Genomic DNA, 72089 nt, shown 5'->3' with positions numbered 1-72089 from the left:
GTAGAGGCAGATTATTAAAAGTAAACCAAGGTCCAGAAGTAGGTTTGAAACTGTGGTCATTTGTCTTGGTTGAATTTTCTCCCATGACTCCTAATTCATCATCAAGAGGATCTTCTACAACAACTGTCTTAGTTTGAGGTTAAACCATTGCAATTCTAGATAAGTCTACCAAATGCTGTTCTTCTTCTTCAAAGTCTATTACCTCTATAGAAATTTTAGAAGAATCAACTAAATCTATATCTTCTTAGTCTAAATGAGCATGATCAAAAATAGTTTTTTCTCATAGAAGCAATAGTTCCTAAAGGATTTGTGGTTTCTTCAATTGGTTTGGCCCTATCAGTTGTTGATAGTGGCTTTGCCTTTAAAGGTGAAGGAGGAGATGTCTTGATAGTCAAAGGTTTATCAGGAGGTTCTATAAAGGATGGTGAGGCTTGGCATTTTAAGGCTTTCATATGAAAAGGCCTTTAATGAATAAATGGATTTTCTAAAGGTGATTTTGGTTTCTCATATGGCTTTTTATGGGCTTTTTAAGAATAGGGTAAGACAATCTCAGTTGGATAGGTTAGATGTATGGAACTACTATGGGTTATTGTCTAGATATAATTAGGTAAGTCAAATTAGACTCATAGATAGTTTCAGATTGGTCTTGAGCCAAATCTACTTCTATTTGTTATAGATGCTTTCTTAATTCAAAAATTTCTTTTTCTTTCCTGAAGAATTCAAGTCCAATGTACCTTTCTTTAATAAATTGTTAAAGTTCTTCACCCAACTTCTGTTCTTGTCTATAAAGTCTTTGATATAGATTGTTTACTTGATCATCAATCTAATTAACTTGTAAACACAGATATTCTTTTATTATTGTCAAATGATCAATCTTTGAATCTATATATCATGTGTAGGACTTTGTTTTGACTAACAACATTCTAGGATTGCCAGTTAAGACTTCTTCTACTGGGGAGACAGGTTTGAGAGTGCCTTGAAGAACAACCTTTGTTTGTGGAACAAAAGGTCTATTGGTAACCTTTGTCCCAGCATCAATTTTACACTAAGGGAAGGAAATTATTCCTCATATGGTCTCATCACTGTAATACAAGGCAAAGCTTATACTTGTGCAGATTAGCAAGTCAGAAGAATAGGTTCTGAAGATTATGGAATTGTTGATTGTAGTTTCTTTAAAGAGAGAAGATCTTTATGACCAAGCTCTTTAAGGAGTTCAAAGAGAGTACTTCTTTTTATAAGAGGATTTGAAAGTCCTAACTATCATTTCTTTGTGATTTGTTTAAGGCCATGGTCATCATCATCATCCTTTGGAGGACGCTTGTGTTTTCATAAAGATCTAGAACCATATTCTTCATTATCATCAGAATCATTCTAAAGATAGCAATCATAATTAGGGTCACACATTTCTAGGGCACAATCCCGAATGAAGTGACCATTAATATGAGAAACATAGACTAGCTTGGCATCCGCTATAAACCACTCAATTCATGAATCCTTCTTGTGTCTGATGAAGGCTAGAGCTATTAATAGTATCCTTCTAGAGATTTGATTTAGGTTTTGAGTTCCAAGCCTTTTGAAGACAAATCTAGCAGTACCATCTTGAAATCTATAAAATTTAAGAGATTGTATTCTGTGGACATCCTTCTAAATACCATGAAATTTTCTTTCATAATTTTGATCCATTCCAATGGCATCATCTGGGCAAGTTCTTCTGTTAGAAGGTGTCTTGGGATCTAGATGATCGATAATGAAGAGTGACCATAATGGCATCTAACAATTGTTCAACTCCATGGATCTGAATTTAAACCTTCAGTCTTGAAGAAAGCACTGGATCTGTAAGTTTTATATTAAAATTAGGGGCTATAGTGAGAACCACACTCCCATTTCTAAGAGCAGTCAACATGGCACCTATCAAGGGTTGTGCAATATTAAGGGTGATGTATTGTTTAGCAGCTGTGGCTAGGATACCATACTAGCTAAGATTGAAGGTTTAGATAACCCCTTTTGGTTGAGGACAATGAGTGTGGATCACAGATCTAATTCCACAAGTAAAAGAGCTCCCTCTTTGGTAAAATTTATAAGGATTAAGGAAAGAAAGTTTTGTAGCAGAAAATATTTTATGGTACAATGGAATACTCGACAAGATTTTCTATTTTGTTGGAAAGGGTTCTTTTTATAGAGGATGGGAGAATTATCAAAAGAAAAGGCTAAGGAAAAACAAATAGGTTCAAGGGAAGTAGAACTTTTTGGGATATCACTCATATTTGAAGGGTTCTCCTTACTCACTTATCATTAATAATATCGTACTTCTGTCAAAAGACAAATAGCTTTGATATCAAAATTAACTTTGACCGTTAGTCAACTAGAAAATGACCTCAAAATTTTCATAAAAAGACCAAAAAAATTACAAACAATGACCCAAAAAATTGAAGGACAAAATTTTTTTTGGTTATTTTATGTAATTTTGTTAGTCATTTTTTAGTTAACTAACAATCAAAGTTAACTTTTGATAACAGCATATGTTAGATTGTATTGTTTTCAAAAGTTGAGGGAATAATTTACACAATAAACAAATTCAAAGTCTATGGTGTTACTGGACCTAAAGTTAAAGGGATAATTTCATCATTTACCATTTTAATCAAAAATAAAAATAAAAATCATAAAATTTAAATATTTCAAATTCATATAAACAATGCTAGATGATATAAGCACCTGGTGCATGTTCTTAAAAAAAACTTAAAGAATTTAAATTCTTGATAATATTTATCTGAGAATTTTCTACAAAATCTCTTAGTGCATATATATATATATATATATATTGTCGACGTTTCTTTGAAAACTCCGCGATTTATAACCTCCTGAATCCCTCTTGTTGAATATAGTGCATCCAAGAAGTCATTTTAATTAGTTATGCACACAACTTGTGAAGAGAAAACAAAGCAAGCCCCACCAGCGTCTATATGTTAACGACTTCCGCAACGTTTGCTTCACGTCTCCTATTTGCAGAAAAGCAATCAAATCAAACTTTTGAAGGGATTTAGGTGTAAATGGTAAAGATTTCCTTTGAGCTAGGGAATTGACAGAGCTCAAAGTCTCGGCCAAGGTATAAGAAACTAGACTCGCCACTGAACTGATCCAGGCATTAATTCAAGCATTAGTGGTTGTGCTGTAATCAGACCATAATTGAACAAGTTTTAATTAAATTAGTGTTAAAGCATTAATTTGCTACTGCATGCCCTTCGTGTATTAAAAAACAGAGCAATGTCACTTTATCGTTAAATATCCATAATTAACCATTAGTTGACTCAAAAAATTATAATAAATGATATAAAAAAATTACATAAAAAGACCTAAAAAATTACACAAATGACTTTATAAGAAAATTATTGTTAAGTCCCTTAAATTATGAATAAATTCTAATAGATTAATATTATTTCTTACCCTTATAAAAGACAAAAATATCATTTTAAGTACAAAGAGATTATAAAATCACCATTGCTAGCAACAACACATATAAATAAATAAATAATTTATTTTTTAAAATAAAATTTATTAATATATTAATATTTGATAATTTAGATATTACTATTATTTACAAATATTCACACACAATGTACTAGTAAACTTTTAAGATATATAAATTTCTGAAACAAGACCTATTAATTTTGGAGAAAGTCTTATTTTAGTTTACAAATCAATTAGTGTAAAAAATATATTCACCTATACATTTCAAAAAAAAAACTGGTTGAACTGTTAAAATTTAAAAGAGGATTTATAAATTTTTAATAATTATTTATAAATAGTTATATTTAAATTGTTTAATATTAGATCATTTTTCTAGGGGTTTGCTGAATGATATATGAGGTTGTGAAGGTGGAACAAGTTACCCAATAATAATAAAATAATTAATTTATCATAATGTGATATTTATTTAATTGGACTAAGGTATAATATTTAATTAAACTTAGACAAGAGAATTCATTACTAGAAAAATTGATATTACTGATACAAATCGTCACTAATTTCTTACTTAGTAATGAAAATTCATGTCGCTAAATCAGTCACAAGATGGAGCGTCATTAATTTATGTGATGAAAATGTATCTGTTATTAATTTTGTGAGAGATATTATCCATCACTAAAAATAAATATACCCAGCACTGTTATTTAATTAATTAATTCTATAAATTCCATGATTTAAATTTTTTTATTATTTTTTTACTATAATCCTAGCCCCACTTATTCTCGTAATACACCTGTATTCCCTTCCCTCCAATCATCTCAATCATCCCCACGTGGCCTCCATGTTGCTCTCCAATCATCTCAGTCATCCCCACGTGGCCTCCGTGTTGCTTTTGGAGTTGAAGAAATGTGCGCTCCCACCGTTAGAGAACCTGGGAGGCTGGGGCCTTACTTTTGCCAAGACCTGAGCCTCCTCGCTTTACCTATTGAGCTAAAAGCACTTTACGCTTTGTTTTTTTTAAATTTTAATATATGTACGCAAACACACTCTTATCCATAAATTTTTGAAAAGTTATATATTTTAAATAAAAAAAAGTATAAAATATATGCTGATGGAAATTTTAATCTTTGATAAAGGGCTACTTAAAAAACTGTCAAAAAAAGCCAAAACCTGAACAAGATAAATGAACAATTCCTTTTTAAACCACATGATTTTTTTTATTTTTAAATTCATATAATTATTAACCTAATTAATTATAAATTAAATATATTCAATATTTTCTTGAACTATTGGTACTTAATACACTTATTTCAATGTAAAAATACACATGTTAGTAAAATTCAGAAAAAATTTTACCAATTCAAATGCATCGAAAAAATAATTATAATTGTTTTTAAATATTTAAAACATTTAAAAGAAAAATTATCTTAGTCATTAATAAATTATTTTAAAATAAATTTTTATTATCTATTTTATTTTAACATTGAAATTACATTAATTATATATTTTATTTTAACATAAATAATTTATTTTTATTATAATTCCACATTTAGTGACAGATATCCATTGATTATTATCCATCTATAATTCACTTTGTGGAATATTTGTAAAATTATGATAATTTTGGGCATTTGTCACAATTTAGTGACAGACTCATATCCGTCACAAAAATATAAACTTTTAAAAAGAATAATGACAAATATCATCATCCATCACTAATTTGTAACAAATCACCATTGTAATAACCTAAGTATTTTAAGTAAAAGTGTATGCATATATATATATATATATAAGTTTATGTTTTAATAATAATTATATGAATTGTTGGGATAAGTACGCATGACAAAAAGAGAAATTGGTGTAGTGGAAATCAAGCTGATAATCTATCAAAAGGTTCCCAATTCGAATCTACACAAGGCCATGATGAGTTTTTTACTTTTTCCTTATGAAATTACAAAATTGCCCTCCTTTAAATCAGATAAAAATATTCACTCTCCTCCTCGATTTTTCCAGATTCAGCGAGAGCCAAAGAGATCTTCCATGCATTCTCTTCTTTTCTTCTCCTCCTCGCCGTTGTTCTTCATTTCTCTCCTCACCACCAACAACTTGTCTGCTTCCCTTTTCTACTATCGTTCATCCACCATTATGGAAGTCAGTTGCCGAAGGTAGCACGCTTATGTATGACACATCAGAGAGAGAGGTGCTCTGATATTTCATTTCTTCTTCCTACTTTGAACCCCCAATGTCAGTCTTCCCTTCCATTTCAACCTTAGTCATCGCTGGTGTGAGTGATGATCACTGCTTCATTCATCTACCATTGACAAGTGTTGGAGTTCATTTGTTGCTACTATTCATTTGCAAGATCCCTTCGTTCTTCTATATTCTAGCTCATATCTACTATGATACATTGAGCTGCTACTTCTATTACTGTAACATCCTGAATTTCTAATCCTATGTTAATAACTAATTATGGAATGAATTAGCAATTTAACGTGAGATTAGTATTCTAGGTAGTGGAATGTTATATTAACTTCTTAGGATGTTATGAGTGAATATGAGTGAAAGAATAAGGTCTTGGTGTAGAATATGTGAGTATAGTGACGACTTTCCTTATTATGCCACGTGTCGCAATGGAGGATGGATGCATCGCAATACATGGTGCAGAACTTTGATAAGTAACTTCCTATCTGCTCTTGAAAAATAGAAGGAGAGATAGAGTTAAAGGGGTCAGGCATGGAGAAGAGAAGGGACCTCTGCTAGGGCAAGTAATTTTAGGAAAAAAGTATGATGTTTCTAACCAATTACTTATCAGGTAAGTCTCATACTACCTTAACCTCTAGTTCTACCCTATTTTCTCTTAGTTTTAACCAGTGGGAATTGAATTCAAAAGTTTTAAGGAGATAATTTCTTACCTTATAATAATAGAAGGGTTCTCTAAAACTAAACTAGTACTTTATAACTACTTTAAATCGGAACGATAAAGCTTTAAAGATATAGGCACAGTTTGGCCTAATTTAGAGAGAGAGTAGCGGGGGAAATTTGATAGTGGATGTGTTAGTACCTAAATTGAATGGTAATTAGGAGTAGAGCGTGGAAATGGGCACGAATAAGGGAAATAGTAGTGATTAGATATTTAATTGTGATAATTGATGCTTTTTGCCATTGGTGAAATTGACTTTGGTTGCCAATTATGTGTAGATTCTAGTGTGTGATGCGTAGATAGTGAAAGAAAACTTGAATAGGGTTGTGAAACACGGGTAACCCTTTCTATTGAACAAAAAGGTTGAGATAACTATATAGTCTGTTATGTTGATTAGCTATTATAACTGTGCATAAGTAAATATGAAATTGTGAATTTGTGGTTTTATGAATTTTATGCATGATTTAACATTTTAAATGGCTTTAACATGAAATTGAATTAGTAAAATAAAAGTTGATGATTTCTATGCTTTTGTGATATATATATATATATATATAGTGTGAGATTTGTGGAAAAGCAGCTAACCATATGTGAACATAGAGGGTGGGAGTTCACCCAATATATGTATGGATGTGTGTGTGTGGAGATGTGAGTGAATAAATCTATATAGTCAAGCTGGCACCTAGGACATTCGATGCAGCATATTATGGGCTAGTACCATAGGTAATCTAGTACACTATTATATTGAGACTGTTATCATAAGATATTCGAGCAATCTGGTAACTCCCTAGTGCCCATTAGGGTGTGATTAGGAGTCAACAATAATTCTATCACAAGTGTGTGACATGAGAAAAATCATAGCCCGTAGGTGGGATAAATTACCTTTGGTTGAGTGTTTGTACCACCAAAAGTGTGCTTGGGTTAATGAGTGGTTGATCCAGTAGAGCCTATAGTTTCGTGTTGGGGAGCTTTGGATGATAGGTGGATAGATGATCATGCTAGTGTGCGAAAATATGTGAAAATGATTATATGAGATAGTTATAAGTTAAGCTATATTATGATAAATAAATATGTTATGCTTTGGTTTTATTACTTTAGCGTGGTCTTTTGTTCTAATAGACATTAAATGAGCTATATTAGTGACTGAGATTTTGATCTCACCTGTGATTGTTTATATTTTTCAGTTTTGGTGATAATGGTGTGAAAGAGAAAGAACTGGGCTGAGAATAGAGATTTCTCTAAAAAATATTTGTAAGAATCAGTGTAATGAAATTAGGTAAATAATAGTAGTTATGTATATAAGTTGCTATAGGAATCCATACTTGTGCATAAGTTTGTGAATGTGTGTGTGATTTTTGAGTTCTAGCCCACTGATCTTGTATATATGTGTATGTATGGTGAAAATGGTAATGTAGGCTGGATAATGAATATTTCAAGAATATAGTGGTGAAATGTATGTGGAATGTGGCCTTGTATGAGATTGAGGATGAAAAAATTTAAATTTTGCCCAAATGAGTGATATGGGCAGTTTACAAGCCAATTGTGGGTATGTGTGTTATATTGTCTATGTGATTAGTCATTTAGGTGTATATTGTCCATTTAGACATAGTCAAAGCCTTAAAAGTGGCTAATGGCATATGATTTTAATTGGTGATGCTTGAATGGCAAATTTTGACAAAAAATAATCAAAATGTACTCATGTGTCTAACTTTTAAATAGAATATTGGATTGAAATGAAACTAGTGTTATTAATTAGATTTTGAAACAAGCTTCATGTGAGCGCTTGAACCACCCCAATCTGACATCAGATGTAAAAACTGAACACATTTGAATTTTGCACCAAAAACTACTATGTGACAACAAAATCAGGTGTGTGCGCTGCGGTGTATGTATTCACATGTTGCAATGCACGGCATGGAGAGTGGCACTAGGTCTCTGTGCACGAGCTACGGTGCATGGCCCTTATTTTGACTTAATTAAGTTGAATTCCACATGTTTTCTTATTGACCTAGGAGTGCTATCACATAATGCTTCCATTGTGTATTATTTTAAAATTTAAATATATTATTAAATGATTTTGAAAAGGTTTTATTTAGGATCCCAAACTTTTTAAATAATTGATTTTTGCAAGAATTAATGAATTGAGTGTTAGTAAAGTGAGTGGAGGATTATATGGTAATATTAATTAGTGCATGACAATTACCATCAGTGGAGGCTTGGGTGATTGAAAATTTCAGTCTTGCTCATCCATTCGCTCATGTGTCACTATAGATTTTGTTGTTATGTGTGAGTTTCTCCTTAGTTCTCCGTCATTTTTTTCTGCTTGTCTTCCTCGGTTCACTCTGAAATGCTTCTTGTTTTTCTTGCTTTTGATGCTGCAATTTAAGTCTGTCCATGGGAAGGGAAACACACAAGACTTGAGGTTTCTTGTTAAAGGCCTGTTATTGAAATCCATCTCCTCTATTCAGCATTTAAGGTTCTTCGTTTCTTCCCTCTATTCATCCGCCATTGCACAGTTTAACTGAGTTAAGGCGAGAAGTCTTAAACCTTTCCATTGTTAGTCTGCTATGCATGTGATAGCAAGAGATAATAATATTGAAGCTATAATTTTTCTCTTCTTGAGCTCTGCTACTGTCTGTGTAGTGAAAGAAAGAAGAAATTTACATTAAGCAGGAATATCTATATTAAAGTTAAATAATAATGATATATATATATATATATATACATATTTATAATTGAGTTAAATTAAATTGTTTGGAATGGTGGATTTTGAAGCAAATGTTAGAATGAAATCGAAAGAGAAGAGCTTAGATGAGATACTTAAAGTTTAGTGTCAATAAGAGGATTGTTAAAAGGTCTGTACAAGAAATTGAACTTGATTTTGGATATTTTGAAGTTTTATTAGTTTTTGGGATTTATATGATTAATGGTAAACTGTTGATTATTTTAAATGGTAATGGTTGATTGGAATTGCATTAGAAGTAGAAGGAAGTTTTTATAAATTAGAGAAGATTTATTAAATTTTATTTACTCATATCTTTATAGGATGTGCGGAAAAAAAAGGATCTTGGTAGAGATTGAAGGAAGAATATTTAGGGAAATTGAAACTTCGACATGTAAATGAATAGCATCCCATTAATTATTCATTAATAGTCTTTTTCTAAAATATTTTATTTTTATGAATTATTTTAGTTTTAAAAATTATGGAATAATGATGAAGAATAATTAAATTATGATGTGTGCATTTATTTTTCTCAAGAAATATATTTCTAATATTGATAAAAGCATCTTTGTTTATTAAACTTCAGCCACAATTAATGCAAGCTTATACATTAGCTCTGACTTATTAACTTGGCAAGTTTTGAGATTTGAAACAATACATGCGAGTTTGGTATTGAAAATAAAAATTTTATTTAAGAAATAATCATTTCTCTCGCATGTTTGAAATGTGATTTCGAAGAGGATTTTATACAGAATACTGGTTGCTAATGGCAGTTCCGTTAGCCTTCTGCGCTTGGGTCAATGACTAGCTAGTTTAAATTTTGTGAGCCTTGTTCTCACATTTTTTGTTCGTGAATATTGTACCTACATTTGATTTCATAGTTTTGGTCCACGTTTGGTTAGCATTACCCTTGTAAACTGTGTATCTATATTTTTTTTGTAGCTTAGGTTGTGTTTATTTATTTATCTTCATGGATTGTGTGTCCATGTTTATTTTTTGGTATAAGCCGCGTTCAATTATTTTTTCTTGTGGACTATATGTCCACATTTATTATTTGTTTTGTTAAGTTCCCATCATTCTAAATTTGGATCAATTTATATATTTGCAATTTAATGATTTCAGTTATTAGTGTGTTATTTTGATTCACAAATGTATAAATCATTATTTTCCTACTATGATGGAATAAAGTGTTTTCAGTTTACTCTCATTTATTTGATTATAATTAAGATTTATATATTTATTGACTACATCATATTGAATTCTCATCTTTTCAACTAATTTACACAATTGACTAAATTTATTATTTATTTTTTAATTCTATTTTTTAGGGATGTAATTCACTGAAAAATTTATTTTGGTTTCAAATTCATTAGCTAATGCTGATCCTATTGCCAACCTCTAAAGGGCAATACAATTATATAGGGTGAAAATTTTGCTCAAAATTGTTACCTTTTGATGTAAATATTTAATACTCATCATGTATATTAAATTTAGAAGGAAGATTAGTTGTTCCACATAAATTATTGTTAGAACTTTATTTGATTTATATATTGTTTGCTAGTTAAAAAGAGCTAAACTAATGATTGATACTATATTTTGTGATAATTTTTGTGTTGTAGAATTTTCAAGAGATCCTATTTGCAGCAGAGGCTTTGCTGAAATTTCTATAAAGCATTAAAGCTTTGCGATGACAATTAGTATCAAAAGTGTCAAAATTTTCATATAATTTGATTATTTAAAAAAATGGAATGAATTTTCATTTTATAGCTTACGGAAATGTGTTATGTGATTCGCACCCATGCTGGTCACCCTCTATTTTCAAGGCGTGACAACATAATTAGTGATGGATATCAATTCGTCACTAATTATCCATCACTAATATTAATTTTTCTAGTAGTGATTAGTAAGGGAATGTAAATATAAAAGTCTCACAAGACACAAGTGTAATACACACTTGAATCCAAACATAAGGCCAAATGTAAACCCTTAAAGAAACAACCTTAAAGTATGCCTTTTGCTAATAACTTTCAATTTAAGATAAGTCAATAAAAACTAATTTAACCAATCATCTTAGTCTATTAAAAAACATAATTCCAATACTTAATACTTAACTTTTGAAAAAGTGCATTTTATGACTAAAATACTTCTAATGCATGTAAGCACCAGACTTAGACAATTATGCACGATGAATGCATTTAGGCATGTAAAATGATCCCAATAAGCTAAGAAATGTATATAAATGATCAAAATTATCAGTAGAAAATCAGATGTTATGGGTCTAAATCCATTAACTTAAACAGAATTAATGGGAGTTGTTTAGGTTATTTAAACCTATCATTTATAGCTTTGCTTATTTTTAGTGTGTGGGTGCCATTAATATAACATCCTAAGTTTCTCAATTAGTAATTATTAGTGTTTTCAAGGGTAAATTGATCAATTTAAATAAATTATTAATTAATGAGGTTTATGGGAGACTAATATAGCTTTTGGATCCTTAGACAGTCTTAGAAGAGGACTAAATCGATGTCTAAGCAGGTCATGGCACGAAAGAGAGTTTAAATTTTGGTGGGACTTTCTGTACCATGTATCGCGGTAGGCGTGTCAATGCACCGTGACGCACATGCAAAATCTGTACTTATCATGTCGTGAATAAAACTCAAAAAATAGAAGAGAGAAAGAAGGAACTCGAGAGCAGCGACAAAGAGAGACTTGTAGTTGCTAAGGCTTGCTTCCAACATGATTTTGGAGGTATTTCAAGCTATATATACATTGGGTAAGTCTTCCTTTCTTCTTCTTCCCCCTCATCATGTGAAAAATCTGGACATTTAGGACAATGGGGGCTTTGATTTCATTTCTCTTAGGTTTAGACCGAACTTATTGGTTTATTTAAGGTCTTGGGGAGTTAAATCAAGCGTCTAATTCTAAGTTTATGAGCTTTATAGTGATTGAGAATTTTTGTTGAGGGTTTGGACGAACCCTAAGCATAATCTAAAGGTTTTGAGACAATGTGGGATATTGGTTAGTGATTTGGTGTATTGAGATGTTTAATAAGATGGTTAGAATGTTTGAGAATGGTTGATATTGTTAGAAAAGGAATTTGGGTATTTCAGACACTTAAAACCTAGTGAATTCAGAGTTATCTGGAGTGATAAATTGATGATTGTCACTTGATTGTGTAGATTGAGCATTGCTCGAGCTATATTGTGTGTATAGAACGTGTGGAGCTAATATTGAGCCGCAGTAACCCTTTTATGTGACAAAAGGTTGATGTAACGGAATAATTTACATTGATCAATTATATTACTTAACTGTTTATGAGTAAATATGTTAATTTGAACCTAAGATTTGATAAACTTGCATATTGCGAAATGTGGTTTTGTGCATGAAAAACTATTTGTTAATGATAAGAATGATAAAAGTTTTATATGACCTAATTGAGAAAATTTAAAGTGTATATGTGTTATATATGATGAGTGTAAGCATAATCATGTTAGGGGGTAAGAGTTCACTCATAAGGAGTAGTAAAAGTCCATATGATACATATCTCCTTAGTGTCTAGTAAGGCATAATGTTAGAGATTTTCTCCTTAATATCCATGCAAGATATGGCGTTGGAGAGCGACGCTCCTTAATATCAATGATGCAGTATTTGAGTAACGACACCCCGATTCGTGTGTGATGGGGGGAGATCATAGTTTGAAATTGGGATAGAACACCTTTGATTGGGTGATCCTACCACTAAAGGTGAGCTTAGACCATTATAAATGTGCACTTAGTCCAAAAGCTTATAGTTTCAGTCGAGGTGATATAGAGGCTTGGATGGTATAATGATCATGCTAGTGGTAAATGACTTATATTCATGGAAAGGAATACATTGTAATATGCTAAAAGTAAATTTTGGAGTATTATAGTTTTACTCTCTTATGGTTGTGCATGTTAATTAATAATAGTAAATTATTCTATTACTAAGATGTTTATCTCATCTTATGGTTATATTTTACAAGTGAGGGCTCCGATAGGGGCAAGGGGAAGGAAGGGGTAATTTGAAGAGTGAAGAGTATAGTTGTATAGCTCTTCCCTTTCCTCTTTTTTAGTATTGTAATGAATATTGTCAATATATAATGCTAACTTAAAAATATGACATTGTTGTGATCATCCATCGATATGAATTTGTGATAAAAGTGTGCGTACCTTGGTCCAAGGTTGATGTTGTGGATTAAGTGTGTGTGCTCGACCAATTTACACTTACATGTGATATATTTAAAGTGATTGATATGCCAAAATGACTAAGTTGATATGCGTGTTAGATTTTATCCACCCCTTTATGTTGTTATGAATTAAGGTTTTGGTGGTCATTTTGAGTGTAAATGCTTAATTGTGTGTTATGATTGAACTATCATGTTGTGTGTGGTCCATTTGAGGTGGTCAATGTGTCTTTGGGGCTAATGGCATTAGGTATTGTGAGTCGAATACCCTTGTGCATGTTTTAAGGTGTAAACAAACTATTTTGGGTTCAGGTGTCCATCTTTTAAACAGATGATAGTTTGAGTGTAAAACTAGTGCCATTAGCTAGAGGGCTCAAAGAGCTTCGTGTAAATACTTGAATCGCCCAAATCGAATGTCGGATGGCGAAACGGTGCACTTTAGAAGTTTAGAAGGTTGTCATGATAGCAATCTACTATCATGACAATAGGTGCGCACCACGGTGCGTGGTAACTGCACCACAGCGCAATGTCACGAATGATATCTCCGTGACCGTATAAAGACCAATGTAATGAACGATTCGCTGGTTAGCCTCGCACAATATGGGTAAAGGGGGCGACATTAGCATTGGGGGTGTTCTGCCTCAGTCTTCGGATTGAGTGCACAACTGGTGGGGGGCTAGTGCCGCCTCCCTGATGAGCCCATGGCAGGGCAAAACCAGTGTGATCCGTATGTGGTAAGGCTTGTCCTGAGGATTATGGGATCCTCCAGGACGCCGCACGGGCGCCGTGTGCTGCGCTAGACTCTCAGCCCGTGACAGCAAGCAGCCTTCAAGGGACTCATTCCTCTATGACATCCACCACGGTGGACAGGCCAAATAATTGCAAAATGGCTTTTTTTAGCCTGTTTTGGAAGTGATTTGATTTCCATGCTTCTGTATTTATTTTTAATTAATTTTTAACCATAGTTTGAGCTCAAACATTATTTTAAAAAGGGTTTTTTTGGGATTGCATTATTTCAACTTATTATCTTTTAAACCCTTCGATTGTGTTAACTTCTTCTTGAAATTTAACTATTTGAAACTCCAATCCTCTAAACAGTTTTAAAAGATGAGCCTTTAATCTCTCAAAGATTTGAAACTCCAATCCTCTAAACAGTTTTACCTTACTCACCCAAAAACTCACCTCCTTTTGTTGATGAGTTAAAGTTATCTTGTAACACTCTCATTTTTTTAAGAAATAAAATATTAATTTATCAATGACTTGTTATTTAATTAAATATGGAATCCCAAAATTTCCAAACCAACATTGAGCAAAAGGCATTAAAACCAATTGTTTTCACAATAAACCCAACAAATCAAATCCTTCTAAATAACTTTTGATGTCCAAGGGGGCTTAGCCCAATTTCACAAACATATCAAGATAAAATCCTGTATTTGACTCTAAATTATTAATATACAAAAAACATAGTTTCAAATTCATCTTAGGTCATGGCAAAATAATAAAACAAATATCATGTGTCAAACCAAAGAATAATCAAAACCAATAAGCTCAATTTTTAGGCACCTTCCCTTGTACTCTATAGACCTCTCACCTAAAAAAATATAAGAGGTAACTAATGAGACCTAACATCTCATTAACAAATGAGAATTCTAAATATATCAGCAAACCAATTCAAAAGATCATTTACAATATATATTTATATACATAATATCTTTTGCAATACCAATTTATAAATGAGTTCAAAAGCTCGGGAATATTGTTTTCACAAACTAAAAGTACATTCAAAAAAATCATATAAACAAGTGATGTCATCCCTAATCCTCCTTTGTGCATCTGCACTACTACGAAAAAACACATTTTACACCTACTTTCTACACCAGTTAAAAAAAGAACAAGTATAATTTTAAAGGACTATGATTAAGTTCATTACACTCACTACAATTTGTGGTATGTATTATGTTTCAAACTTTCTATTGTATTCATTGTAATTTGAATAGGGTGAATATAATGCAAAAGCCATCTCCCTATTTGAAGATATTGTTCATCTTAATGATGCTATTGCAAAGTATTATCCCATCAAAGAGTTTCGAGATGAATTTAAGGAGGCAGAGTATTATTTTCAATTTGCCCCATTTTTTTTTTATCAATGTCTCACTCTTGAATAAGCACGTACTTGATTTGTAAATTTAGTAAAAGCCCACATTCCCAAAATGTTGCATTTTAAATCGGATTGGGAATTTTCGAGGATCTCTATTTACAGTTGAATAGGAGTACTAAGTAGTCTTAATTCCCATGCATGATGATGCACCATTTGTACTGGATTTTGAATTTTAAATAAAAAAATTGAATTTAAAGAAAAAATTAATTAATTGAAGATAACACAGTGTTCTTATCACGTCACTATTAAGTATTTTTACATCACTATTAAAGGGACATAATATTGAGGGATATGAAAGTCAAATAATTCATGTCCCTTTTGTGGATAATAATATCAACGTCACTATTTAAAGCTAAAGTGACATGGAAAGCCTGCTCTTTAAAAATTGATCTGATAGAGGACCTTTTATGTCACTTAAAAAAAAAAGTGAGGTAAAAGGTTTAACATTTTTTTTAAAAAAAAAAAGACATTTTTTCAGATTGGGGGTTTTATCACCCCCCATCCAAAAAAAAAAGCCCTTTATTATTAAAAACATATGGAGAAAAATAACAATTGATTAAGAGTTATTTTGCCAAAATGATATATTTTATTAATAAAAAAATTAGTATATGACCACCAATAATTAAAGTCAACAAAAGAAAATAAAATGCACCTATGAATACAGTTTAGAATCAAACCCAAAAATAATAATAAAGGATGGACAAACATAACATAATTATACTTTTCTTGGATTTTTCTTCCTTCTCAAAAGCCCCTTTGCACGTATTATTATCAGAATCCTGGGAAAAAAATTGTGTGTGTCAAAAGATACCATCATAACTCAATAATCTAAAATGAATTTCTAGAAATCAGTAGAGCAAGATTTTGTTTTCTTTTTTGCAAAGCCCATGAAACACCTATATACTTCACTCTGTTCAGTCCACAAACATTGTGCCTTTAATTAATGCATATATCATCATTTTCCTCATAGCCCAAGAACAATTCACAAAGTTAGAAGTATGTCATAGCGAAATGCCATCAATGACACTTGATTGTTCAAATGTATAACAATTTTCATATAAGTAAGCAAGAACCTTTCCTGCACGTCACACTGTACTAGTACCAACTTTAACTTAATATCTACCATGAGGCTGTGCTTGGGATTCCAATGAATTATTAATGGCAGAGATTACTAGTTCTCAAGAAACAAACAAGCAAAACTCATGAACTTACAAAAAAGAAAGAAAGGCTCACAACCCAAGAAAGAAAGAAATCTGGGAATTCTATAATACGAAGAAGTTTAGCGGAGAAAGAAGATACCTGAGCTCCAAAAGGGGAAATGCAAAGCAAATCCATCCAAGAATGTAGGGTCTAGAAATTAGCCACAGTGTCATGATTTGCATGAAATTTAGTCCAAATCCCAAAGACCTAAAGTCAAAGCCACCCCTTGAAGCCAGAGATGCAAACATTTCTGGAACGCTCTAAACCCAAGAAACCATCTGTCAACCAAGATTATTGCTGTAGACAAATATCTCAATTACTTAAAATTAAAAAATTTGAAACCTGAGTTGGTGTGATATTTGCAAGCCTTGAGACTGAGTAATTCATACAAGTTTCCTTTAGGGTAACTAAACTAAGTAGGCCTTTAGCTCTACCTTCCAACAAGTTTAGAAGCTATATTTCTAACTTTTATATGCTAAAATAAAGACTGATTAATTCATAGATAAAAATCTAGTCAAGGTTATTTTATTTCATTTATTATGATTTTTTTAATCATTATCAATAACCATCATCTATAATGCATAGAACAAACATCAAAAGATTTAATGCCCTTTGCCAATACTATGATGAATTGAGCTCCAATTAAAATGCCAAATTCAAACTCTCAACCCCTCATCAGTGACATTATATATACACACACACAAATTCAGCACATCTTATTAACCCCTAAAATTTCATATTATTTCATCACATTTTTTTTAGATTCTAATCCATTTTGGCTCAATTATATATATTTTTATTGCCTAAATTTTTAACCCCTAAAATTTCATATTATTTCATCACATTTTTTTTAGATTCTAATTCATTTTGGCTCAATTATATATATTTTTATTGCCTAAATTAGAAAAATGGGCACTTTTTTTTGGGTTTGTATTCTTGACTTTGATTTGATATTTTTAACCTAATTTCATGTTATTTTAGTTGAAATTTTGATTAGAAGCATTTCTGAATCTTTATAGATGTTTTAGAAGGCTTTTGGATGAAGAAATCAAGAACAAAATGAATAATTTTCGCTAGCTGTAAAAACAGTACAAAACTGCCAAAGTCGTTCCAAAATTTTGACTTTCGTTCGTGACTTTTGCCGTTATTAGAAAAACACTGCGTTTTATTTATCAAAAATTGGTTAGCTAGGACATATATATGTTGAGAGCTCGACCCAGAATGCATTCTTCAAACTTTTAGACACATTCGAAACTTGGGTGTGCTAGGGTTTGGACATTGGAAGTGCTTGAAGCAAGGGAATAAAGTTTTGAAGACATTTAGAGCTCCTTTTCTTTGGTTTTTCTATTCCTCTTCCCTTTCCTTCTTGTAATCATGTAATAGTTGTAATCTATCTTATATATTTGTAGCTTTTTTATGTTTATGAGTGGCTAAACTCTTTATTCTAAAATTATTTTGAACCCTTGTATGGATTAACATTACGTTCCTCCTCTCTTTTTGTGAGTAATGATATAAATATATTTATTTTACTCTTTCCTTAATGCTTCTAAGTGATTGGCCACCATTTAAATATTAGGTTTACTTAATTGATGTTTGAGAGGGCTAGATTAAGTATAAAACTTGGGTAAAATTGTGCAATGACTTAATATTTGCATGTTGAATGGATGGTTTTGCTGGTAAGATAGAAATATACTTGCTAGCCTTGCATAGCCACATTATGGTTGCTATTTAAACTTAAGTTTTATTAATTATAATAAGAAATTGGGCAATTAACTTAACTAAACACTTGTTCATGACTTTAGAGAGCTTGTCCAAGTATTTTTAGAACCCTAGGTTAACACTTATTTTTATTAAAATGCTAGGTCTCAATTTGTATTTGAAGTTTATGAATCCATTATTTTTCCTTATTTTTTAGTATTAATTTCATTTGCAAAATTATTTTTACCTAACTGTGTGTGACTTAAGTTGATTGACTTTACTTATTCTTTTATTTAATCATTATTTTTAAATAAATCTTTAAGAGAATGATATTTTATTTTTATTATATTACTTGCTACAATTCATACACTTACAGTGAGCAACACACCTCTCGAGTCCAAATTAGCCACATGTTCAAGTTTTCAATCTTGCTCTATTGGCAAAAATCCGATTTGACATCACTCTGCACACAAAAGTATTATATTCAAACAATGCTACAGAGTCACCATTTGTCAAGAAGATAAAAAATGTGGCAATCCAGAGATAATACAAATCGATAGATTCAGAGAATGCTTTAACAAAATACGAATATATAGATTATGAAAAGTAACCTCATAGAAATAACCAGTTAAACACATCAAAGTGGTTGCAGCAGTAGAAATCCCTCATTTATAAGATTTGCTCCCGAAGATCAACTAAATTTAATATAATGATAGAATGAACTAACAATTGCTGCTAAACTTTATAAAGTAAAACTTTTGCAAGAATTGATGCACAAAGGATGATTTTGAAACAATTGGTTTTAAACATGGAAATAATATATAATTCACAATTATAAATGACTAGGCATATCATTAAATTGAATTACTCCATCAAGTAATGTAACAAGCATTTGGTGTGCACATTAGACAGTACCACAGAACACACATTTGGAGAAATGAGAAATCATCAGCAATCATTGGGTGTGTTGATGACTTAAAAACGAGGGAAGCCAGCTTGGCGTAACAGAGTCTTCCAAGGGGTATTTCCAAGCGGTATATTTCTATGGAATCAATTCCTACCCTTGATTTCTCTCTTCGTGGATGCCAATGAAATTTCAAAATTAGTAAACAGAAAAAAAATCCCTGTCCCTATCGCCATATATCATCCCCCCCCCCCCCTTAGATGCCATCATTGACTGCTACTTCAAATACCCACCAAAACCAAAAAAGAAAAAACATAAAGAAAGATACACGAAGAGTAGGTTGACAATGATGCATCACGCTTTTAGTTAAAAAATGGGTTTCGTTCAAATATTGATCGAGACTTAATCATCAATATCAATAACATCGACTCATCTAATCTTCAATAATGAGAAATTCAAGTGCATGCATAATAAAAAAAATGAAAGAAAGAACCTACCTGGAGAGACGCCGATGACAGGAGGGCAAGAGAGGAGGAGATTAATCGTGGGTGACGCACGCCGAGGAAGCTGCCGCGAGCCGTGGGTGATGCTGACAAGAGGAGAGCTAGAGCTAGAGAGCAGTGGGTTTGATGGGTCAAGAAGAGGAGCTCGAGCTAATATGAGTAGAGGAGATCAGAAGGAGGTCTCGGGGGGAGGAGAAAAAAGGGTGCGGCCGTGTGGGTCTCGGGGTGTCACAGTGCGCTAATCTGAGCAGAGGAGAGAAGGAGGCCTCAGGTCGTTCGTTGCTGTAGGTCTCAGGATGGGTTGTTGCCATGGTTCTCAAGATAGGAGCTGGGGAAGAGAGGAGTGCGGGGTTGATGCTGCAGAGGAGAGTGGAGGAGATGAGTAGTCGACGCTGCTCAAACTGGAGATGCTATTTTAAATTATTAATTTTTAAAAGAACAATATGAATTTCAAAAAACAAATTATTTTAAATTATTAATTTTTAAATATTTTGTACGTCACTTTTTAAAGAAAACAATGATAATATTCTTACATATTTAACATTTATTTATAAAACTATCGCAGCTTTTATTTTTCATGTTGCTTTTATAAAAAGTGATATAAATTAAAAGACATAAAATGTATATTTTTCAGTGATATTTCTATTATATTCACCCTAATTTTAATAGGTTGAAAATAATGCAAAAACCATCTCCCAATTTAAAGATATTGTTCATTTTAATGATATTATTGTAGATTATTATCTACCATCAAAGAGTTTCGAGATGAATTTAAGGAGGCAAAGTATTATCTTCAATTTGCTCCATTTCTTTATCAGTGTCCCACTCTTGAATTTACTAAGTCTGTTCTTGGTTTTGTAAATTCAATAAAACTCCACATTTCCAAAATCTTGCATTTTCAATTGGATTGGGGCTTTTCAAGGATCTCTATTTACAGTTGAATAGGAGTACTAAGTAGCCTTAACTCCCATGCATGATGATGCACCATCTGCACTGGATTTTGAATTTTTAAAAAAAAATTTGAATTCAAAGAAAAAAATTAATTAATTGGAGATAACATAGTGTTCTTGCCAAATTTGTCACCAACTTCCATTAAAGTTTGTGGCCATTGGAATAGAATGTCTTTCTCTTCGATCATAATTCGTTCATTATGATCTTCTTAGACTCTCTATGCAAAGCTATAGTTGATGTGCACTAGTTGCTTAAGCACCTAAATTAAATTAAAAAACACCCTAATGTGTATAGGAAGAAACTTAGGTCGAAGCTCTTGTGAAGTTGATTAAAAATTAACACTTTGGTTATTTAATCTACTAAGAACAGTAACAATTTGATTGGACTTGATTGATTAGGAATTAAAGAAGCAAAGATTAAATGAAAACTGTTTCTTATAATTTTTAAGATTTTGGGCAGATTTGAAAAGTGGTTGAAATGTGTGGTTAAAATGCAAATTGATGATCTTCTTAGTCATATGAACTCCCTCTCTATCCTTGCTCTACCTAATTAATTTCCTCTTAACCACAATTGGTTTTAAAGTTATCCTAATAACTATTAGGAATTTAACACTTTTAGATTCTTTAGATTAACTAAGACCGTAAATTAACCTTTAGAACTAATTATGATTAAACATGAACGATTGATTATAAAGTTAATCACCAATTTCAACCCTTGCCTTAACCAAATGAGACTTTAAATTGATTAAGAAAATAATTAGCTAACCCTAAGTGTGCTTAATACACAACTGTGACTCACAAGCTCACAAAAGGCAACTAAAAATTAAATACAACAAGGGATTGGATAAAATAAGATTCGAATAGCACCAAAATCACCATGACAATATCTCAATTGGCAAATAAACAACATAATAACCTCATATAATGCTCAACCAAGTATCACAAAGTTTAATTTCAACAACCATTGTCATTATAATATCATAAGCATCCAAATTCAAGGAATTAGACAAGAGGTAAGAGATACGAAAAACTACCAAAATTCAAAAGCTCAAAGAGAGATCATCCATGTATCCCAAGAAGAGAAAACAAGCCTAGCAATGCCGCATTAGCATCCCCATAGCTTTTTTTTGTTGACCAACTTTGGAAACCACCATAGATGAAGACCTTGAGATTTAGCCAATATGGAAATGGAGTGGATGATGGATTTTTTTAGTGGGTTTTTGTGTGGAGAGTTAGGGGAGTATTTTGGTGTATTGGGATGGTAAAATGGAGGGGTCTAAGGTGGAGAAGTGGTGGAAGAGGTTCTAAGGTTTATGGATGTTCTTGAGAGAAAAGATAAAGATGATTGGAGGTAAAAGATGAGTGAAAAATGTGATTAAGGGGGCTGTTGATGTAGAGCACGAAATTATGATGTGTTGGGGGTGTTTGAGGCTAATTTAGATGAATTTAATGACTAGGAATTATGCCTACCAAGTGCCCTAAAGTGATGTGAGCTTTGTGTGCATCTAGGGGTTCTTTCATACAGCATTTCGTGTATGGCCATAAATTTTGGGAATAAATTATTTAAATGATAATAATTGAAAATAAAAAGCATCTAATAATTTGAAAATGGATGGAGAAATTCGAAAATAACATTGTGAAGATGATGGAAAAATACATAGCAAAAATAAGGAAAAAGGAAATTAATTTTGCAAAATGGAATTGCCATGACTATCATTGTGCTTTCTTGAGATTTTATCAATCATTTATGACCTTTTAATCATCAAAATAACTCATCCAAGGGCTCCAATTTTGTGCAAGGGGCTGCCATCATCAACCACCTAAAACACATAATGAACTCATTAAATAACAAGTTGTGCACAAATAATTCTATATGTCTTATGAGTTTATCCAACTTAAGTGTAAATTATGAAAATGTGGTGAAGTGAATTAAAGTGATTAAATAGAATATTAGGAGATAAATTATGAGAAGTTTCCTAAGAGTTCTTGATTACAAAAACCAAACCTAATATATTTTTAAAGTTCATGAAAAATACAATTAAAGTATAAAAGTATGTATTTTAATGGATATTTTAATAAATAACTCACAATATAAGTTGAATTAACTCAAATTAAACTCATGAAATTAATGAAGAATTAAAAATTAGCAAATGATGAATTTTTTATTTTTTTAGAAATTATTTTTGAAAATTATAGTTTGCCCCTATTCGTAAATTTGCATTTTGCCCCAAAAGTTTAGAAAATTATAAAAGTAGCCCAAATGATTTTAAAAATGCTTATAATATGCACAAAATACCCCTAAAAAGTATTAAAAGTTAGGAAAAATAATATAAAAATGATATAAACAAATGATAGTTATTAATAATACTATTGACTGCACAAACTTGAAGGAAAGGGAACTCTACTTCGTTCCTTTGTCCATGCTGATTAACTATTTTAGCTGACTCATGCTTTTGTGTGTGTGTGTCTTCTCTTCCTTTTAAATTCTCAACAATTCTGCAAAGGCATTGAAGTGTTCAAATTGCAACTTTGAATTTAAAGTGGGAGAGAGAGTAAGGACTAGGGATTGCACTGGTGGATGCTTCTAATTAATTAAGCTATTTGATCTGCTATAACAATTTTTAGTCCCCAACTTGTTTAAATTTTAAATAACTAATGAAAATTATCTTTTGTGTAGAATGTTTATTAATGCATTAGATGTAGAAATGTATTGTAAACACCATTCAAGTTGACACTATTGTTTCAGTTTGTTAAAAGTAAATTACTCATTTTAAAAATTGGTATTTTTTGCATGGTGAGTTCTCAATAATGCATTAAGAGTTGGGCTAGCAATTGAAATGTTACTTCCATAATTTGGTTGAAATAAATGTGAAATATATTAGAATTTATATAACAATAAAAATATAGGAGCATTCTTTTTGGATTGAAATCACTTCCAACCAAAAAAAGCCCTTATTTTTTTAAAAAAAAACCATTTTCTACACCAGTTATAATTAAAACCGATGTAAAAAGTGGACTTTCTACACCTGTTGCAGAGACAATGGGTGTAGAAAGTGGCCTTTTTTAAAAAAGAAAAAAAAGGAAGGCTACTTACTATACTAGTTCTACAACCAGATTTTCTACACTAGTTCAATAACCGGTGTAAAAAGTCTAAAATTTCTACACCCTTTCATTTTACATCGGTTCTAGAGCGACTTTTAACTAGTGTAAAAGGTGTTTTTTATAGTGGCCAGACATGCATTACTTGCAAGACTAAACTTTCCTTCTTAAAAAAAATGACAATAAAATCTCTCTGAAATATATAAATAACAATTTGATCCCTTGAAATGCCATAATTTCCCTAAAGTTCTTAGAGACTTTTTTATTATTAATAGATTTATATAAATTATCAAATTGCCCTTGTTGAATATAAATGATTCATAATTTTTCTTCTTATATTCGCAACAATGCAACAGCAAATAATAAATTTACTATGCGAAGTTGTGATTTGCTATTACATTATTGTGAATTTTAAGAAGAAAAGTTGTGAATATAAGAAGAAAAGTTGTGAATCATTTATTTTCAACAAGGACAATTTGATAATTTATATAAATTTATTAATGATAGAAAATTTTTCAAGACTTCAGGGGAATTATGACATTTTGAAGAACCAAATTGCATTTATATATTTTAGAGAGATTTTATTACCATTTTTCCTAAAAAAAAAGGTGATTAATGTCCCACAATTCCAAACTAGGGCTTGCCAATAAATGCTAACCACAAGATTTTTAATGATATCTTGCCATGTGCTCAAAATAACAACACAATTTCTAATCACATCCACCATAGTCATATCCTCCTTTATGCTCCCTACAAGTGCATCACATTCAAAATAATTTTAAACACACAAGCATGATTAAAAAATTTAAATCATATTATTTCAGTTTCTAAATCAACTAAACATGTTTGAAAGAATTAAACCTCCATAAGAAATTATTTTTACAAATTCAGTCCTTGCTCAACAAAAACTAGCATGCTAGATAGTTTAAAATATAGATTTCCAATCCAGAATCAATCAAACGAGCACTCAAAAGGTACAACATTTTTAGGACAATTTACATATATAATAATATAAAATAACAGTGTTCCAATGTAAAAAGAATAATAATTTATCATTTCTTTTCCAAGCTAAAACTATAAGTTCCAAAAAGTTCACAACACCACCAATTCAAATACTGGTCTAAATTTTTTGAAGCCTTAGAGTTGAAGAATTAAGGCTTATTTGTTTTCTATTTTAAAAAAATATTTTTTGTTTTTGAAAATAAAATATTTAAAAACTTGTTTGGCTAAGTATTTTCAATTAATTATTTTCAAAACTATTTTCATTTTAAAAAAATAAAAAATAGAAACAACTTTAAATTATTTTTATTTTTTTCTTTCTTGTTTTTTAAAATACATTACATTTGATTATTAAAAATTACAGTTACCTTAATCAATTTTTGTTATAAATCACCACTATTAGCCGCCTATAACATCACTATTAGTCTATTTTTAATTAACATAACCAAACAAATTTTCATTTCATTTTATTTTGAAAATAATCTTAAAAATTGTATTAAAAAAATTTAAAAAATAAAAAATGAGAACAAAAATCAAACAGCTTTTAGATTTTTGGAACTCAATATCACCCAAACAAAACTCTTAGTCACATGTGTTTGTTAAAATAGAATGGAAGAATAGATTAAGAAAATAAAAGTGAAAATAAAATGATCAAAGAGAATATGTGAGCATATTCATAAGAGAAAGGGATAATTTAATTTATAGAGTTGAAAATTATAATTCACAAAATTTTTAGGTGTAATGATTCTCACATTTGTAGTATATATTAATGAGTTTTATCATACTTATCATAGGAGGATGATTTAATTTATTTTTATCTTAATTTTTTAATTCATTTTTATCTAAATTTTTTCAATCCATTTAAAACCGGACAAGTCATTGAACTGGGTTGAGGTGGTGGTTTAAGGGTCAGATCGATCACAGTTAAAATAATATAATTTAATTAAATATATAAAAATATTCATGTAAAAAACCTCAATATTTAAATAAAAGTCATTAATTATTGAGTAAATGAAAAATTTATCTATAAAATCTGATGTATGTCTTATATAAATAACAATTATAAGTTTATGATAATAATAAAACATAATAGCATTAAAATTATTAACTAAAAAATGTATATTTGATTTAGGGTTCAATATTAAAAAAAAAGAAAAAATATAAATAATAAAAATAATAAAATCTGACTTAAATCAACTCATTAACCCACTAAATTGACTGAGTTGAAGCTGATTTAATTGAGTTAAAGTCGAATCATAAGTGATCAATTTTTTCAATCAAACGGACTAACTAGGTGACTGATTTATTGATTTACAGGTCAACCTCGTGGGATCGTTCGTGTTCACAAACAATGCCTGAAACAATTACTTTCACTCACACTCGATCTCCTCGCGTTCAAGTTCGAATTGCGCGGCCATGAAATTACCACCTCCCCCTGGCCGCACTGGAAATCCGAAAGGGTATTAATAATACCTTAATGGATAACCAAATAATGGGTTATGTGCCGCCACTATTTGGTTATTCATCTTTTTTTACTTTTTCCATTAAAAAATATAAGATATTTTTAATCGAATTTCATCCTCCAATAAAATAGTTACCTACTTTTAAATTAATCTTATTTTTTTATATTTATCCTTATTAAACACCCTATAATAAATATAAAATCACTATCAATAAGGATACTTTAAAAAAAAACAGTGATTATACTTCAAAAGATTAAAAATGTCTTACATTTTTTAACATCTACCTCCTCAAAAAATATCTTACATTTTTTAATGAAGGAAGTATTATTTTATCTTTATACACACACGTGTGTGTGGTGTTTATATTTTATAATATAGTGTAGTAAATTTATGTATTTTTCCATCTTATGATATTGTATTTTGGTCTTATGAAATTATCTTTTATATAACTTCTTCGATACTCTCTCAAAATCTAAAAGACTCAATTAAATTTATATATTTTTCTCAAATATAATTTTAAATATGTAAATAATTATTATAATATGCTACGTAGTAACACTACTTTAAATTGTAAATTAATTTCACATAATATTTTCTAAAATTATGTCTTTAACTCTCTCTTTAGTAAATTATTTTTACCCAACAATTATATAATAAATTTCAATTACCATAAAATCTCATCCCAATATCATTTAAAATTGGGATGTTATATATCCCTCGTAATTTGAACATGTTATTGGGATTTTTTTTTCTTGTTTAGGGATGGTTTTGATTGATTGCTTTGATTTTGATGTTTGGGGATTTTGTTTGATCAATAATTTTGCTTTAGTTTTTTTTTCGTTTGGAAAATTGTAGCTTATGTTGGTTCTCTCTTCATCTTTTTCTTATGCGTTCTGTTAATCAGTTATTGAAAATAGTAAGGCCCTGTTTGATATGTAGGCTTCAATTTAGAGGGATTAAAATTGAGATTAGTGTTGGTATTGGTAATAGGAGTGGGAGTGATAATGGGAATGAAACTTTAAAATTATGTTTGATATAGAGTAATATGTGAAGGGACTACTTACTTTTATTTTATTTTATAATTAAACATAAATTATGAATAGACTGTAATACCTCTTATACTTAAAAAAAATTAACCTAGCTCATGAGGTCTAGAAGTAGTTGAATGCAGCAGATCACTATGGCATCACAACTTCAGTTTCAAGTTTGAATGTGATAGATTTGGAAGAAGTCCATGACATCTTTGACTCCGATCTTTCCTCTTCCTCCATCTCCTTCTTCATTGATGTTCTACGTCTCTTTGACTTTAATTTTTGCTCCTTCACCTGCGTCTCTTCCTCCCCTACAATTTCCTACTTTCCCTCCTCAGAATAGACCGGAGCGTTGAGGCAGCGTATAGATCGGAGCTTGAGAAGAGGATTTCGTGGTAGCTGGATGAAGTGTACAGATCGGAGCTTGCGATTGTGTTGCACGAAGGGAAGAGATGAGAGAAAGAGATGGGTGAAGGCAATTTGGTCTAAATATTTCCAGTCTTAGGAATGATTTTGCAAACCCAAGGGAGTGGGTGATACTGAACAATCCCATGTAAGGTGGGATTGAATTGGGTTTAGATTGCTCAATAATTCATACCAAACATAAAAAGTTGGGTTTTTTTAGTCCTAATCCTGATCTCTAACATTTAGTTCCATGTATCATATAAGGCCTAACAGTAGAAACTTTGCTTTCACTAAAACAATGAAAAGTAGAGCAAGCTTTAACAATTGTTTCACCAACATGAAAAAACTTATAGAAGCAAGGATAAAATTGAATTGAAGGTATCGAAAGATTGCATTTATTATAATCGCCAACTTGTTTTTTGGACCCAGCTTTTCTTCATTTTTTTCTCTCTCCACTTTCTCTCTACTTTCCATCTCAACCGTCAGATTTATTTTTGAACGGTTGAGATTTGATGTTTCATAAAATTATTATCATATTCATTTTTTTATAAAATTTTATATTTTAATACTAATTTTATGAAACATCAAATATCAACCGTTCAAAAATGAATCTAATTGTTGAGATGAGAAGTGGAGAGGAAGTGGGGAGAAAAAAAAATGTAGAAAAGCCAAGTTCTTGTCTTCTTTGGCCCCAAATGCTAGGCATTTTGTTAAATGCCAAGTTATTGTGGAGGAAAAATTGCCAACTCATTAATCCATTTGTCACATAATCATTTTTAATACCATTAACCCATGTCAGCACCGTTAATTAACAAAAGGATTAAAATATGGACGGTTTTAAACTACAAGGAACTATATCTTAAAATATAAGCTTTGGAGACCTTGACCAAATTTGACTAAAACTACAAGGTTTAGGATTTATTTTTGAGAAAATTATACGGAAGTCTCACAAAAGCTATTTTATTATTAAAAAATCTTTTAAAGTTTACAAAATACTTTTAAATTTTAAATCCTACACATTTATAACTTGATAAAAGGCATTTACAACTGATAAATGCTATTTCACAAATTATAAATGTGCAAGATTTGAGATTTAAAAATATTTTATCAATTTTATAAAAATTTTAGTAATAAAAATCTTTTTTATGAGACTTATGTGTAATTTTTTTTATTTTTTTCAAAAATTTATAAATATGTTCAACATTTAATATGAACATTGCAATTTAATGTTGTAATTTTTATAAATTAATTATTCAGATATACCCTAATTAGTAGATATATAATTTAAATGATTTAATTTACTAATAATAAATTGACTATTTAGGTACACTTAGTGTAGATTTAATATTAATATTTTTTTAAATTTTTATTTCAGTAAATACAAACTTGAAAATATCTAAAAATAATTTAAAATGAACCGAATAGATTAATTCGAATCAAAATGAAAGGCCCAGATTAATTTTCCCCGTGATGAGCGCTCGGTGCCAAATGCGGAGTCCTAGTAGATTGTAGGTGTAGATATTTAAGTGCAAACTAGGGTTTTGCACTGCTTCTCTCTGGGTCACCTCTTCGCCGCAGAAGCGCAACCTTAGGTACTCCCTCCTTCGTTTGTCCTGCAACAATGTTATCAAGTGTTTCGTTGTGCTTAGAATCCACTATTTTTATCAGTGACTTCCTGATCATGCATTGGATCTGCGTACATTATTCTGGTTAATGAGGATTTCATTTCTTAAATTTCTTCAATGCCGTTTTTAGATATCCTTTTCTTTCATATTTTCGGCTATCATTGTGCTTTTTATGTACCTTTGATTTTAATTTGACATCAGTTGTTGTATTATCGCGTTTTAAATCTGATTGCGAGACCCAGATTAGTGAAGCTCTGCATTCACAATGGTCTAAGTTTTCATGATTGTATTTTCTCATTTGGATGAATGGGTAATCTTCAAAATATGATAGGAGAAGGATGTCGCACAGGAAGTTTGAACACCCCAGGCATGGTTCTCTGGGATTTCTCCCCAGGAAACGGGCTGCTCGTCACAGAGGAAAAGGTATCATTTTATTGTATCATCATTTCTATACTGTGATAGCCTTATAATGCTGTTTGCCTTTGGTTGATATTATTCTCACGGTAATGAAGACTAGCAGTGCTATCATAGAATTGGGTTGACTGTTCTGAGTTTCCGATCAGTCAAGTAGCTGTTCTCTCAATTGATCTCTTGATTTTGATGGGTTGATTTTACTGTTGCAGTGAAGGCGTTCCCCAAGGATGACCCGAGCAAGCCACCCAAGCTTACTGCCTTCTTGGGTTACAAGGCAGGCATGACTCACATTGTAAGAGAGGTGGAGAAACCAGGGTCAAGTGAGTCACTTTTTTGTTATTTTACTTATTTTTTTTTCAATCGATACACTTCTTCATTAGTAGTTTTCGATTGACACTTGAGTTGTTGGCAAGGATCTAGTTATGCACTTTGGTGTTTCCATGATGATAATCTGAATCACGGAATTTTCTAGTGATCAAATTGTTCTATGGCTCTTTATTGTTCTTGTCCCAGAATTATATACACAGGAAGGTTTTATCCATCATTGTAATTTGTAAGTTGACAAAGTTTTAATTATGCTTTTATTGTTCAAAAATAGTGAAGATTTGTTTTTCATCTTATTCAAGCGGAGGTTGATTCTTGAGGATACTAGTGTTTGGAAATATGCTTAAAAATGTGGTACCTATTTCCTTTGTTCTCTGCCCTTAACTGAAATTGATGCCCACGGGTTTGCGAAGTGTTTAGATGGACTTAAAAGTGCACTATCTGTTTTCAGCCAACTTTAGTTTTGATTTTCATGAGGAGTTTCTGCTTTTGCTTATTTGATGTAAATATGCTTCTTTTTTTATTATTTAAATTCTGTTGCCTTCTCTTTATTACCAGCAATAGTTATTATCATTTAGCAGCCTGGTTTTCTAATATGATATTTTTTTTCTTTGTATCAGAACTTCACAAGAAGGAAACCTGTGAACCAGTTACAATTATTGAGACACCTCCAATGGTAATTGTTGGAGTTGTGGGTTATGTGAAAACTCCTCGTGGTCTTCGAACATTGGGTACTGTATGGGCTCAGCATTTGAGTGAGGATGTGAAGAGAAGGTTCTATAAGAACTGGTGCAAGTCCAAGAAGAAGGCTTTCACAAAGTACTCCAAGCAATACGAATCTGAAGAAGGGAAGAAAAGCATTCAGAGTCAGCTTGAGAAAATTAAGAAGTATGCATCAGTTGTTCGCGTTTTAGCTCACACCCAGGTAAAACTTGCTTGCCTTACTTTGCAAATTGAACATATTATGTAGTTGCAAATTCTTGATTCCACTTTAGACTACTGCTTATCTTCTCATGTTGCCATTTAAGGGTTCAAATCTAATATGCTACTTTACTGGTGGCTTGCTTTCTTTTACAGATAAGGAAAATGAAAGGGTTGAAGCAGAAGAAAGCTCACCTCATGGAGATTCAGGTCAATGGTGGTACTATTGCACAGAAGGTGGACTATGCATACAATTTCTTTGAGAAGCAGGTTCCTGTTGATGCTGTATTCCAGAAGGATGAGATGATCGATCTCATTGGTGTAACAAAGGGTAAAGGGTATGAAGGTGTTGTCACTCGGTGGGGTGTGACACGCCTTCCCCGCAAGACTCACAGGGGTCTGAGGAAAGTTGCATGTATTGGTGCCTGGCATCCTGCCAGAGTTTCCTTCACGGTTGCCAGAGCTGGTCAGAATGGATACCACCACCGTACTGAGATGAACAAGAAGGTTTACAAGCTCGGCAAAGCCGGAGATGAGTCACACACAGCTGTTACTGATTTTGACAGGTGATTTGCTTGATTAACCTTGATATGACTAAGATGTAATGGACATACTTGTGCTTTTAGGGTGAATTGAGAAGTGAATGCCAACATTAACGAAAAGCTTGTGTTTAATCACAATAAATGGGATGTGGAGCAAACTAATCTGACTTAATTTGACTTTTAGGACTGAGAAGGACATAACTCCAATGGGTGGCTTCCCTCACTACGGTATTGTGAAGGATGATTATGTGATGATCAAGGGATGCTGTGTTGGTCCCAAGAAGAGGGTTATCACGTTGCGTCAATCCCTCCTGAAGCAGACTTCTCGCCTTGCTCTGGAGGAGATCAAGCTCAAGTTTATCGACACATCTTCCAAGTTTGGCCACGGCCGCTTCCAGACAACGCAAGAGAAGCAAAAGTTCTTTGGACGTCTCAAGGCGTAATTATGCAAATTGCAAGAAATTTTGCTGCAGCGTTACATGAAAATTACATGAAGTTGGAATCTAGTGTTGTTGAGAATCTTTGTGGTTCAATTTAGTTTTACATACAGATTGTTCATGAATTTTGCTCATGTACTTCAAATTTTTCTTGTGGTTTCAAATGGAAGTTACCCAGGTTTTCTTATTTATGTGACTTCAATTTTGAACTTGCAGACAATTCTGATAACTGAGAGCCAAAACCCTCGAGTTTGACTAGGAACGTGGTTCCCTGGAGTAAAGCAGCATCTTTTTAGCAGTTGGTTTGATGTCCAGTTTTAAACTTAGTTTCATGATGATTAGTTTTCCAATTTATTTTGTTTCGTTTTAAAAGATCTTTGGTCATATTTAAAGAATTATCATCATAGATGGATTATTCCCTAGCGGATTTGAAAATATTAAAAAAAAAATATTCCTATCAGACATGCTTATGATTCCAAGCAGGACAGTTTTAATGTATTTAGTTTTATGTATTTAATATATTTTTATTCAATCAAATCAAAATGTGTTTTAATGTGATAATATTAGTAAAGGAGAATTTTATATATAATGAATAACTTACAAAAAATTTTAATTAAAAACAAGCATATATAGAATTAAATGAACAAAATGAAACAATTGGATTATGTTAAAGGTTTCAAGAGAAGCCTAAACTTTCAACATGCTTGAGAATCAAAATAACTAAGCTTATTGAGGATGAGCTTGGATCCATAGCACCCTCGTGCTTGAAATATGGTTCATTCAAAATCATGTTTGTTGGTTAAATAAAATTATAAATGGGATTGGGAAGAGACTTGTAGGAGTGAAATAGTTGAAATTGTCGAGACTGAAGACTGTTAACACGAGAAACAAAGGAAAAAGGTACAAACGATACGCATCAGAGTTGGGAAGTTGGCTGATCTAATTCTAATTGGCTGAGCTCCTTCTCATTCTATTTGTAAAATACTTTTAATATACTTTATCATAATTAAAAAAATTTTAAAATTCATTAATTTTGTCTAGAAATTCAATTATATCTCAACTTTATTTCTATTAAGCATACATATTTTAATAACATCCTCCATTTTTATTTATAGAAAAAACTATTACTTTTGATCTTTTTTTTTATATAAATAAAATTATATTTTTTAATAAGCATTTATTATAAATTTTTTAAATTATCCCTCATAATTTAATGAAGAAATAATTAATAAAGATTTAATTAATATAATTAATAAAGAATATTGTAATCCAATTTTTTTATTTTAAAAAAGAATTAATATAATTAACTGATTTTTTTTAAATTGTGTGATATATATTTTTTTTTCAAGGGGGTATTTTATTTAACATCTCACACACACAAACCCGTGATCGAAAAGAAAGTTCATGGTCATAAAAAGGAAAAACGAAAATTTATATCAGTGGTAAAGAACGTGGGCATCAGTTCTCCAAAGTGATAAAACATCAATGAAAATTTCAAACGCAAATTACCCATTTAAAAGGATAGATTCATCATACGCCCACAGAGAAATTGAAAACAACAACGTTCAGACCTAATGCTCAATTAGACCGAAGGTCTAAAACTAAAATACAGTAAAATAGGGGGATTGAGATGAGATGATTGTGCGTGTTTTTCTCAGGTGACCAACTTTGAACGTGGAGAAAATACGAGATGAGATATGGCTGTCGCTGCTACCTCCTCTCTCAATGCTTTAGAAAAGAAGCACTAGTGGCTCACCACCCCTAAGGTAAGACCTTGCAGTCCAGCCCAAATTACCAATCTGGGCAAGTCGCATGCAAGCTCATTCGAACTGTCTCCGAGCAGTGGCTGATCGCGCCGGCTTCCACTCTAACCGTCCTATTTCAGAGTTGCGATCATTTTCACCAATCTGTCGTTGCCATTGCAGGTACAAGTGCTGCTGGAGTTGTCGCCGACTAAGGAAGAAGAGAGGCTCAAGGACGTCGGTGTAGCCATGCAAGTCCAACTTACCTTTGCGGCTTTCATCGAGGAACCCAGAGAGCTTCCAATAGGAGCAGGAGAAAATCAAGACGAAAAGACAGAGAATGCTATGACGAGTACGACAAAACCGACTCCGGTAACCCTCCGCCCGGAGCCACATGTAATTGAGGGAGCGTATGCCTCCCTCACTTGAAAAAAATAACATATTTGTGAGCATAAAGTTTTATATTTTATAATTTATATTTTTTATTTATTATATTTTACACTCTTTTATTTTTATATTTTAAATTTTAAACTCATTTTCATCTTATTTTTTTAACTTATATTTATTCAAATTTTTAACTTAACCTCATAAATATTGGTTCACAATTTCATTATATCTAAATACTAATATTATTTATTAATTATTTAAAAAAATTTAATATAATTAAATAGACTTACTTCTTGCTTTGAATATTACTTACGGACTAGTTAAAAAAAACCTAATAAAAATTCAAAACTCAACAGTAAATTGAGTAAATATTTTTCGTTAACTCACTGTAATTTACAATTGAAAGCTAGATGAGAAATAAAAAAAATAATTAATTTAAAAGAGATAAAGATATTTTTTTATTAAAAATTTTAATTTTATCATTGTCTACCCTTAATTTAAAATCCTGACTCCACCACTGTCTTTGCGGTCCATCCCAGCAACTCCATCGCCCAACAGATAAAAGCGTCAAATACTCAAGCTTTGACCATCACGCAGGAGAGGGAGAAGGAAAGAAAGATTTTTTTTTTGGGGAAAATCCAGGTATCTGCCACGTGTCAAATAATGGTTAACTCATGATTAATATTGACGGTAGGGTAGTATTATACTTTTTTTTTTAATTCTGAGATAAAATTACTCCAACAATAAATTTAAAATATGAAGTGCCTCTCCAGAAAAAAGTTTCAGGATATTTTTATTTTTTAATCCTTTATTATATATATTTTTATAAATTTGTTAAAATTTTTTTTTCAAGTTTAGTTATTTGTAAATTGTTAGTAAAAACAGTTTACAATTAGCTAAATATTATTTATAATCATTTAAGATAATTTTTTATTTTATAATCAAGTATTTTAAATATAATATATTGATTTTTTATAGCTAAATATGTTAATTAATTTTTTAAAAAATATTCTTTTGTACTCAAGAGATTTTTTCATTACAAATAATAGTTAATAGTTAAAAATTATTGGTGAACATAAATATATATTGGTGACTATAAAGAATATCTCATTAAAAAATTTTAAACTTAATCTGAACATAAACCAAACTGCTCAAAAACTACACCAAACCAGTTAGAAAAAAAACAGAATAGATTCTAAACTATAGTGAACTGATTGGTTTGGTTTGGTCTAATTTTTTTTCAAAACCAAACTAAACCAAACCTTTGAACACCCTTAGATCTCAGTCAATGTCAACAATCCTATCCTGATCAACTCTGATGGTCAATCCTTGGTTTACATTATTTTTATTCTTTTTATTCTTTGTTTTTGACACTTGTTTTAAGTATTTTGAGCATCATTAGAATTTATTGAATTTAATTTGTAATAATGAAAAATTTTGGGATAAGGATAACTAATGATAATTTTTGAAAAATTAATTCGGCACATGAAATTAATTTGGGCAGTACAAAATGAGGCATTTGGATCAGATATCTTATTGCAAGACACAGATAGAAAATAAAGAGAAGCCCAGGGACAAGCTTGTTAATTTTTAATTTCTCATCTTATTTTTTTCTTATTTTTATTTCTTACTTACATTACCATACATCATACGTACATACAATTTAGTTTTATTTTGATGTCTTAATTTTCTCCTTTATAAGTTTTATTTTTTTCAAGATTTAAATAAATTTTATAAATATTTTATCATACTAACATATATCTTTAGACGCACATAGGGCATTTGCATACTATAACACAGATTTTGTCACTTTTTAACTTCACCAAGCGTGTCCTTAGTTTTTTTTAGTCTCACTGTGCAATTTTCGAAAATGAGGATTCACTTTTGCTTTTATTTTTTTTATTTTCCCTTTTCTTTTTCAAGGATTTGCATGATGAGCACCACTTGCTCACATGGCCCTTCGTTTTAGTTCAAATGATCCCTATTTTTTATTTAAATTAATTTTTAAAATTTTAAATTTTATTTATTAATATAAAAAATTTTAAAATTTTAATAAATCAGTTCATTATCAATCTAGTCAGTACAGATTTAATCTGACAATCCAATTTAATATTAATTTTTTTTATAATTTTATAGTTTGACTATTCAAATACACTTTGGATAGTGCAAATATAATCAAGATGACTTAATTTAATATTAAAAAATTTATAAAATTTACAAATTAACTATTTACATGTACCCTAAATAGTCCATATTTAATATTAAATTTTTTAAAAAATTAATCTTTTAGTCCTTCAACTTGTAACTTACTTGTAACTCAGTCCCTCAATTATGACTCGCTGTGACTCAGTCTCTCAACTATAACTCGCTGCAACTCAATCCCTCAACTTTTGATTTACCTATAACTCAGTCCTTATTTTTAATTTTTTTTAAATTTTTTTATCAAATAAGAGGGATAAAAAATGCTCATATATTATTTTAAAATATCCTCTTCTTATTCATTAATGTGATATATAAGTTAACATGAAAAAAAAATTAACAAAGGTTAAGGGACTAATTTGTAAGTAATTTAAAAGTTGAGGGACTAAGTTATAGGCGAGTTATAGTTGAGGGATTGAGTCATAGTGAGTTATATTTGAGGGACTGAGTTACAAGTAACTTAAAAGTTGGAGGACTAAAAGATTAATTTTTTCTAAATTTTTTTACATTTTTTATTTTAATAAATGTACTATTAAAAATTAATTTAAATGGATGGCAAAAATCATTTTAGGTTGAAATGGAGGGCCAGGATTTTTGACCCTAATAAGCATTTGATGCTCATCACAATGATGAGTGTCGAATGTAGATGCCTTTTTGGGTGGGTCTTCATAGAACAAGGGCATCTTCTTCATTTTTTTTGAAATTCACAACATCTCACTCTCTCTCTACATTTAGCACTCTCTCTCCTCCATATCTCTTCACCCAACCGTCCAAATCAAGATCCAACTTCACCATTGCATTCTTCTCTCTATTCTCACCAAAAGCTTAGGAATCTTGCTTTGGTTTGTTGAAGTTTTTGCTATTTGAAAATTCTCTCTGAAGTGCTGTAATGGCCATGCATCCATGGAGCTTTGATGAAGATTCAGTGATGCTCTCCATATGTGGTTGGGCATTCTTCTTCCCTTGGAGATGGACGTACCTATGAGCTCTATTACTGAGATTTCTTTTCTCCTTCACCTTATTAATCCATGAATTTGAACTGAATTTGTTGAGACATTGATGCCAGTCTTTGAATTTATGAATGTATGGCTAATGCTGACATAATTAAAGTGTTTGAGATTAATTTTGGATTAGTTTATTTGATGGATAGATTTAATTGATACATTCCTTTATTAAATTTAATTGCTATACACAATTGTGCTTGATATGTTTGTTGGTTACTACTCAAAATCTCAATTGAAGATATATTGTGTTATAGTTGAGGAAAAGGTTAGGAGCTATTCAAATTAACCAATCAAACAATTAAGTAATTTTCATAAAATTGGATTTTTTATTGTTGTTAATTGGCCATTAAGGATAATAAGTAACTTGGTACTCAACTTAGAGAATTCTAGGTCTTCTTAACCTAATTAATTGAAAAGAAATTAAAATCAAAATTAGGAGCAAGGATTAGGTAGCTAAGTCTTTACTCACACATTCATACACACTCATTTTACTCTATTCATTCCAATTTAATTCGTTAAATAAACAAAACAAGTAATAGCTTTTGTTAGTTTTTTAGATAGTTTGAACAACCCTTACCTTACTATTTTATTAGTGTTTTTAACTGTAAGAATTTTATAATATTAACTTCTTGAGAGATTCGATCTTAGTTGACCATAAACTACATTAAAGTTAACTTTGTTAATTTGTACTCACACGACTAAAGGTTATTAGTATCAGAGGTATGGTCTCGGTGGAAATATGTTGTTTGATCCTGATAAGCGCCAACGGTCTGGTCCTTATGAAAGTGAACCGTCTTGACCGTCAACTTTGACTAGGACCGAATTGCTAACGTTGTCTAAGTTGCTTTTAAATTTAAATATAAAATTTAAAATTAGAAATTTTATTTAAGATCTAAACAAAAGATTTTAACATTGTAATTTGAAATTTTTTATGTTATTCAAATAAAGGATTTAGAATATATAAATTTTAAATGTGAGATTTCAAATTCAAATTCACTTATCCAAGCACAAACTCATGGTTTATGGTGTTATTGGATCAAAAATTCAAGATAATTTGTTGATACACCTTGAAAATAAAAAAAGTCCTATCAAACTGGCTTATGATTCCAAATAATCAAGATTGCCAAAATGAAACAATAGGATTCTGTTAAAAAGTTTAAGAAAAGCCTAAACTGTCTAACATGCTTGAGATTTAACATAACTGAGATTGTGGAGAATGAGATTGGATCCATAGGGTTCATTCAAGATCATGTTTGTAGGCCAAATTATATTATAAATGGGAAGAGACTCCGTCGAGTGAGAGATGAAATTGCATTGGCAAAAAAAAAGAAGAAAAGAAAAAGAGTTGAAATCGTCGAGAATGAAGATCGGTAACACAAGAAATACAGGAAAAAGGTGTCAACTATAAGCCTCAAAGTTAGGGAATATGCTTTACCTTACTCTAAGCTCTGGAGCCTTAATTTTCCTCATAAACTACTATCCCAAGCTCAATCCTGCCGAGAAGAGCTTGGGACTAAACTCGAAAGCATTTTTAACTTTTTTTTTTTGTAATATAAGGTCAAATTTGATAAATACAATTTTACATAGAAAGTCCAAAGATTATATACAAAGTACAAATTTAATAATTAACTTGTTTCTAATGAAATCAACACATGTGATTTTTTTATATATTATTTATTCTATAATAATTTTTTTATTAATATTATTGACATCTCAAAATCACTTGTCATGATTTGATTGGTTAAAAATATATCAAGTATATAAAATTAAGTATCTAAGTCTTCCCTATAAATCATACAGGCATTGGCTTAAGATGTTGTGAAGTAGGCTCAAATTGTTGAGAAGGATATTTCAATACTTAAAAAGAGTGGGCCTCGTTATTATAGTGAAGAGGAAGTATGTGTTGCAATTAAGAAGATGGGAGTATTTGAAGAGAGCAAAGAAAAGTGTTGCTTCTTTTTATATGATGATGCAAAATGCAAGTGAATTTTCTTTGGGGTTCCACCACATAGATAATTACTAGGCAAAAATACCAAGATACTACATAAAAAATATTAATTACTAAGATACTGTCAAGGAAAAAATATTTCCCATGATGTTATAGAACCAAAAATTGATTTGATAGGAATGTACACAACTTGGTTTGATTGAAGCCAATTTTCACATTTCTTTCCTTACCCACCCCTATCCTAATCCATCATTGGCTAATCATTGATTTAATTAACATAATCATGATTATAAAATGATTATTTTTATGATTACTAAATTATCTTTTATAAAAAAAATTGATGGGATAATCATTAATGAAATGATAAGCTACTAAGTAGATTCTTTTTATTTTATATAATGATAATTTTTTGTAATTAATTTAGATTGAAGTAGAACAAATAATGATTTGAGAAAGATAAAATAATAAAATGAGTCAATAATAACAAAAGGCTATTGTTTTTTAGAATAATTAAAGATTAAATATTTTTACATTAACAACATAATTTATACATAATGGCTTTTTGTGTCACATCTTGGTCTCCTTATAATAAGGTGTGGCCGTCTTTGTCTTGTAGGCCCTTTGTGTTGAGATTTTGATGATTCTGTGGTTAGTACAATTGGTGGGGTATTCAAATAAAAAATAAGAGACTCTATAGGGGAAATCAAATGCTGTGAAGTTGCAAATATTTCATTTGAGGGTCCTCCACGTTCAAATGTGTAACTATTGTATTTAGCTACAAATAACAATGGATCATCAAATAAAGAAGTGAATGAGCTAAATTGTTTAATATCTGGAGAGCTAAACTGGTGGGACAAGGATGATGGGGTCTTGCAATGGGAATGAGTAAATAAGTTAGAAGAAGAAGGGCCTCCTTGGTCTTGTTCCACTTCATCTTCAATGGTATCAGGTGGTTGTATAGACAAATAGCTTCTACGTCTCCTACTTTGTCTACCTTAAGGAATATGTGTGCGTGGCACATTTACTGTAGGTGGAGCAAGTTGAGAGACCATTGTGAAGCATTGTACTCTTAACGCAAGTAATATATTGTATTGGTCTTGACAAACCTTTTCTTGATAATATGTTATTGGTATTTGTAAAGAGTTTTGAAGACTTAACTTATATAAACCTTTCGCTATATTTACAGAAAATTAGTTAAGAAATATTAAGAAGTTGGAATATCAATTGTAAAAATATAATGATAATGAATGCTTAATGTAAAACTAGTTGCAGCAGTTCTTGAGCTAATCCACCTTCAAGTATACCTCTAATACCATTACATGTACTCGAATGTGTGATCTAATGGCTTGTTTGATATAGGAGACTCTACAATAGCATGTTTCCATCCTTCCCATGCATCGATGAAGTTTGCATGCTCCTCAATTCAAATTGATAATGTTCTTCCCCTAAGTTGTAATGTGTGGACATTCCCTAATCTAACCAGGGGAAAGGAATCAGTTGTTGAAGATCAAATTGTCTCATGATGCAATTAGGATAGTGCCATTCTATTATGAGAAAGCATATTAAGGGAACTGAAGCCCTCTAAATTTATGGTGTGACTAAGCAATAGCTTGAAATAAAAAGTTGCACCAATTGAGAATCATATGGTTCCAAATTATCTTATTCTTTGCTATTGCATCGAGCTAAAGTCTGTATTGTTGTAATGCCATAGCACTAGGATGAGGTGGTCGCCCCATCTTTTTCCATCTGTGATTAATTTTTGCAACTTGTTAAATTTATATGATTAAATAAATAATATAAACTCACATTAATGAAATCCTAACATAAGCATTACTTAAATCTAAGAGGGGTTTTGAGAGGATAAATATCTATTTATGAATCTAGAGCTGGAGGTCGCTATGGTGCAAGCATCAGAAAGTGATCTTATGCCCATAAGTGAAGTAATGCTAAGCATCTACCCATCCCTTGCTTAATTGGGTTAGTGACATTACATAACTCTTTATGAATATGCACTACTACTGCAGATCCCCATGAAAAGCAACCAGCTTTTTTAAAATTTCAAAGCAATAAAATAAACATTAAATAAACTTTATAATCTGACCTATCTAGAATTAAATACCCATCAATCAACCTAAGTATGTAAGCTCTTGTGAATTGTTAGATTTGTACATCATTCGCATTATCTAGGAGGTGGTGAGAGTGTTCAGCTAGCTAAAAAATTACAAGCTTTTGTCCTAACAATTTATCTTTTGGTGGTTATATTTCAAGGAGCCATTCACAAACATTAAACCAATTCTAATCTATTTGACCAGAGATAAGAGTTCCAATACATGGAAGGCCTAATTGAATAGTAATATCTTGTAAATTTGTTGTGCATTCACCATGAGTGGTATGAAAAGTATGTGTCTGCCACCTCTCAACAAGTGCTGAGACTAGAGTTGGGTCATATTCAAATTGTCATATTAACTCCATAAAATCTAGCTTGTTTAAAATACTCTATGATTTAGCATAGTAGATCTATCAATCGATTCTCATGCATGACTCTTCTAGTTCGAAGGTTGCGATCGTGTTGAGAAAAATTAGACTTAATAAAATTGTTAAGTATAATAATTTTAGATAAGATAAGGAGAAATGATACTTACATTGTCATTCCATACAGTCTATGAAATATGATGTTGTTGTTGTAAATATAATAATGTATTTTCTTCTGGGCCTGGGTTAATAACTTGCCTTTATTGAGCCATTTATATGCCACTGCAATGCAATTTGAAGAAACAAAGAAATTTCTAATAGCAAGAAGAATGTCAATTACAATTAATACACTTATCTATAATAATTAATGTCAAATACATTACAAATCATACAAATTAATTTCTATATGCTTGTTTATTTAGAAAAGTAGAGCGATTATGACCCGTTTATCTACATAACAAACATTTATTTGGCTCAGTGGGCATCGTCCAATCCATCTCATTACGTATGTGAGTTGGGTGAGAATTACCTCTTTCTCTAATCATTGATAGGTTAGGAATCAAACTATGAATATTAGTTTCAGGCTAATGAATCTCATCTCGTATAGGGTGAAACTCATTACTATAAGCTTGCCTCATATATTGTAAAGTGAAACGAGATCCACAAGCTATAAATGGTCTGAGCTAACATTAACACATGCATATATGGGTATTTTTCTATTTGAAACTTTCTACGATCACATTTTTCTCATTCAGGCTAACCTTACAATAGTGTCCAAATTGACAAATTTGAACATTGTATAGTTCTTGCACCTCAAATAATATTTCTCTTCTATTAATAGTGTGAACGATACAAGCTGATACAGCTTGTGTGGCCATTTCTAGCTTCTTACTAATTGTCTTAAAAGACATTTGACCAACTACTATCTATGCTTCAACTTGTTAGGCATGTTTAATAAAGTAGTTCTTCACCCTATATATAATAGCCTTCACAAGTCCTGTAATTGGTAGGCTTCAGACACTTTTAAAAACACTATTCATGCATTCTGCTAGATTAGTTGTCATATGACCATAACGTCGACCTTCAATATCATATTCATTGACCACTTTTTTATTGGAATTTTACCTATCCATCTTACTGCTTGCTCATGGATCAATGCTATCTTGGCCAATTGTTGGTTAATAACATGACGCTCATATGCATAACCTATATGTACCAAGAAACATATCATCAATAATTATATCATGATAGGATTTTATGATTAAAAAAATAATTGACTCATACCAATGTATAATCTTTTCCTTTAACCAATTTGTCCTATGTGTTTTATGGAGGTTTGCAACCACGTGCCTTAAACAAAAAAGATGGTATCCATTCAATGGTTTCTACCTAACATGTGGATCCCCAACTGCAGCCTTTATTGAGCGATGCCTGTTAGAAATTAAATATATTTCATTTTTATCCTTTGCAATGTATGTGCAAACATTATACAAGAACCAAGACTAAGCAGATTTTGTCTCTCCCTCAACCATAGCAAATGCAAAGGGTAAAATATTTTGATCACTATCTTGTGATATAACCATAAGAAATGTACCCTTATATTTTTCATATAGAAAAGTACCATCAACTTAGATAATGGGCTTTAACTGTTCGAACGCATTAATACATGGCTTGAATGCCTACAAATACATGCACAAACATTTCCATAGGTTGACCATTAGAATTGACTTTTGAGCATAACTTACTTTTAAAACTCATGTATGATTCAAGCATGAAATGTTGGACTGCGACTAACCACTTTCGTAATAATGAGTATGAGCTCCCTTAATTACCAAAAGCCATTGCAATTGCTAACTGTTTAGCCTTCTATGCTTTCTTATATGACACTGTATACCTAAACATGGATTGCATATGCTCAATTATTTAAGATACTTTCACATCTGGTCGATTAGTTACCATCGCCACAATAGAGGATGAGATGACGTCAGCATCTAGCTTAGGGTGGTCCTAACTTAATGAGGTTGCCAAACAAGTATGAGGCCCTGCATATTTTATAATATGCCATGATGTTCTATTTCCTTTTTTACAAGCCCTTAATCTCCAATTGAAACTACTTTTATAATTTATACATTGGTATTCTTCGTACTTATCACTTGAATGAAACACCTTGAACGTAAGATGAACTTGAACAAAGTATAATTTGGTTGCACGTCTTAGTGTGTGAGTATTATTAAACGCTTGATTGACAAAAAACTCCTGCCTATCATTAGGAGGTAAAAGATCCCCCATTCCATTAAACTTAAGAGTTGCTACTGACTCTATATTAATTCATGAGAAGAAAGTTAAAGCAACATCTTCATTGTTCTCTTTAAAGGTCTCATCATTATCATGCTCACCACCACTTATATAAAAATCATACATAACTTCGTCTTCAAAATCATCTATAATATCTTTAGATGGAGCTTGTGAAGAAGATAGTGCACTGTTATTACCAATATCAAGGCAAGGAGGATCAAATGGATGAAAATTTTCTAAGTGCAAGCGAAGCTTTCTTCCTTCTTCCATCGAATCTATGTGATTGGTATTTTATAAAAATGAAGATCTAATAAAGTCTTCTAGTGGTTGCGATTCAAGGAAGTCATCAACTTCTACATTTGAAATGTGTGCATATAGCTTGTCTCGTCAATTGATTTGAATATCACAAATTTATATGCCATATTTATTCTCTGTCACAATCATTTCACAACTTACATGCCTAGTATCTTGGCAGATTTATGGCTATTGGATATCCAAATACTAGATTAGCCATAATTTGATTATAAGGAAGCTCTAGTATTTGTACAACATCTTGCTTTAGTCAGGCTAAAATAATATTTACATCAATCCTATAACACTTGCCCCTAGTGTTATCCAAAAATTACACAATTCAAATAAATTAAGTGCAGTTAAGGAGTTGATCCTAAAACTCACTTAGGAAACAAATTATTTAAATCACTAAACAGATACACCATCACAAAATAAACATTTAAAACCTTTAGAAAAATTTATAGGTTCTACCTATAGCGCACGGAAGCAAGCTAGGCGAAAGTGGAGTAAAAAGATGCTGTCATGACAGTATTAAATTGCTATCATGATAGCCCTCTCGAGCCAACTTTCGGGAGGTGCTGTTTTGTCGTTTGGTCTCCAATCAAAGTAATTTTAAAGCTCACACGTCAGTCTTAATGATTTCTAGAAGTACACCAAATTTTAAAAAGATCTAATAGTCGGATTAAAAATTGGACACGTTACAAGTTTGTCATTTTTGCTGTCATGACAACACATTCAGACCAACTTCTAGAGTGCATCATTTTGTCATGATCATAGCGAATTCATAGACCACACGTCAATTCAAAGGGTACTACAAGTATACAAAATTTTAAAAAGTTCTAACGGTCGGATTCAAATTTAGATACTCTACAAGATTGGATAAAGTTGCTGTCATGACAGCACTTTTGGACCAACTTTCGGAGTGCACAATTTTATCATCTGACCTCCGATTGGAGTGATTTTAAAACTGACATGTCACTTTTAAAGGGTACTATTAGTATGCCAAATTTTGAAAAGATCCAACGAACGGATTGAAATTCATGTATGTTGCAAATTCAGCCACTTTGTTGTCATGACAGCATTAAATAGCTGTCATGACAACACCTTCGGACTAACTTTCAGAGTGCACCGTTTCTTCGTACGATGTCTGGTCGAAGCGATTCCAAAGCCCACATGAAGATTATAAAATTTTTTACTTATGACCCAAATCTCAGGAAAATCTAATGCTCAAATTAAAATGTGAACACCCGGATACAAAAGTGTAACTTTTTTGGTAAAAACTATTTTTAAAATTATCCAAATCTCATCTTAATGGCCACAAACCTGTAGAATCACTTTGGACTCGTCAAATAGGACTAAAAACACATGATAGAACATTTAAATGATAGAAAAATCTCATATACCAAAATTTGACCACTCGAGTGTCATTTCCCAAAATGGACCCTAAGTCCCCAAAATTCACAAATCACACAAGAGTAGTCAAAAATTAATTCAAATACCATATGTAACCACTTTGCATTTACTTATAGAATCACATATATACCAAAATAAATATTTGCTTGTAGTAAAAACTTGGTCTACTAAATAAATCCATCAAAACTACACACCATAACCAAGTTTCCTAGCCACAAGCCTACGAGCAGACAAAAATTCATACACAAGCCATATAATCCACACATATTCACACACATATATACATAATCACATCTTACTGGCATCTGAATCTTAAATATATTACAATAGATTTGCTCAAAAGAAAGGGGTTGCAGTTCTTTACAATCTACCAACAACCCCTAGCTCTGCTCCTTTTCCCATCTACTACTAGTTCCTTTTGCCTGGACCTAGAAATATTGAAAAGAAAGGGATGAGACAACCACAGTCTTAGTAATAAAGAAATCTATATTAATTATTACTAAGTAAGCTATAATTTAATAAATGAATAATAGATTTAACATAATATATAATTTAGCCATTTCAAATGCATGAATGCATGACATAGGCCAATATGGCCTTTCGTGACCAACAGAATGACCTTATACCCACTTGTACCTCCATAGGCACAAAATATAATCTAAGGCATGATTGAATCCACCTAATGACCTGTGCTCCTTTAACATGAATCCTGAGCAGCAGAAGCTAACTCCTTCCTAGAGCTAGCCTAACTTACTCTCCGTGTGATGGTTACCTTGGCCTAGGCACTCAACCTCATACTTCATATGTCAGATTCCCTCCCTCAGTGAGAGGTTTCGAACACTCAATTCACTAACCACTTTAGTGCACTGAGCCCATAATACGAAAGGCAACACTGGGTACTGGCAGTGTGCCATAGAATATCACAAGTTCACATCTCCTCGTTGGTGAACTCACACCGAGATCATGCCTTTCACTCTTGTCTACCTTTCCTGAGTATTGACCATTTCAACACTCTAAGGTAGTATTAACAAATATCACTCCTCCCTTAAGCGGTTCCTTAGCCTCTCTAAGGTACCTAACCTAATTACACTTCCTCAAGTGCAACTTCCATTCTCTATAATTTCAATGCATACAAACAACCTCATTTCTATAAAAACAATATTGTCAAATGTATAGAAAACATATATGCACTATTATCCAAATAATTCCCCATAAGTTTTTATAAAACACAATTAATTATATTTAATCATTTAAAACATATAATACATGATAGTTAGTAATATTTACTCAAAAATAGCTCAACAAAATAATAAGAAATATAAATTTTCTTGTTACTTCAACCCTTTATATCAAAAAGATTTCCCCTTGTACATAATGAAACTTAACTTGTTCTTTATCCTCCAATTAAGTTCCACCAACAATTCCTTACAACATATAAGTGATCCATATCACTTTTCATGACAAATAACATTAATGAAGACTATAACTCGTACCACACAACTTGGGTCAATGAGCCATAATCCATCCTAATAGTCCATATATTAAACCAACCATTTACATAGTATCACTTGATCACTAAAACCATTTACTAGCCACCACTAGGCTAATTTTCAATTCATATAATTTTTAATCAATTAAAAACCTTCACTTAATGTTACCAACTTTCACCATTAGCCCTTATAATAAAAACCAAAGCTTAATTTAAATCTTATTGGATTCAAATAATACAACTGTAACTAAATCAATATGCTTAAACCATTGAGAAGCAAAACTCAACCTCTTGAGGTTTGACTATTGCCTTAAAACTCCATTTTTCATCCAATTGCTTGCTTAAAATATTAGAGCACCATATAGAAACTCAAAACAACCTCCTAAGGACCCAAAGAAACCAAAGCTTGTAAAAATAAAGTCTTTGGGATCAAAATTTAGAAATTTTCTCTTACAAAAATTGAAGAAAATTAAGAGGGAAGGAAGAGGATTGAAGTAAGACGTTTACTTATCGTGTAGCCGAGCTCGCAACGTTTGTAAAGCCTCTTAGATCCAAATCTAACTCCCTCTCTTCCTCCTCTCTTCTTCCTCTCACTCTCGTTTTCTTTCTCTTTGTTTCTTTGCTTTCTTTGTTTCATTTTTGTGTCAAATGGCTCTTAAAAAACTGATCTAAACACTTTGAAAAAAATTACAAGGATGGGCCTAACATTTTTAATTATACCACAAAAGCTCGGGTCAATTTTGATAATTTTTTTAATAGTTAAAAATAAAATAAAATCAAACTTTTACTCAGTAAAATTTGAACTCAAGACCTCTATCATACTATTCTTAATTTTAATTTAATTATAAATATTTTATTTTTTAAAATAAATCTAAGTTTTAAAATTTTAGGATGTTACAAATCCTCATTATTCTTATATCATCAGATTCAAATGTCACACCATTTGAACTATTGAAAATTTGACTATTTACATATATGCATACTAGCTCTTTTCTATTGTTCATTTTTCCTATATCTTAAGCAATTTTTTTTATTTATCAAATTAATATCAAGGTACCAAAAAAATAATCTAATCCCTACACAATAAATTAAGCATGAAAGCATTTTTTTAATAACATTCAAGCATCCACATTTTAACACATGATTGATTTATTTATAAAATTATAACAGTAATTTATTTCATTTCCTTATAAAATTATGTTTATATTTTTAACTTAATAATGATTAAAGGCTAAATCATCATTAAACAATTAAAATATATTTGAAAATAATTTTTTAAAATTTTATTTCATAATTAATTAGATAAGTTTCATGTATATTTGAACTAATCATTTCAAATTTTTTAAAAGAAGTTACTTGTAAAAACATAACTACTTGTTAAAGATGCTTGTATTTTTTTTTTTTACCTACAAATTATGTGTATGTAAAATGGTTAGTGATTTTTTTCCCTAGATTTACTAAACATGCATAAAATTATGTATGTATAATTTTTTTGTTAGTAAGGATAATTATTAATTGTTTTAAAATATATCATTTATATCTCATAATTAATTGTAAATATTTTCTAATTTTTCCAACGTAGAAATAATGATTTTTAGCATATAAAGAAATTGACAATCTATACCCTCCCATTCAAGGAGCTCTAAGCTGCATGTCTTTTATTGCTTTTTTTTTTTTGACTAAACTCTAACTTGTTACAATTTATTTTCTATAATTTTAATAATTTAAAATACTAGTCCATAATTTTTAAGAAATAACTTTAGCTTTATCATTTTATTTTTTAAAATGTAAAGGCATATACTTTAAATGGTTAAATTAAAATTAATTGTATTAAAATAAAATTTAAATATTAATTTTCTATCAAGTGAAAATTATAATCATTGAGACACAACAAATGAAAATTTAAAAACTAAATTTACAATCAAATCAAAATTACAATCATAACATCATCAGTCATTGATTGTGAATTGTGTGCCTATAGAATAGAGGTTTTGGACTATTTCCTAAAAGAAAATTACTCTACCAAGTGGAGTAATGAAAATCATTAAAGAAAAGATTCAAATATATTGTATAAAAAAATTCAAATATCAAAGGGCGAAAGTAGAAACTCTTGTTTCATTCATAGATTTAATTATGGTTTAAATGACTTACAAAGAGACTAGTGATTACATGATTTTAACGAGCCAAATCATGTTTTTGACAACAATGCAAGGTTACAATAAGATAAATATTTACATGCATAAAAAATAATTCTAAACATACATAAAAATAAAACACTTTTTATTACAATCAAAATATTAAGTCATATGATAGATGTACTTACCTTCTTAAATTTGATGTCAAAATGAGAAAGATCTTTAAGAGCTAAAGAGAGACAAATGCAACACTTGTATAAAAAAGGAGCAAAGGGGAAAGATGATGCAAACGTTGGATGTAAAGTCCCTATTTCATCCTGACTTTATCAATCCATTCACACACATCTCAATACAATATTAGAGTTATATCTCTTAATTTGTTTTCAAAATACAGGATCTTGACTTCTTAGAAAATGTTTTAGAAAAAGGGCTAACGGAAGCATAAACTCATGCCTAACAAACAAGGTACACAAGCAATCAATATTCTCAAAATGGGGCTATGCGCTACGGCTCACACTATTTGCGCTGCGACATGTGGCACAGAGCAACAAGCTCTGGACGGTGCATGTATTTGATTTTGCTGTCATAACAGCTTTTTAATACGAAATTTCACCACGCAACATTTTCACATTCGATGTTTAATTGGAGTGATTTAAGTGTCCACACGAAGCTTATAACACAATCTATCAAATGAGATAAGTTTGGACACAATCCAATAGTTCAATCTCAAACTGAACACCCAGATGCAAAAAATTACTTTTCCTTTCAAAATTTGTTACCCTAAGTGTTCAATTTTTATTCTGTCTCATTAGACTTTTTTGGACCTTGAACTAAGTCTAAAAGGATAAAATATACTTGATTGACACATCACATCATATATATCACATCAAATATTTATTTTGACCTCTTAATGCCATATTACACACTTGTGATCTTATATGGGGTGCAACACACATTCACATAAACATATCCATACTTCTTCCACTTTTACACCTTTAATTTCCACATATAGGGCTAAGCCTGACCATATAGTTAGAAATCACAAATATACATGACTCATGCAAATGGGGCAAAGCCTTACCATTTGGTCAAGTTCACATATATACACATTTTTGCATAATAATTTCACATATATTTAGTAGAACAAGTGATACAACATAATATAAACTTACTTAAATAGTATCTAAGCCTACCCACACATTCACTATTGTGATATTCTCGACGAGATGCAACATCATTTACCAAGAAAGTCACAACACCATATATATTCCTATATATACACATTCCTACTCGCTTATGCATCCTAGTTAGCAACTCTAATTCTTAAATTTATTATTATACATTTATTACCTTAGAGTGGACATAGCACTATCAATTGAAGCCAATCTTTTCTCGCTTTCTTTCCTAACCTTCTCGCACTCTCTTTACCTATATACAAAGGTAATGGAGTGAGATATACATCTTAGTAACTTGGATAAACCATAAATACCTATTAATAAGTAAAATCATAAACAAGAGATAGAATAGCATTATTTCAATAAAATAGTATAAATATGCATATACACAAAATCATACTCAACCAATCTACTATGCTCATGCACTCTTGGTTTCCACTAGTGGAGCAAGCTCAATGCTCAAACTAAGACTTCTAGCCTTACACAAAATAGGGCCCACTAAACCACTGTCACAGGCCAGGTATTATCAGTATGGGTGGTATCCTGAGTCCCCACTAGCAGAGCATACTCAACACTTAGACTATTAAGACTTCCTAACCTTACATAGAGTAGAACCACGACCCCTTACCCTAGCCGAGGGTATACTCATGGACCATTCTCTTAGGTCTTTCCTAGAGGAGTAAGCTCTATGCTCAAGACCTTCAAGACTTTCTAGCCTTATATAGAGTAGGGCCACGACCTCTTTACCCTAGTTTAGGGTACACTTGTAGATGCAAATGCACATGCCTCTTCGCATACATTTCAAACACCACTTACACGCAATACTACTACTCTATCAGTTCATAAAATACAATGCATATAATTTACATAAATTACTTATAAATAATTTCACAAACAAATAAATAGCAAGGTTACTCCAATTACCTTTTACTCTTACTACCATAGATTACCGTTTACACAATCAACTTTTAAGGGTGTAGATTCCCACGAGCAACTTCTTTAATGCTCAATCTACACAAGTAACATTCCTCAATCAATTCTCAACATTCAACACAAGCATTAATTTGGCTGATCCAAATTTCTTAATACATAAAATAACTCAATTAACTCTTTTTGAATTCATGTAATCCATTCTCTATGGTCATTTGCCCTTTAGGTATCCAAATGAATAAAACACCCTCCTAACCTACTTATTTATCATTTTTTTCCTTTTTCATCCTAATAGCTTAGGTTAATTTAAGCTTACATCCTTAAAGTTCAACCATTAAACTTCAAACCAGTTGCAAAACCTTAGTTTAGCAACCGAAATCCCTTTTCAAACCTATTTCTTAGATTTTAACTCCTTAAAAATCTCTGATTGAATTTTTCTATTGACCAAACTTAAAAAAATTAGGGTAGAAACATAGTACAGGGCTGTATGAAACTTATTGGACAAGTCGCTAGCCAAAGCAAGCTCCTAAACCTCGGATAATTAATGCCCTAGCACAGAGGTTCCTTCCTCTACCTCTCATACTTTTTTCTTCTACCTTTTCATTTTGATTTCACAAGTTGGCACGACCTAACTTATTCAAAATTTGTGCCATGTGCTGTGACATATGCTACATATGTCGTGGCACGTGGTAAGAAATAAGGGAAGAAAAAACACACATACTGATGATCAATATAGCACAAAAATCTATTCCACAATAATTTACTCAGTTTAAGACTTGACATTGCATATATTTTTATGCACATGCAATGTCACATCTTGTAGTATAATGTCATATCCTAATAGCAATATTAAAAAAATAAGGTAAAGTTGGCAGAGCAGAAACTGGACTTGGATAAATTTTTTTGGCTAACAACTCGGTATTGTAAAGGCTGAGTAAGAGTATATGTGGGTATGTTAGAAGTCAGTTTTCACAATCACCAATCCATGCAATTTTTTGCCTTTATAGCATTCCACTTCTCTAACAGAAAAAAGGTACTAGCACGTGAAGGCTTCTCTTTCCTTGTCTTGAATCCTTTATTCCACTTGTACTTTTTTGAGTCAAAAAAATTAGGATGATGTAAAGGAAAGAGACAAGGGAAAGTGGGGAAGAATCTAACATATAAACTCAATAGGATAGAAGCCAATTTATGCAAATAGCTAATGAAAGAAAATATTTGAAACTCAGTATCTATTAGGCCAAGTTTTTAACTTATAGCATCTTGGCAAATAATTTTTAAAGTATAGTATTTTAAATTATTTTTTGTAGCATGATGGTCAATTTGCCTAATTACTAACATTGCTTAATATGATGACTAGAGCTAGAATTCAATGAAAAAAAAAAAAGTATATATATGGTGTTGGACTTTTTTGCTTAAGGATAGTAGTTTTTTTAGTTTGTGGTGACATGTTTGCCTTTTTGCTTAGAACACATATATTATGTCATGTTTTTTCTATTGTGATGACATGTTGGTCTTTTTTGGTTTAATGAGCATAGATATTTTGTCATGATGCTTATCATGTATTGATAAATTGACCTTGGTGTTTATAATATTTCAAGATCAATGTGTTGGAGATTTTGTTTATATAAGTACCATGATAATGTATAATATATATTTTTATGTTACTATATTTAATTTTATAAAAATGCCCACTTTTACTTTTAAAATGTAAAAATAAGATATTTTTACTAAATTATTTGATATTAAAATATAATATGAAAATACATTTTTAACAACTAATCTTTGATTATATTTTTAATTTTAAATGAGTTTGATTATGTTAATTTTTAATAGCTAATTTAATTTTAACAAATACATTTTTAATATAATTTTTGCTTTCAATTTATTTTTACACATATAATTCTATGAAACATGATATATTTTAATATAAGGGTATTATAGTCATTATGATATCTATTTATTTTCTTTCCTTTCTATTTTTTCCTACCTATCCAAATAGAAGGAGTGATAACATTTCTTTTTTTTTAGTTTTCTCTTCTTTCAATTTTTTTCCTCTCAACTTTGCTTCCCATTCAAATAGAGTAAATGAATCTTGGAGCATAATTCTATTGGAGGAAGGTGGTTTGGTGTTATCACCATTGTTTTAAGAACTATACAGTTGAACTATCAACCCGAATCATCAACCACATGTTTGGACAAAAAAATTATTTTTATGATTGAGTTTGGTTGGACTAAAATTGAGTTGAAAATAGAATAGTTGTTAGAGAACCAAACAAGAATGAACCTAGTATAGATATATAAAGGCTAATTTTTTTTAAAAAAGGGTTAAATGATAATTTGGATTGTAAATTATAGGTTTAAGAGTGATTTGAACCATGAACTCATATTTGATACATTTTGAATCTGAATAATTAAACTTGGGATAATTTAGCCCCTACCCTTAATTTCAACCAAAATCCGTTAATAATTGTTAGCCTAATGAATTTTTCTCTCTCACCTAGTTTCTGGCTCTTTCCTCCCCCTCTCCACCACTTTCTCCTTTCGTGCTTTGAAAGTCGCTTTGCTAATAGAAGCAAGGCTCAAGATAGAATTATTTAATCGAGTTATGGGAAGAAGTGTGTATTAATTAACATACATAGTTAAATAAAAAAAATGGGACTATTTGGATGAATGTGATCAAGAAAGACAAATATAAAATTTACAGGAATGATAGTTGAAGGTGGAATCATATACTAAAAAGTGAGATACTAAGTCACTTTCTACCTAAAAAGTGACATGGTTTCTAAAAACCACGTCCCTCTTCACAAATAAGTGACGTGGTTTCTCTTATCCATGCCACTATTAAATGTGATGTAGATAATTCAATTTTCTAAGTCGCTCGATATTATATCCCCCATAATAGTAACATTAAAAGGCTTAAAAAAAGACATAAAAAAGGTATTTTGTAGTAGTGAATGAGTCCAAGGAGCTAGGTTGTATAGATACGGGTATGAGTATCCTATACGATACTGCATGATATGGTGATATGAAATTTTTTTAAAATTTTAGGATACGTGCATGGATATATTTATAATATATATTGTAACATTTTATAATATAGGTATAGATATTTTGATTTTTAAACAAGAATTTCTAAAATAATATAAGAATATTTATGACAATCAATCAAAATATTAGGTGTTTTTTTTAAATTTTTAAGTGATATAGCAAAAAATTATTAAAAAAAATCACATTATAAATATTAAAATATGAGATACATATGCAAAAGTATCCTACAAGTATCATATCAAAGACAGATACGTTTAAATTTTTGTATCCGTGCTTCATAGTTGAGAAGTGTCTAGAGCCAAAGAAGCAGTGGAAGAGTTGTCAAATTCGGGAAAACCCATTTGAAAAGCCACTGAGAAGAGACCATCGAGGGCTTCTTGGCCATCAAGCATGCCGCAAGTAGAAGACAACGAGCCGGAGAGATCAGGGAAAGCCGGAGAGGTCAGGGAAAGTCGGAGAAGGAGCAGCAAAAAGCACGGTAGTGACAGGAGGAAGATGTTATGGATCGGAAGAGGAAGGAAGAGGATCATTGATGATCCGGTGGAGAAGGTGGTAGAGAATTAAGGCAGAGGAGGTTGATCAAGAACAAAGAGTCGGTGGTGAGATCTAGAGCCAGAAAACGGGCACGTGCCTTCGCTTTTTATTAGAAAACATAAGAAGCAGAACTGAACCAATTACGATAGGAGAACGCCCATTTGAAACTGGCTCTGGTACTAACATCATGAGCATTACATCAAGAATGTGAAAATTCTTACTTTCCCTCACTTACATTTTAGCATTTTTGAACACTGATGAGATGAGAATCATGCTTTAGTTTTACTCTTCAATCCGACCTTGAAAGGGAAGAAATTAAGCAACAGGTACTTCTTGTATTGTCATGCATATATTAATGAATAACGATTCAGAGTAATGTTAACTATTCATGCATGGACAATGAGCACATTAATGTTATAAATTATCAGGTGTTGGAGGTTGGTGATAGTAAGGAATTGCACCACCGAGTTGAGGCTGGAGCTAGTTTTGCTGCTTGAGGGAGGCAATATACTGAGATCTTTTTGCATCTTACTTCAATGTTTTTTAGAGTAAAAAGAGGGGAGAGAGACAAGATAGAGCTTGCTAAAGTCAAGTCAGAGACAGGAAGAGAGAGAGGATTCATGGCCCACAGTCAATGGAGTTTACGCAGGAGTCAAATTGTTCCTAATGTAATTATTGAGAGTTCAAAATATATTATATCTAAATTTAGCATCTAAATTTACCCTAAACCTATAATTTAACATACAGATTGTCATTTTACCAATTTTAAAAATCATAAAAATATTTATTATCCTGTGTATATATATAATGAAAGAAAAAATGTAAATTAGACAGAATGTAAGTGTATTTTTTTATTGATAAATTTAAAAGAAGAGTTTTCCTGAAAAAATATACCATTTTTAAAAAGGAAAATTTGGGAGAAAAATACTTGGATTTTATTATTTGTTTTTTTCACTCTCCTACATTTCTTTTTTTTTATCCCCATAAAATGGTTTATTTTTATGGGTTAATAATCAAAGAGGACCCTAAAATCAAAGAGGACAACCCTAAACTATTGCTTGAAAATTGCCTTGGACCCTGAACTCTTAAAATATGTAAAATAAATTTTAAATTTTTAAATTCATAGCAAAATAAACTCTAACCGATAACTTGTAACACTGTTACTGTCCATGTAAGTACTGTTTAAGGTTTATTTTTCTATGAATTTAATCCTAACTATTATAGTACCCGTGTAGATAGTAATGGTGTTAAAAAAGTTAACAGTCGAGGTTTATTTTACTATGAATTTAAATTTTACAGTTTATTTTGTATATTTTAAAAGTTCAGGATTCAGGATTATTTTTGAGCAAGAGTTTGGGATCCTATTTGCTCATTAACTTTATTTTTATTCATGTGTAAATAATTAAGTCCCATCTTAGCCTTTAATTACTAGAGTTGCACATTTCTCAATCCTATCCCATTTCAATCTAACTCGAACAATCCTGGCTTGGTCTAGTCCTTAGAAAAAATGGACTCAAAGGACTAAAAACACAACCAAAAAAAAAAACCAGACATTATCTTCAGGTTGAACTGAATAGAAGATTGAGATATCAAACCACTTAGTCTAATCTGGTCATATAAAATAATTTTAATATAACTATAATTATAATTATTTTTAAAATAGTTTAAAGCCTAGTCCTAAACCCAGCTTTACTTTGTTGTTTTAATGTAGTTTTGACACATATTTTCTTTCATTCAGGACAGTTGAGTGACACACGTAGCAAATTACAAAAATTTGCCCAAATATGTGCCGAAAAACACTATAGTTTTTTTATGGTCCAGACTTATATTGTATTTTCACATCAAATTATATTGTTTGGAGTTTGTTTCCATGGGTGTGTTTTAAAATTTGGGTAATTTTTTTTATTGAACAATTTGCTGAATGTTATGAATTTGAATTCTATGGATTATAATTGAAATTTTTTTTTTTGAGATTATGATGGATTTATTATGATTAGCTTTTAGTATTTTGTGATAAATTTTAAATGATTATAATTATTTTTGTTATTTTAATTGAATTTATGATGTTGAAATAAATTGTAGTCTCTCTTAGAAGAAAAGGGGAAAAAAATTTGAGATATCTAACTACCAAGACTAGTCTTCCAATTCTATGAACCAAATCCAGTCCTATTTAACTTTAAATTAAGCCTAAATTAGACCAAGTTATAGGTTAATTAACTCAATCATTTTCATAAAAGAGACCAGATTTCATGTTAGACTTAAATCCTAAAGCTTATAATATGGGTTGAACTCGTGAGTTCAACCTACAACCTGCAAAAAAGTGGTCGGGTTCATTTAGATATGGGACAGTTTTAGCTCACCCCAACATAACTTGGGCCTGTAGCAAGCTAACTAGTAGGTTGGCAAGTTAGCCTATTTATTTTTTTAAAAGAAAGGGACAAAAAATAAGTTGAGAAGACAAACTCTCACTTACTCAATTGATAGTGACTCTTGATTAATTAAAATTTAAAATTAGTTTCATTGACTTATCTCAAACTCAAAGCATATAAGCAAGTAAGTGAGTCAAGGAATCAAATTAAAAAAAATGTAAAAATAACATTTGTAGAACATGTCTTAAAATTGGCTTTCAACTTCATACAATATATTAAAAATTTAATATATCTCCATGAATTGAAAGTAAATTAATAAATGAGTCACATCATTTATGACTTATAAGTGTAGGTGTATTCTATTATATGTTTTTTTCATTAAATAATAATATTATAAGATTGTATAAAAATAATAATGAAATTAATTGTTAGACCAAAAATCAATGTAACTAGACAATAATAGAAGATTAATACTTTTTATATTTTTATTGTCAACATTATTTATAACTTATACTATGAGTAATAAAATTGAAAAAAAAATAAAGCATGCATAAAGCATTGAACATTCTCTAATTGTATAATTTCATGGTTTAAAAGATATAAAATTTAATTTCTTTTCATGTTTTCTTCTAAAAATTTTTAGTGAGGGAAACTCTGGCTTTTCTCTAGAATTGAGAGAATAGCCCACTTGGCCTTTTGGCCCATTTCCTTCATAAGCCCAAGCACCTATCGAACTATCATGCTCAGTCGCCTACTCTCCTGCCTAAATTAATATTCTTGCCATCTTTCTACCTCTCCCGCTTCTTTCTTCATCATTTCTTGCATTTAATGCAGTCGTTTTCCCTATGCAAAAATATTTTTTAAATTGTTTTTTTTTCCTTATTCTTATTGGTAATACTCATGCTCCATCTTCATCCGCCTTACACTTGTCTCTCTTCGGAGCTTACTGCACGTTTGTGGTTGGACCTTATAATGATTCATGATGTTTTTCCCAAAACTAGTGTTCTTCTTCATCACTTCGATTTCGCGTCTGCATTCGGTGTTCATTATAATGATGAGCACCGTATGCTCGTCAGGTCAGGAACAATCCTGATCCTTCATTTCAACTTTATTTAATTCTTACTATTTATTTAAATTAATTTTTACATATTTTTAACATTATATTTATTAAAAAACATAAAAATTTTTAATATTAAATCTGCACTATTTAAAATACATTTAAATGATTAATTTATAAAATTTATAAATTTTTTAATATTAAATTAGGTTATCTAAATTATACCTAAACCGTACAAAATGTATCTATATGATCAAATTGTAAAAGTATAATTTTTTTAATATTAAATTAGACTGCTAGATTAAATCTACACCGACTAGATTGGCTTTAAATAGATATATTAAAATTTTAATTTTTTATATTTTTTATATTAATAAATGAAATATTAAAAATATTTATAAAATTAATTTAAATGAACGGCAAGGATTAAACAAGGTTGAAATAGAAGGCCAGGATTTCTCCTGGCCTGGTGAGCACGCGGTGCTCATCACAAACAATGAGCACCGAATGCAATTCCCTTCATTTTCTTCCTATTCTCCTTTTTTAACCTAGTTTTTCCACTTCTCCTCTTTCATTTGTTATGCTGGTTTCATTTCTATCTTCCATTTCTTTTTCCTGCTCTCCACTCTTTTTGGCCCTTGGTGTGGTTTTTCTCTTTTCATCTGCCGTCTTTTTTTCTAACTTTTTTCATGGACCACTCAACCATGCACTCTTTACATCTTATAGTTGATCTCCAATATGCCATGTATCAATCTAACTACTCTTAACTTGCTATTATTCTAGACTCTAAAATCTTTTAGGAAAAATGGCTCTCTTCCTACCTTAGAAAAGCCTAGTCTCTTAAAGATCTTTTTAAAGTTATGGAGTTTGGTAAGAACTTTTTTTCATCTACTTTATAGATGAGAAAGACAAACTCTTTGTTGATAGTGGTAGGCCCTAATTGATAGAAAAATGCTCAATGGTTACCAAGCCTTAGACTCCCAACCTAGTTATGCATGAATACAAGATGGGTGGTTGTTTAATGTATGTCTCTTTCAAAGGACTCCCAACTGAGTATAATGAATATGTTGTAAAGATGCTAGGTGGCATGGTTGGGGTTCCTGTTACTATAAATGACCTTATCATTTGGGAAATGAATTGTGGTGTCCTACAAGTCAAAGTGGAGATTGATCTAGACCTTCCTTTGATCAACAAGGTAGAAGCTTTTTTGGGTTCTCCGACGTAGGCTTATTTTAAAGCAATTTCAAACACTGTCTTGGTTGAGTATGATAGTGTTTATAGAGTTAGCCTCAACTGTGGATGTATTGGACATGTGAAGAAGAAATGTATTATTAGTCTAAAGCAAGTGGCTCTAGGTTTTGGCATGCTTCATGGCTTCGACTTTGAAGAATGTCTCTTTTAAGTTTGAGGAAGACTACAGGAATTTGATTTATATTAGGAGGAATGATGGTAAAACCCTTTCTTCTTGCATCATTTATGATATAAAAAAAGTAAAAGTCTTAAATCTTTTGTGATGCTAAGATGAGAAGCTCTTAGACCCCCACTGGCCTATCTTCTTCATCACATGCACTTGGTACTTCCTCGGATGATAGTGCACAAAGTGATAACGATGTTAACATGCAAGATGTTGAAATTGACATGCAAGTATATTTTTCCCCATCTGAGATTCTCTCATTGTCTTCTTCTATCTTGGATCTATGGATACGTGAAAATAATGCATTTAAGAGCATTTATGAAGCTCCTGTTTCCTTAAATGAAGCTGATTCGCTTCAAAGCTTTTATAAGAATAACTACTTGAATTTGCAAGTCTTCTGCTTCCTACCTTTTCCTCATCAACCTTTTACTTCACCATATAAAGCAGTTATGCCTTTTAAGGACTTTTCTATTGTTGACCTTTGTAGCGGTCAATTTGTCTTCTTAATGGATTCTACTTCATGCTCCATGGTTGAGAATGAAGAACAAAACTCTAGATCTAATGAAACTTTTCAGCCTCTGCCACATATTGAGCTTCATGCGAATCTAACTCTTATGGAAATGCAACATAACTCTCTAACTTCATCTCCTATTAGTACTTTTGGCATTTCAGGAGTAGTGGGTTAGTCATTGGCTTCAAGGGATTTTTCACCTGAGAGCTTTGGGCATCTGTAAAATTCATCCTTTTTCTGTTTTCAAGATTTCAACAACACTGGACATACACCTTTTGATGACATCTCAAATAGTCTTATATGTGATGAAGACTAGCCTTTTTCCTCAACTTCATTGGATGCAATCCATTTGGAAGCATGTGTAGAATCAATAGGCCTTCTTCAAAACATCTTGAAAATGAAAGATTCTCAAGTTGTTATAGGAAATATTTGCCCAACTGGATGTCGTCGCTTGCCATCTGAAGTTGACCAATCTAATGACTTGCTACTTATGGCATTTTAGAATGACATGTTGAACTCATGCAAAATAAAGAAAGCCAACAAAGCTAGGACTTACCCATAACTGGAATTTGAGTACAATTTGCTGAAACCTTTTTTTATATTTACTTCATTGGTGATCCAGTGCTAGAAAAAATGGGTTTGTAAAAATGCATGCAAGGATAGGTGCTTGGCTTTGATTGCATATGTTAAGGCCGTAAATATTATCACATGGAAAAACTTTTATCATCAGCCCCCTGTCTCTGACTTTATTTTTTGGCAATAGTCTCTCCTCTGTCTCATGCCTGGATCTTTGGCCTATGATGTTTCAATGCCTTTTAATCCTAATTTAGTTGCCTGCTAGTTCTTATCATCCTTGATCAATAGTAGCTTAGCCCGGAGACTTCCTTCCTGCCATTTCAAGCTTGAGATTGATTTAAATATGACCCCTAAAGATTCATCTAAAGAAGACTTGATGGGGTAATTTAACTTAAAGTCGCTGATGATGATACCTATTTCTCATACTTTAGCTGCTTTTAATGTTACTAAGATAGAGGAAAAGCCATTTTTATGAATCTAGAGGATGAGAAAATTAAAGGATGATGAACAACCTGCTGCTATCACACCGAAGAAGAGAAAAATAAATAGGGGTTTTCTTAAGGCTATTGAATTCATCCGCTATAAGACTCCAGTTAAAAGAAATAGGGCTTAAGAAGCCGTATAGTAAAGGCTTCTTTTGAAGCCACAAAGCTCATATGGTGGAACTGTAAAGGTTTTAAGAAGTCCATAGCAGTTTAATGCACCAATAAACTTCTTATTACTGAAGCACCAAAACTAAGATTAAGCTTTGTCATGCACAACATCTTCTAATTACAATGTCATTTGATTTGTATGTGGGGACTAATGCTATAAATAGGGGTGGTGGTTTAATTCTTGCCTAGAAGTCTAGTAGCTCTTTCTTATGTAATGTTGTGGAAATCTCAGCTAAATAGATTCACGTTAATGAAACCTTTGTCTTGGGCATCAAAATAAATATATATATTAGTTTTGTGTATGGCTTTCCTTGCATTGCTGATTGTTACATATTGTGGGATCGAATTTCTAGAACTAGTAATGGCATGATACAACCATGGTTATTAATTAGAGACTTTAACCAATGTGTAGATATTAGTGACAAGCTAAGTCCTCTGATTTAAGAGGGGCAGAACCTTTTAATAATATGATTGAAAAGAGTAATCTTATAAAAGTTTCTCATAAAGGCCAATGGTTCACTTGGACCAACTACAGACATGATGATGAGGAGACATGGGAGAGAATTGACAAAGCTTTGATGAATACTCACTGGATCCAAACTATTCTACTTTTGCTCTACCCATTGCAATGTCGGATCATGCGCCTATTATTTTCTCTAAACTTTAGAAGATTTGAAGCTTTTTGGTTCTACTTTGATGAATGTGATAGAATTGTTAAGCAATCTTGGTAGCTCAAATTTTTGTCTCCATGCTAAATTGTTCTCCATAATGAGGGAACTTATAAATTGGAATAATAGTAGAATTGAAAATTTTTCCAGGTGAATCCAATCATTAAAATTTGAATTAGCTATGTCGCTGCAGGAGAATAAATTCGATGAAGCAAAAGATGTTCTATTTTCTCTAGAATTTATTATGATTGTGAAAAGGCTTTTTAGGTGCAAAGGGTGAGACAATTAGAGATGAGGCATGGAGATCGTAACACTAAATATTTCCATGCTGTAGTTAACAAGCAAATAAATTCCAATCTTTTATTGAGAATCAAAGATGAAGCAAGAAATTAGGTTGAAGACCCAAATCTAATGGAGACACTAGTTGTTGATCATTTTACAAACACTTACTACACAACCTCTATTCCTTTAGTGATAGATATTACTTCTTTTCTGTCAACGTTGCAAATTCCAAAACTCTCTTAATTGCACTTAGCTTTGCTCCATGCAAATTTCTTAGTTAAAGAATTAAAGGAAGCTGTCCTTAATTTGCTAGCTGATAGTGCCCTAGGTGTGGATGGGTTTCATGCATGATTTTTTCAAAGATACTGGGATGTTGTGCATCTTGATCTTTTCAAGATGATCACCTCCTTTAGAAGTGGTAGTTCATTTTTTAAGAGTTTGAATAGAACTTTGATATATCTCATTACCAAGACAGATTGTCCACAAACTTTCAAGGACTATCACCCAATTAGCCTTTGTTCGATGGCATATAAAATTATTTCCAAATTTCTAGCAAATAGAATCAAGCTCATTTTGGAAGATCTCATTCTAAACATCAGAGTGCTTTCATTAAAGGTTGGCTCATCTCTAATAGTATTTTACTTGTAGCAAAAATTATTCATTATTTTCACTCAACCAAAAGAACACAAACCTGTTGGGCTGCCTTAAAGCTGGACTTCTTAAAAGCATTTGATAGAGTTGACTGGACTTTTCTTTGCAAACTACTCGAGTTATAGATTTCCCTTTAGATTGGATGTAATGATTTCTTTTGCCTCTCATCAGTGTCTTTTCAAATCCTAGTAAATGAAAAATCTACATCATCTTTTGCATCAAGGAGAGGTATTAGGCAAGGGGACCCCCTGTCCCCTTATCTATTCATTCTTTGTTCTAATGTATTATCCCTCCAAATTCTCTCTTAAGAAACTACTAGAAATTGGACAGGAATTAAAATTTCCAGACTTGCGGATCCAATCTCTCATCTTACATATGTAGATGATACAAGTTTTTGTTTTAAGGAATAAAAGCTCCTGTCATGTGGTTAGACAAGTCTTACATTCTTTCTATCATTTCTATAGGCTTGAAATCAATTATGCAAAATCTTCTTTGATTTTAAGCCTCAATATTCAGATTGTAGAAATAGAGGCTTTTGAGAAAAAAAAAATTGAAGGTCAACAAGTCAGAAACTTTAGGCAAATATCTTGGCATTTTAATTGATCAATCATATAGGAAAACAATATATCTGTTAATAGATTGTAGGAACAATTGAGAGAAAGTTATCCATGTGGAAAGGCCCTTGTCTTTCTTAAGCTACAAGAATGACTCTTATTAAACCAATTATCACTTAATCATGTGTATATCATATGTCCTGTTTTTTGCTTCAAAAGGAAATCACTACCAAGCTAGATTTCATTTATGTGAAGTTTTACAAGGGTATAATAGATCAGGGCAATAAAGAGATTCATCTTCTGGCATGAAAGAAATTATCAAGTAAAAAAGATAGTGGCTTAGGATTCAAATTATTTGATAGCTTCAACAAGGCTTTACTGGCCAAACAAACTTGGAGAATTATTGTTGTAAAGTCTCCCTTATTAATCTCTACTTAATTCTAATATCAAAGTAATCCAAGGACTAACCCAAAAGAATTATCTAGTTTGTAAGTTTTACAAATCGGGGATTCTAAGTTTTTAAAATTTAAACACTCCAATATATCTTTACAAGTTAAAAATCAGAGTTAAAAACGTATACGGAAGCATGGGATCTTAAACCAATCAAAGGATTTGTAATAAAGTTGAAAACCAAAAACAGTGTAGCAAAAAAAAAGGCACACCGTTGCTTGTTTCACGTGCATTGTGGCATGTGTGCCTCTATGCCATGCCTCGTGGCTCAAGCGCCATGCGCCGTGGTTCTTTGCACATTTTTTTACAGCAATTGGGGCGGACTTTTGACGTACCTCATTTCTTTATTCGATGTTTGATTGAGGCAATCTAGATGTCAATAGAGAGCTTTCTCCTAACTCTAGCTAATGATATTAATTTTACAATTAAATTATTTCTTAATTAGAAATTTGATACCTATTTCACAAATCACTCCTTTTCACAATTCAAACACAACTTAGGTGTCCTAATTTCATTTCAAGTACCAAAAACCCATAATACACTTTAGATCATACTCAATAGACTATAACAGACCTATGCAATACACCACCACAAACAAGTAACCCATCTAACATTTTTAATGCTCAACCTCATGATTACAAAATAGAAGGGGGAGCCTTAATTGCATAATTCATTCATTAATCATCATCAATCACATGTAATACTCATCTCTTACTTGCACTGATATTTTAACCCTTCTTTATACTTCACAATTTATACAGACACAACCTGGGGCCCAAAATATGCATTATTGATAAATAGTACTTTTATCTATTTTTATCCTTTTAATTTAGAATTTTAATATTTATTTGAGGCTAATTGAGTTTAATTGAATATTATTTAATTTTATTAGCCAATCTTTAAATTTTGAATTTTAACTAATTAAATCTTTGATTTTAACATGCAAATGATATTTTTAATATTTTTTCACAGTTACTATTTAATTTAATTTTATTTGTGTATATCTTTTAGATTTAATTTAAAAGATATTGATAAAAATTATTTTAGATAAGAAGAATATAAACATACTTAAAAATCAAGTAAATAATGAAATCTTTAAAATTTTGTTTAAATTTATCTTAAAATTTTTAATGTGATTTTTAATTAGAGCTATTTAGAGTGGTTTTGTCATGTTGTTAAATTATTAGAATTTTTTGTCTTTAGCCGTACAAATGATGCTCCCCACACCTATTTTTTTATTATTATTTAAAGCAAGGAAATAGCATGCACACAGGGGACACATGACTTTTACGAAGAAGCAGAGGCGATCGCATCTTTTATTCTGTTCTTCAGTAATTGAGGCCACGATTTCTCAATTTCTCATCTTCTACTATTCAATTTTTAGTTCTATAAAAAAACTAAATTATTAGTGCGATCAATCATAAATTATGAGCTTAAATTTTAATTACAGTCTTTAATATTTATGAAAGATTTTATTTTAATTTTATTTTAATTTACTCTTCTTCTCTCTACCTCTAAATTTTATGCTTTAATTGCTATTGTTAATTAGAGTGGTTTTATTGCATGACTTTTGGGTTATAAATTTTATCTAAAGTTTTACTTACTATAATCAATTAATATAGCAACAAAAGAATAACTTGGCCTGACTTGAGTGATTATTCATGCTTTGTTTCTAGTGTGGTTAACTTAGAATAGTTGTTAGGTTGTGGGTTAAGAGAGATTTCAATTAATCTATAACTTAATTTATTGTTTAATTTTTGAATGATAATTTAAAAAATATATATTAAGATCAGAATAATAAAGTTAAATAAAATTAATTAATTTTGTAGATGATGAAGATTAAATTTAAGTGATTGGGTTGTAATTGATTGTGCTGCTTGTGTTTGGTAATTTTCTCAATTCAATTTCCTTTATTTAATTTTAATTTAGTTTTTTAAAATTAATTTCATCCTAAAAAATCCTCCATTATTTACCTTTTCATAATCATAATTTAAATAGTTAATCTATTGACTCTTAAGGAGATGACTTAGGTTGCATTTTACTGTAAAATCTAATTTTTATTAATTTTGATGATATTCAATAGTAATGTCAAAATTGTGGTGCCGTTGCCGAAGAGTCAATGGTGTTAACTTTTTGAGTTTGGTTGTTATTTTTTTCTTTTTTCCTTTTTTTCATTTTTTGAATTTTCTAGGATTTTTTTTTATTTTTTCTAGATTTAGTATTTTTTGTGCCCTACTTGTTTTAGGTGTTTTTCATTGATTTTGCTAATTTATTTGTGTATGACAAGATCTTTGCAAGACAAATTAATTAACTTGAACTCTGAGATTAAGAGAACTTGTCGTAGTAACCATAAGAATCAAAAGCACCAAAAAATTAGAGATAGTGTGATTTTTAAAATTTTGTTTAAATTGATTGATAATGTTATTAGTGATTCGGAATCTAACTTTGACTATACAGTTAAGTTAGAAAATATAGCTAAAAATAATAATGGTAATAGGACAATTAAAAAATTAGATACCTTTAATACGCACTATCAAAATTTGTATATTCAATATCCTAATTTAGATGCAAATGCTATTTTGAATTGAAATCTGGTTTAGTGCATTTGTTACCTACATTTCATGGTCTTGCAGGAGAGGAACCGAATAGGCACTTAAAGGAACTACCATGAAGCCTTAAGAAGTTTCAAAAGAATAAATCAAATTGAGGGCTTTTCCTTTTTCATTGGATGGAGTGGTAAAAGATTGGCTATATTACTTGCAACCAAGTGCCATTACCTCTTGGGATCAAATGACATAGTTATTCTTGAAAAAATTCTGCCCTGCCCTTCGCATAGCAGTAATTAAAAAAGATATTTGTGGGATTCGTCAAATGACTGGAGAGAAATTTCATGAATATTGGGAGAGATTTAAGAAGTTATATGCCAGCTGACCTCACTATCAAATACCTGATCAACAGCTGGTTTAACATTTTTATGAAGGTCGTTTACCAACAGATAGGTGGTTTATTAATGCGGCAGCTGGTGGTGCTTTAGTAGAACTTACTCTAGTTGATGCTATTAATCTTATCTCTAAGATGGCATAAAATTCTCAATAATTTAGGACGTGAGCTAACCAAGCAATCAAAGGGGTGAATAAGATTCAAACACCATAATATGATCTTAGATTTGAGAACAAGATGGAGGAGCTCTCTAGTATGGTTTAGTAGATTGCCTTAACATAACAAAAATTAATAAATTCATCACTAGTGCCTGCTTTTCCACAATCATATCCTCCATAGACATATATACAACCTCAGTTCTATAATCCTCAACAAGCTACTGCATCTTTAGCTTTGGTTGGGCCTCTATATAGCATCTATTATTTGGCCACACATACTACTAATCAGTGCCACAGTTAGATGATAGAGTTGAGAATTGTGTTGGAATTCTTCTAACTAGACCTATGTAATAAGACCAAAAATATGATCCTTTCTCTAACACTTATAATTCAGGGTGGAGAGATCACCCTAACTTCAAATATGAAGGAAGTCAACAACAATGATATAATGCTATGTCAAAATGCACAACCTATGCCATCATTGAGGCAATATACTTCTATTCAAGAGTCTAAAAACGATGGACCAAGTCTAGAAGAGTTAATGAAGTAAATGGCAACTAATAACATCCAATTTCAACAACTCACTGAGACAGTAATTCAAAAATTGGAGAATTAAATTAGGCAATTGTCTACCTCTATTAATGAATTGAAGAGTTAAGGTTTTGAAAAGTTTTTTTCTCAAACAGTTATGAATCCTAATTGTAGTAATGTTAGTGCCATCACTCTTAGAAGTGAAAATGAGCCTCCAGAGCCCACTATAAGTCAATTATAATAAAAACACAAGTCGCACCTGAGGAGGCTAATGAAGAAAAGGAATCAAAGAAGATCCTTCCATTTTCAAATAGAGAGACTCAAAGCAAGAAGTTAAAGGAAGCTAAATTGGAGAAAGAAGTACTCGATGTTTTCAAAAAGATTGAAGTCAACATTCCCCTTTTGGAGGTAGTAAAGCAAATTCCTAAATATGAAAAATTCTTAAAAGACCTATGCATGAATAAAAAAAATTTAAAGCAAATGAGAAGGTTATTCTAGAAAAAAGTGTATTAGCTTTGTTCTATAAAGGAATGTAATGTCAACCCTCCATGCCTTTAAAATGCAAAGATTCGAGGAGTTTTACTATACCTTGTACAATAGGAAATTTAGAATTTTCTAATGCTTTGATTGATCTTGGTGCAGTGATAAATGTTATGCATAAGTCTCTATTTTCTTTTTTGTCGATGAAGCTAGCTAGGATTATTGTGCAATTAGCATACAGAAGACTTGCATATCCTAATAGCATGCTTGAAGACATTCTAGTAAAGGTAAATGATTTAGTCTTCCCTACTGATTTTTATATTTTAGATATGGGTAAAGATGATAGTCTTGGGCCGTTGCCACTAATTTTGGGTAGGCCATTTCTTAAGATAGCTAACACTATCATTAATGTTAAAGATAATAATCTCTCTATGAAATTTACAGGATGTACTATTCAATTTAATCTCTTATAGGATATAAAACAATCTATAAAGGATCATTCTATTATTAATGTGAGCATGCTTAATATGTTAGTTGATGATACATGTAATGAGCCTTGGGATAATTTGATCACTAAGTTGCCTAATGTGGTCAATTATGAAAACATTATGCATTATACATTTGATAACTTACATAACTGTGTTGCCTGTGTTGAAATATATGAATTCATAAACTATGATGATTCTTTGGATCCTCTTGTTTGTATTGACTCCATTGAGTGTTAAACCTTCTGACTATGATTATACTTATGAGATTGTGCAATTGATTGGTTGCCTAAATAACATTGACTTTGTGATCCCTATGGCCTTTTATGATGGTATTGACAATACTAAGAGTTATGGAATTATTAATTATATTATGCATTCTAACTCTAATGGCGCTTGTGTGGAGGATTTTGTTGTTTTTGTTGAGCTTCATGAGCAAGTACCTGTGATTAGAAAAACTCCTACTACATTGAGGCCATATTCAATGGAGATATTGTCATGCAATTTTCAACCAGATAAAGAAAAGGTGATGATGGCTCCATCTGCAAAAGCTTTGACTCTTATTGATGAGAGTCTACTCAATTTTATCAGTTATTTCATGTATAGAGAGTGCTTGACTCATCATTTTCTATACATTTTAGATCCTATGTCAATTGATCCAAAGCCATCGCCTAGAGGAGATTTTGATGAGCTTAGAGAGAAGAATATTTTAAACAAGCATCTATTCTCCATCAAAGATGAGAATTTCATCTTTAAGAGCTTACAGAGATTTAAATTATCTAGTTATCTCTTCTCCTTTCACTTTTACCTTGCATTTTATATTTTATTCTTGGATTAACTGGATTCTTCTAAATTGAGTTGCATTGAGGGAAATGCAAGATTTAAGTGTGGGGGAAGGGACTTGTCTTTATTTTGAAAAGTTTCTTTTTAAAAAAATTAGGTGTTTTCTTACATTTTTTTAATACCTTTGTTGTCTTTTTGGTGTGAAGTTGTGAGTATAAGGCCATTTTAATTTGGATACATTTGAGCATGATAAATAATTGATCTTATGTTTAGAATTTAAGTTAAGTGATAATGAATTTGGTTTCAATGGATTAATGTGATAGTCTTTAACTTGTAAGAATTTGGGTCTAATATTATTCTCTTCTTGCGTGTATTCTTCTATCACTACTCTTACTCTAGAACTTGTCTTAATTCTTATTTGAGACTACAATTGCATATGTTTTGCATGAAGATGATTTAGGCATTCTTTTCTTTTAACCTACTTAACTAAATAGCCATCCTATGTAATTTTTTCCTTATTAGCCCTTTTAAGCTTAGACCTTTTTCTTTAAAATTTTAGCCATTGAAAATATAACTAATAAAATATTTTTTTCCTTCATTTTTCTCACCCCACTTTAAGTAAAGAGAAGTGTATCATAATATTTATTGGAATGAAAGAATATGCTTAAAGAGAAATTTGGGTCATTTTGAAAAAAAGAAAAAAGAAGGGGCCAAAAAGCAAAGAAAGAAAAAAGAAAGAAAGAAAGGACGGAAGAAAAAAGAAAAGAAAAGAAAAGAAGGAGCATAAAAGGTAGAAAGCAAAAAGAAAAAAAAATAAAAAAGTGCATGAAGCAAAGGAGGAAAAAAACAAAGAAAGAAAAACCCAAATCAATTTATTTTATTTCTTTCATTTATATATTTCATTTCAAATATGTTTTTCATTTTTTTAAAGTTTATTAGCTTTCATTTTCCCTATTTTTATACCATATCTTTACTTAAGCCTCATTACAATCTAAAATAAAGTCCATTTAATTTTTGCATTGCATATGACATAAATTGTGGAGACTTAGATGATAAACAAGCCTATAATAATGAGGTTTTGATAGGAAAACTTGAGTGAAACACTTACCTATAAACACTTGAGCGTTGAGAGTTAAACATTTAACTTTTGTGAGGGGCTATTGCTTGATTCATTATTACAAAATGAAATTGCTATGATACTTGTTATTTTGGATATAAGAGAGATTGATTAGAGTGTTAAAATATTAAAGAGTTATGATTGTTTTTATTTTGTGTTGCTTTCACATTTCTTTTCTTGAAGTTTGAGATTTAAATTTTGTCCAATAGTGCAAAAGTCTAAATGTGGTGGAATTGGTAAATAGCAGTTTTATATATTTTTATTCTTTTAATTTAGACTTTTAAATATTTATTTAAGGCTAATTGAATTTAATTGAATATTATTTGATTTTACTAGTCAATCTTTAACTTTTGGATTTTAAATCATAAAAACTATGTATTTTTAATTTTTTTAAATTTTTTTAAAAGTATTCAAAAAAATTTTTAAAAAATAATATTTTAGTAAAAAATTATATTTTAAAACAATTTAATTAAAATATATTAAAATTAATATTTTATTTTAAGTATATTTTGATTTTTTTTGCCAGGTTTTGGACTTGCACTTTCGGTACGAAATTTAATTAGGGATGTTATTTACTCTTGCCACTCCCTCTCTCTTACTGTCGCCTCTCGCTGCTCAAACTCTCGCGCTCTCTTCTCCTCCGTCGTCATTGGCTCTTCAATTGGTTCGTGTTGTGCCTTTGTTGGTCTCTGGTTCTCTCGCCCTAGGTGGAAGGGAGAAGCTCACTCAATTGGGCACGTTTTCTTCTGCCTTTTCTCACTCAACCTCTAAATTGGTGGCTTCATTTTTTTAAGTGGGGGTTTGGTTGCTTTGTTTTTCTGATGAATCTGATTTGCTTGCATCTTGTTTAAGTGGGGTTTTGCTTGCTCAAGGTTTAGAAATTTGTCTAGGGTTTTTAGTTTTTACTCTCATTTCTCCTTGTTTCATTCTTCGCTTCAGTCCCTCACACCTCTTTCTGACTCTCGCCTCTCTCGCCGCCCTCGTTGGTCCCTCGTTCTCTCGCCCTAGATGGAAGAGAGAAGCTCACTCAATCACTCAATTAGATAAGTCTTCTTCTGCCTCTTCTCTCACTCAATCTCTAAATTGGTGGTTTCATTTGTTTAAGTCGATTGTTGTTGCTTTGCTTTTCTGATGAATCCGATCTGCTTGCATTCCACATTTTCTTTCTTTTTTTGATTTGATTTTCATGTTAAATACTCTTCCTCCCTGCCTTCTGTGCCGAGCTGCTCTTGCTCATTTGGAGAACTAGAAAAAAAGAAACTAATTCCTCCTTCCTGTGCGTTGCCTTGCCTGAGTTACAGAGCAGAAGATTTTTTTTTTCTTTCTCCATTTTGGTCGAAATAGCAGCATTTTTTTTACTTTCTCCA

General features: G+C 31.1%; 1 protein-coding gene and 1 non-coding gene across 2 annotated transcripts; one reads left to right on the top strand and one right to left on the bottom strand.

Annotated features, from left to right (window-relative positions):
- Positions 1–29246: 29246 nt before the first annotated feature.
- LOC129318194 (60S ribosomal protein L3) lies at positions 29247–32168 on the top strand. The gene is made up of 6 exons (XM_054962827.1): positions 29247–29310; positions 29675–29766; positions 29967–30077; positions 30702–31006; positions 31159–31568; positions 31729–32168. The coding sequence occupies exons 2-6, from the start codon at positions 29682–29684 to the stop codon at positions 31985–31987; spliced, it is 1170 nt and encodes a 389-aa protein (XP_054818802.1). The 5' UTR covers positions 29247–29310; positions 29675–29681; the 3' UTR covers positions 31988–32168.
- Positions 32169–33431: 1263 nt separating this feature from the next.
- LOC129297034 (small nucleolar RNA Z101) lies at positions 33432–33524 on the bottom strand. Its single transcript, XR_008590095.1, has one exon. It is a non-coding gene; the product is annotated as a small nucleolar RNA Z101 (small nucleolar RNA).
- Between the last annotated feature and the right edge of the window lie 38565 nt (positions 33525–72089).

This window comes from Prosopis cineraria, unplaced genomic scaffold, assembly GCF_029017545.1.
Source record: "Prosopis cineraria cultivar Desert tree isolate PC_DT_omini unplaced genomic scaffold, ASM2901754v1 PC1, whole genome shotgun sequence".
Taxonomy (NCBI): Eukaryota; Viridiplantae; Streptophyta; class Magnoliopsida; order Fabales; family Fabaceae; genus Prosopis; species Prosopis cineraria.
This window is presented reverse-complemented; position numbering and strand designations above follow the sequence as displayed.

Excerpts from the sequence above, each read along its gene's own strand:
- LOC129318194 (XM_054962827.1), top strand. The coding sequence starts at position 29,682 with ATGTCGCACAGGAAGTTTGAACACCCCAGGCATGGTTCTCTGGGATTT. Across the intron at positions 31,007-31,158 it reads GCGTTTTAGCTCACACCCAG|ATAAGGAAAATGAAAGGGTT; the intron begins GTAAAACTTGCT and ends TTTCTTTTACAG. Across the intron at positions 31,569-31,728 it reads GCTGTTACTGATTTTGACAG|GACTGAGAAGGACATAACTC; the intron begins GTGATTTGCTTG and ends TTTGACTTTTAG.